The 66,951-nt window shown below is 42.8% G+C and overlaps 3 protein-coding genes across 8 annotated transcripts in view; all 3 read right to left on the reverse strand.

Moving 5' to 3' along the window:
• Nucleotides 1-2,339: 2,339 nt before the first annotated feature.
• On the reverse strand, nt 2,340-45,296 carry mipol1 (mirror-image polydactyly 1). 3 transcript variants are annotated; one of them, XM_026339123.1, is made up of 15 exons: nt 45,122-45,296; nt 32,483-32,571; nt 26,668-26,764; nt 25,046-25,089; nt 24,711-24,969; nt 22,407-22,482; nt 20,306-20,411; nt 20,000-20,126; nt 14,926-14,959; nt 14,645-14,815; nt 11,043-11,096; nt 7,192-7,286; nt 4,920-5,120; nt 3,288-3,375; nt 2,340-2,747 (listed from the first exon to the last, which is right to left on the reverse strand). In XM_026339123.1, exons 2-14 carry the CDS (start codon nt 32,526-32,528, stop codon nt 3,297-3,299), a joined length of 1,389 nt encoding a protein of 462 aa, XP_026194908.1. In that variant the 5' UTR covers nt 32,529-32,571; nt 45,122-45,296; the 3' UTR covers nt 2,340-2,747; nt 3,288-3,296. The 3 variants fall into 3 exon arrangements, with proteins under 3 accessions (XP_026194908.1, XP_026194909.1, XP_026194907.1); XM_026339124.1 differs by lacking the exon at nt 3,288-3,375; XM_026339122.1 differs by having other exon boundaries at nt 2,340-3,375.
• Nucleotides 45,297-46,420: 1,124 nt separating this feature from the next.
• On the reverse strand, nt 46,421-59,324 carry traf3 (TNF receptor-associated factor 3). 3 transcript variants are annotated; one of them, XM_026339965.1, is made up of 14 exons: nt 59,000-59,324; nt 54,120-54,282; nt 53,870-54,035; nt 51,910-51,961; nt 51,718-51,822; nt 50,677-50,841; nt 50,436-50,516; nt 50,264-50,338; nt 50,076-50,168; nt 49,831-49,971; nt 49,257-49,434; nt 48,776-49,119; nt 48,462-48,653; nt 46,787-46,822 (listed from the first exon to the last, which is right to left on the reverse strand). In XM_026339965.1, exons 2-14 carry the CDS (start codon nt 54,277-54,279, stop codon nt 46,787-46,789), a joined length of 1,788 nt encoding a protein of 595 aa, XP_026195750.1. In that variant the 5' UTR covers nt 54,280-54,282; nt 59,000-59,324. The 3 variants fall into 3 exon arrangements, with proteins under 3 accessions (XP_026195748.1, XP_026195750.1, XP_026195751.1); XM_026339963.1 differs by lacking the exon at nt 59,000-59,324 and having other exon boundaries at nt 46,421-46,822; nt 54,120-54,279; XM_026339966.1 differs by lacking the exon at nt 46,787-46,822 and having other exon boundaries at nt 48,535-49,119.
• Nucleotides 59,325-66,427: 7,103 nt separating this feature from the next.
• The window catches only part of rcor1 (REST corepressor 1), an 8,812-nt gene continuing 8,288 nt past the window's right edge, over nt 66,428-66,951 (reverse strand). For both annotated transcript variants that reach the window (XM_026340339.1, XM_026340338.1), the window contains exon 13: nt 66,428-66,911. In XM_026340339.1, the coding sequence (XP_026196124.1) occupies nt 66,867-66,911 (45 nt within the window). In that variant the 3' untranslated portion in view covers nt 66,428-66,866. The remainder of the gene's footprint in view (nt 66,912-66,951) is intronic.

Below are 66,951 nucleotides of genomic sequence, written 5' to 3' on the forward strand. Positions count from 1 at the left end.
CAGCTATGCTGGAGGCTCTTTTCTGCATACATCCAGCATAAAAGTAGTCCAAGTCTGGTAAAGGAATTCCCACAATCCCCTGTTCCTCGTTTTAACCACTCGGGTCAGGTTCTTCCTGTCTTGTGTTGCGCAGAACGGGGGTTCTGTAGAAGTATGTCAGCAGCCGAGAGTAAAGTTCAGCCCGCCTGAGCCTCCTAAGGAAAGGTGGGTGGGGTATGAACCATCATCCTGGATCTCCTGTAGTCCGCAATAACCTCCTTGGACTTGCTGGTGTTCAGGACCAGGTTGTTATCTGAGCACCACTTGGTCAGGTGCAAGATCTCGTCTCATCATTGTCTGATATGAGACCCACTACGGTGGTATGTGAGGTAGGCAAGTCCTTTTACTTTACAGAGTAAAGAGGACAGGGCTGAGCACACAGCCCTGTGGTGTACCCATGTTCATGGCCAGTCCAGATGACAAATGGCTGCCTATTCTTACCACCTATAGGCCTATTGGTCAGAATGGATGATGGGAAGAGTCTCAAGTTGTGAAGCTTCCAAACTGTAGGCATGATCCAGATGGGACAGGGCTGAGTGGAGTGCAGTGGAGACTGCATCGCCAGTGGATCTGTTGCTCCCGTAGGCGAACTGATGGCTGTCCAGACCAACAGGGATTTTATCAATGATGTGCTTCAAGATGATCCTTTCGAAGTACTCCATGATTACTGGGGTCAGCGCAACAGGGCATTAGTCGTTAAGGCAGGTGACAGCTGATTTCCTAGGCACAGGAACAAAGGACGGTTTGAGAAAGACCGGGACTGTGGCATGGAGTAGGGACAGATTAAAGATGTTGAGGAAGACCTCTGCCAATTGGTCTGCACACCATTTAAGTGTCCAACCAGACACCCTGTCTGGTACAGCAGCCTTATTGATATTTATTCTTCTCAGTGCACACTTGGTGACATTGGAGGATGAGAGGCTGCTGTTCCAGCTAAGGGAGGTGAGCTCTGCTGTCTGGTGTGTCAAAGCAACAGTTCAAGGTATCAGGGTATTGCCACCCTTATAGTAGGTTAAAGTCTTGATGCCTCTCCGAGAGCTGTTTGTGCAGAAGTGTTCCTCGATGCACACCGTGTACCTGTGTTCAGCCTGCTGCAGAAAAACTCTTGTGGCACGTAGAATGGTCTACCTCCTTTTCCCATGGCCCTAGAGAAGCCCTCTGCAGCCAATAAGGCTGACGTCAAGCCAGCCTTCACTCAACAATCAGCACTTACCCAAACCTGGTTTTACTCCAAAGAACTTGTTCCACCTTTTCTCACACTGGTCCATCAAATCAGGGAGGTCGAGCTGAACTTTTCATACAGTGAGTTTACCTCCACCCAAGAAACTGAGTTACTGGAAATCTGGAAAGTGTACATGCAACAGTTGAGTAATCTGATTACTGATTTTAGGAACACGGTTCACAGATTTGAACTGTATGGAGACAAAAAAATATTTTTATATAGAACAATTATTTATAGGTGTGTTGGGGAGCTGAAAGAAAGAACTGTAAGAGAGACGGACACAGCACATACTGTCTGAATTAAAGAAACACACAGTGAAAAGTGACTTATTCAGATGTCTATGGAAAAATTGCTGTTGGTTTTTGTTTGTTGTTGTCCCGAACATGATAAATGTTAAACTGGTAAAAAGCTGATTAGAAACCTAGTTACACGTTTACATGTCAGAGTTATCAGAGTTCTCTGGGGGAAATCAGGTTTCCCTAATCCACTACCCCGATTAGGTTAACCAGGTTTCCTGTTTACATGACTCTTGAAGCTTCGTCTGTTTCCTTACAGAAACGGTTTCACCAAGTTGTCAAAGTTAAATTTTAATTTGAAGTTTTTAGAGAACATGGAGTAAGAGCAGCTTTTCACATTTGTCACAGTGATCCTGTGAAATTAATCTGAGCAGCGTTTCTGTTTAAAACAGGGGAGTTTAAGAGACAAACCTTAAATCAACAGAAGAACTAAAAGGCAGAATGATCTTCAATTAGAGACGGAGGAGGAGGAATGAACTGCAGAGATGCTGAAATGAGACAAAAATGGACTTAAAAGAAGAAAGAGCAAAGAAGATTCATAATCTTTCTGTAAGATGGATAAAAATCTCTTGTTGTTCTGTTAAAGAATTACATTAATTAAAAGAATTAATTTCCTGAGACTAAACAATATTTAATGTGTTTGTTCTTGAAATCTGCTTCATGTCCAGCATCTCTTAAAAACAATCAGTGGAATTATGAATTAACCAGAAAGTTTGTTTACATGATTACAGTCCAATTCAGATTTACAGGTCAAACTAAAATATCTCCCATCAAAACCAACATGTGTTGTAAATGTAATATTTTATTTAATTTCAGCCCAAATAAAGAGGAAAGAATCAAATCAATCGTATTTAGAACAAAATATAATAAAGTACACAGAAAACAACCAGCTGATCATAATGTTACTCACCATTTACTCTGACCAAACACTAAAAATCTAAAATGTTTGTCAGATCAGTTTTTACAAAAGTTTACAATATAAAAATGATTTTACTAGAGCAGTAAAATGTCTGCAACAGACTAAAGAATAATGGAGCTGCAGATGAAAAATTTAAAATAGAAAAGAAAACTCTCAGTATGATCTATAGATAATAAAAAAAGGTGTTCTAAGATTTGTTGTAGATTAGATGACAGCTCTGAGGCTTCCAGTTCCAACTTTCTTCCTCAAAACTTCGACAAGACGCTCCAATCTGAAGAAGAGAAGGAGGAAGGTTCAGAAGACAAATTATTCCTCAGAACTTTATTAATCCCAGAGGGAAATTGTTTTGGCCCATTACAGTTGTTCTCAACACAGACAGAAAGAAAAGGAACCAAAACCAGGAAAGATCCACATGAACATAAATACACAATAACATCAACAGAGAAACTCAATATATGTACAGAATATGTTAGATGAATGAAAAAGGCTTAATATTTATAGCCATTTTCATTCAATCAAATGTTGGTGCTAAATGTTTGTACGGGATGTAAAAGATCGTCTCAGCTGATCTGATGATGTTTGTACATCAGCCACTCTGCTACGTTTCTAATTGCAGAAGAAACTTTCCACCTCAGGTCAGGGTTTAGACCAGGTTTCTACCTGCTGTGATAACTGACAACAGTAACTGCAGAGCTGATGTTTTGCATTAGTTTTTAACTTCAGGTCTGCAGTGAACTGCCAACTTTCTTTCTTCAGTGGCTGATTTTTCCTGTACTGACCATGATGTTGTTTGTAGTGAGGATATTCTGACCTTCAGTGATCAGAGTTCCACCTGTAGAGTCACCTGATTTCTGCAGTAATCACACGTTTCTGTTTGAGTCTGGCTGGAAAACAGTTCTCTGATTAACACAGGAAACAGGAACAGGAAATTAGGACCATGGGAGCAAAGACAGTGAGATGAAGCTGAACTGAACAATTGAAGAGTTGGAGATTTGACCCTGGATGACTTTCTAACACTCACTGAGCACCCCTCCCACCTCCCCTCTCTAAATCAAATTAAACTTCCCATCTCTAATAACCAGCCGATTTCTATCACTCCCTCCCCTTCACAGAGTAAATATTCCTCTCTTCACTATTCAGAAACTTGGGAGGCTCTTCAGAGCCGGCCACCCCCCCGCTGGCAGCCAAATTAGAGCAGAAAGCTGTGGGTTTGAGCCCAGGAGGACGGCGCAGGACGCAGACGGAAGACTTAAGCTGTTTTCATCATGAATCTCATCCCTTCATCTTCAGGCTGATGAGATGAGCAGCAGCGGCAGAAGAAGTCACGTTATTCAGCATCAGAGCGTCGTTCTGCATGAGTTGAAATCTAAAGGATTAATTCTTCCTGATCAAGTCGCCGCAGAGACGCTCACACCGATGTCCACTGAATATGAATCATCTCCACCAAATCTCTTTAGTCCCACACGCTTAAACTGTCTTTGAACACATCCCTGATACTCTGACAGCTGCTGTTAGATACAGCAACATGTTTCTGATGACGTCTTCTCACACACCACTGGTTTCACTGGTTTTTGTTACCCATGAACCAGGTTGGGGTCTGCTCAAATGAGTGCAGTTTCCTTTTCATTTTCTGTATAGCAGCTCAAATGATCCAGTAAGTCACAAACAGACATAATTTGATGTGGAATATTTTACAGTGGTTAAGATAATATCTGACCCTTCTTGATGACCAAAGATACTCCCAGCTCCACATCTTAAGACACAAAATTTCTTATAATGTAGAATATTTGTTTCTTTGCATTATATTTAAAAAAAATATATAATTTTTTTGGCTCCAGTCTTTTCTTAACACAATCTTTCTACACACAAAGTTAATTTGGAGCATTATTCCGCCTGTGTTTTTGTTCACGTGGATGTTTGTCTGACAAAGATTTTACAGGCCCTGCGTCTCCAGAACTGAACCTCACCAGGGTTTGACTTGCCCTTCTCTGATATTTCCAATAATGATCACTAAAAATTTGTTTATATTTAGGAGAACATTTGACTCATTTATAAAAAACAATGAAAATCTGAGAGGAGGGAATAAAAGACAGTATATTTCCACTCTGTCAATTGGAAATTCTTTTTCTTAATTAAAGAATTGTTCATTGTTCCTGTAACACTGATAAAAATGTCCATCGCAATGTCCAACGAAGACCTCACTAAACATCTGGTTTGCTCCAACCAAAATCACATTTTCATTGAACTATGTTCAGACCAAACAAACCATTTGTTCATGCAGCTGCTGTGAGTTGAAGCAGTCACAAAAAACAGGAAAAAGATTATTCTAAAAAAAGTGACGTGCTGTTGAAACTTAAAAAAGCTAATCAGGAGAAAGGGACAGAACCAAAATTAAGTGAGAAATGATTTACCAACATGTGTCAGTGTAAAGGTACAACCTTACCTGTGGACTCTGTCGCAAGCCTCTCGCTCTGCCTCCTGACAACGCTGAAGCTCGGCCTCCATGTTCTGCTTCTCCTTTGACAGGTGCTGAAGCTGCACATACAGGGGCGGGCTCACTGGGGGCATGGCCTGCTGCAGGTGAGCCCTCTGAGGTGGGACCAGAGGACCCCCAGGGACCCCTTCAGTGAGGAGGACCTGAGAGCTGGAGAAGTAGGAGGGAGCTGTGTTAACTGCCGAAGCAACAGATCAGTGTCAATAACAGCATCTTTGTGAATAAAGATCATCTCACTCTGACTTGAAAAACAATGATTAGGATAAAACTTGGGGGAAACAAAGCTCTGACCTCCTACGTGTGTTGAGCTGGTGGATTCTCAATAAGCACAAATATCAGTGGGAGAGGAGAACGGGTCAGATTAATTAAAGGTAAACAGAGAGAACAGAACTAACGATAGACTTCACCCAGATTAACATGGGTCACTTCAGACTCAATGTGTCAGAACAAATGGGATCATTTGAATTCTTCTTCATGGTGAAAAAACAAAAGGTCTTCAGAGATTTATTTTACGTGAATGTTGAACTAATGTGTTGATGTGTTTTAACTGCTGCTTAATAAAACAATTCAATTCAATTCAATTCAATTCAATTTTATTTGTATAGCGCCAATTTACAACAGAAGTTATCTCAAGGCACTTTACAGTGTAAGGTTTAAGACCTTACAGAAAATATTTATACAAATAATTGTAAAACAGACTAAACACTGGTTCAGTCAGTTGAGAGTAAAGATAGTTTTCTTTCACCAACAAGTTCTGATGATGAATTCACTGAGCATCTGCAGAAACTGACTTTGTGGTTTTAGGAAAAACATTTAAACCCCAGTGTTTGCCCTCTTTCTACAAACACACACACACACACACACACACACACACACACACACACACACACACACACACACACACACACACACACACACACACACACACACACACACACACACACACAATTTCTCTAACCACCAAAGTTTCACCGAGTCTAAAACATCTGAAACTGCCTCTGGCTCCTCACAGTGACCGATCAGCGGCTGGTGTTACCGCCATCATGTTTTGTTTTGTTTTTATCTAAAACCCTGGCTTTATTCAGAAATGTTCTTTTGTGTTGTGCTTCAGAAATGGCCGTTCCTCTCGTCTACCTCTTCTAACTGAGCCATTTCAGTCTGTGGTTTCATGCCGGTCAAGGCAGATGGCGGCCCACTATGAGCCTGGTCCTGCTGGAGGTTTCTTCCTCTAAAGGGAGTTTTTCCTCTCCACTGTTGCCTAAAGCTTGCTCAAATGGGATTGTTGGGTTTTCTGTATAATTTTTTGTATAATTATTCTCTGTAAGGTCTTAAACCTTAAACACTGTAAAGTGCCTTGAGATAACTTCTGTTGTGAATTGGCGCTATACAAATAAAACTGAATTGAATTGAAAATCAAATTATTTCTGTATAGATCTGGTGTGGATCCAGCTCATGGGTGTTTTCAAAGGGGTTCACCTGGTCAAACCCTCATTTGACCCCCTCCAGTTTGCCTATCAACCCTAACTTGGAGTGGATGATGCCATCATACACCTGCTCCATCAGTTAGTGAGGATCATGTTTTTTGATTTCTCCTGTGCATTCAACACTATGCGGCCTGCACTACTGGGACACGCAAGTTAACACTCCACTGATCTCCTGGATCATGGACTACCTCACCAACCGCCCACAGTATGTCTATCTGCAAAACTGTGTGTCTGACACAGTGGTCAGTAGCACAGGTGCTCCACAGGGGACAGTACTGTCTCCATTCCTCTTCACCCTGTTCACCTCAGACTTCAAGTACAACTCAGAGTCCTGCCCTCTTCAGAAGTGCTCTGATGACTCTGCAGTTGTAGGATGTATTCAGGGTGGAGACGTCACAGAGTACTAGGGAGTGGTGGACAGTTTTGTTGACTGGTGTGGACTCAATCTTCAACTGAACATCAGTAAAAGAAAGGAGCTGGTGATGGACTTCAGGAAATCTGGGAGTCCTGCCATCTCTCTCTATACATGGAGAGGAGGTGAAGGTCATATGCAAGCTCAAATATCTGGGAGTGTACTTGGACAACAAACTGGACTGGACTAAGAACAGAGCAGCACTGTACAAAAAGGCTCAGAACTGGGTGAGTTTTCTGAGGAGACTTAGGTCCTTCAAGACATCATGATGTTTTAGTTGCAACAGGTACTGCAGCTCATACATGCTGGATTATAATAATCTGACCTGTGATTGGTTCGTAGGGCCTGTAGCTCCACCTCCAGCCGGCACCTGTCCTCCAATGCTCCATCTCTCTCTCTCTGAAGCCTCAGCAGTTCCTCCTGATTGGACAAAACGCATTTTAATCACATAAACTTCTGAGAGCATCAGTGGAGGCAACAAATAATCTGTGTGGATGATGATGATGTGACGATATAGATGCGACCGAAAGAATTTTCTCTTTTATAGATTATTTTCAAAATGGATGAAAGGTGAAACATTTTCAAGAGCTTTAAGAGAGTCCAGTTGCCACTGCAGAATCCCAGGAAACACTGTCACCTGCTGCCATGTAGTTGTGGTCAGTCTGAATAACATCAATGTTAAATGATTAAATGATTGAGTAACAAACTGAATTTCTCACACAACAGAGTCAGTCTCAATGAGTCTCAGTCTCATTGTGAATGAATGAATAGGATTAATGTATTTCTTCCTCGTTTAGAGTGCTAATGTAAATATCCAAGATTATCAACATGAAAACATATATAATGATTTTGGCTTTTTCTTTGAGGTGAGCCTCATGAAAGCTGGACTGTATAAATTCTTGAAGCCCTGCTCTCATTGGCTGTAAGCTCTGCCAATCATAACTGAATCCCTGAATCAGTGTTAACCTGCAGATACAACGTCTCTGTAATTGTTCACTTTGTGTTTGTGTGTTGTCTCACTCATGTGCACAGGTCTCCACTCGAAGAGAGTCTTGATCTTAGTGAGATCGTCTGTTTAAATAAAGGATTCATTAACTAATTGGGTAATTAACTAACAGGAGTGTCAACACTCTTCATAATGAGGATTTGATTTCTATCCGTGTGTATTTAGCTCCTGGCTATTAAAGCAGCACATCATTACACAGTGAGACTGAAGTTCCAGGTGCATTCTGGGAATAAAACAGCGCTCAGCAGGTGGGTTTCTGAGTTTGATGATAATGCTGTGGTCGTTACTACAATGCTTTGACTGAAGACAAACGCAGAGGCAAGAAGTGACCTCAGTGATAGGAAGTGAAAATACAGAGCAACACAATAAAAGGATAAAAGACACAAAATAAAAACCTGAATACAAACATTGGTGTGTTTGGATCAAAAACACACTTGCTGGAAATATCTGAAATAACAAGTTTACCTAAACTTACTTATCAGTTTAGTCATCAACATGTTCAAAAAGCCCTGCCAAAGGATGTGACAGGTGAATCAGGTGTCAATCAGATACAAAATAACTAATCTAACTAATATACTAAATAATATAACTAATATCATCATCACCTGTCAAAGCTGTTGTAACTGTAATGCTGGTTCTATTCTTCTCACCGCATTTTGCCCCTTGGCTCATATCATCGCTGTGGTATTTTTACTGAATCCAACTTGTCTGAGCTTCAGTTCTTCATTCAGAACTCAGGAAGCCTTTTGGATGAGAAGTGATACTTCTTCAAGAACCCCTAACCCAATCCAGTTGTCACTGAACAGAGCCTGCTCACGTTTAGTAAGAGAGTCATAGTCGCCTTTACCAACTGTAATTGCTGTTAAATAATGTTTTATGTGAAGCTCATGATGCAAATTGATATGTGATCCATGAAAAGTTTCATATATATATTATTCAAGTTCAATTTGTCATTATTAAGAGGTTTTAAGATGTGAAGTGATGTGTCACACTTATCTTTATACATATAAAGATCTCCCTCGTGGACTGCAGGTGACTGGATGTCTCCCACGAGGCATCTCTGTGTGTTTTATGTTTCATATCCCAGAGAAGCTGTTTACAACTTAAATAAGTCAAGTTGTGCCCAAACTTTTACATCTGCCACCACGACACAAAAACCTCAGCTGATTCAAAATGAAACACAGGTGGACTCCTGCAGTAACCCCTACCCACCCCACCCCCACCAAGCTGCAGGAATCCAACCTGCAGGTTCACAGTTACAGGACGGCACATCTCAGTGAGTCTTTGGTCAAATTGTGTGGAGGTGGCCTCCAGTAGGGATTACAGACCTGATCCTGACCTCCTCCTCCTCTATGCTAATTAGAAGCCTCGAGGTCTGGAGTTTAAAGTGAGACATCAAAAGAGAAACCAAACCCACAGAGTCAATATGTGTCTTCTCCAGCCGGGCCGGAGGACTCGCTTCAAAAGATCTGCACTCTTATTAATCAGCATAATTTCCAAATGAGATGATCAGTAGGCAGAGCGACAACAGGCTGACCTTTACCAGGAAGAGTTAAGGTCAACCAAGGAGGGGGGAGACTAGGCGAGTGGGGGGTGTTGGTAGGGTGGGTTGATAAAACTATCCAACCCAGACTTTTACCATGAAGAGTTAAGGTCAACCAAAGAGGGAGGAGTATAAGAGGGAGTACAGGTGGAAGAAGGATCCTGCATTAACTGTGTTCCTGGATGACAGAGAGACTCCCACTGAACCTTCAGCTCCCGGAGTCACCTCCAGTCCATCAGTTCTGGTCAGTGAATTAATTCGTAAATGTTTTTTTACACAGAGAAAAATCGAAAGACACCAAAAAGCACCAGCACAAACCTGGTGACAATGATTAAAAAGCCCTGAGGTGGGAACAGTAAGGTAAAGACAGGTAAGAGAAAACCTACTCTGGACCATGGAGCATCAGTCGGTGACCGTAGTGATTCTCTGCAGCTGATGTTGAGCGAAAACGAGCTGCCTACAGATCGAGATCAAGGTCAAGGTCAGACCATGTTCTCAAAGGGTCTCTGTATGGCTGTCTTGGTTTAACCCACTTTAAACTTTGCACCTTTCAGCAGTTTGACATCAGCAGCAGCTTCAGCTTAATTTTTTAACCTCTTCAGTGTTTGGACTTAAATTTTCACAGGGGTGATTCCAGGCGACCTTTGTCTATTTACTGCTTCACTTTGTGTCTTTAACATGTTTCACGTTAGACTGAAGGCTCAGTGTGTCACTGAAACTGGTTCGCATATTTTATCAGTATCTATGCTAGGGCGATGCTGAAATTCCCTTCAACATTTAGTCTATTTTGAAGATTTGGTTTTATGGATAAATATGTTCCGACTCTGTGGGATCTCCAATTTGTTAACATAACGGTGTTATCACGTCTTTTTTTGTTTTATATTACAGCTTCTCTATAACATCTGCTGGGCCAGTCTGAGCCAGGACCTCAAACTAGACAACTGAACTGATCCGACTCTAGGTCTCCCCGACTTTAAAGGTTCTGGTTTAAGGTTGAGGTCTACAGTTCTGATGCAAAGGTATGGTTTGTGGTCTCAGCAGCTCTCTGACTGGCTGTTGCTTAATTTAACGGCAGCTGTTGGTGTTTCTTGGTGAAATTAAAAGTGTCTCCAGGCTCTAATCCCCCCGGAGCCCCCCAGACTAATTAACAGACGAGATGGAGGAAAAAGAGCGAGAGAAACATTAATAACTCAATTTAATTCATTTTAGCAACAGACGCAGCCAGAGCTGCAAAGAAGACCAAGAATTAAATGACAGATTCTACTGAAGGGAGACAGGTTCTACTGAGAATCTGGCACCACTCTGCAAACAACTGATCCCCAACACTTACAATAAACATAAACAGAATACATTCATGCAGAAGTCATACTGATCACATAGAGAGGTAACTGACATGTATCTTTGATCGATTCTGATCAGGTGTTGGAACTAATTAATTGTTCCTCATTTTCCCTGCAAACACTGATCTGTGATAAAAACCAGATTCTCTCACAGATTCTGTTTGAATAACAAGTTGTTGGCAAACAAATGCTGCAGCATTACCATGACAACAGAGCAGACATCCCATCATCACCATTTACTGCGGAGACCAGAGAGAGAGAGAGAGTGCGTGTGTGTGTGTGTTTACCTTTGTCGCCTGCTGCTCCCGCTCCTGAATCAGATCCTGTTCCAGACGTTTACACTGCAGAGAAACAGGATAAGGATTATTGATCTGCAGGTCGTCATGTGGTGTTACCACCACCAATGTAAACACCTGACATCAGCGCTGGGACTCTGCTACAGTCTCTCGGACTTTAGTTGAATTGGTCCAAGTGGCTTTTAAAACACGTTCTGTCAGTTTGCTAATTCTCTGTACTTCAAAACCACAGACAAACTCAGCAGCTGTTTCACATTTGGAGACTCTTTGAATCTGACGCATTTGTCTAAACCTTTAACCTCAGGTCAAAGGTCAAGAGCTTGAGCTCTGGCAGTCTGAGATACAAAGTGAAGGAAATATTAGAAATGTTACTGTGATGATAGAAACACGTTAAGAAACGTTCTCATAAGGACTTAAATCCAGTTACAACACAACATGAGCAGTTCTAACAGTGTTAGCAAACTATAATGAAGAAACCCATGCACCCAGTCAGGTCCAGCTGAAGTACAAGAGAAGGCGACAGAAGAGCAGGTTCCTCTTCATCAGACTTGTTCTGTTTCAATGTGTCCTCTGTCAAACACCATCATTTATTCACGAGTTAAACAACTGCTTCTAGTGTGAGGTCATTATCAACATTCACAACAATAAAGGTGACACAGGTGTCGCCCTGCGCAGATTTTGTGGGCTGATCCTGATTTAAGTCCTTTAATAATGAGATCATCACCATCATCATCATGGTTCTGGTTCTGGTCAGTTATAGATCATAAAACACTATGTGCATATTCACAGTTTGAATATCATTCATTCAGAAACTGACTCCAGTTCAGACTGTTCTGGACCTGCTGCTGGTCTGTCTAAGTCTGCCTGTGGGAATCAAACCGACAACCTTCCTCTGTGTGTGTGTGTGTGTGTGTGTGTGTGTGTGTGTGTGTGTGTGTGGTGGGGTGGGTGGGGGGGGGGGGGTGGGGGGGGTTGTAATAAATTCTTATTAACTCAATAAAAAGCAGAAACCTGCAGCTGTTCTGTGAGATGGGGTGGAAGGAGTGGTGGGAGAAGTAAAGAATGACTCTGAGACCGCCCCCCCTTTTCTAATATTTCCCAGCAGTCCCGGTGGTGGCGGGAGATAATCCCTGAGAGATGAGGAGAGGGAGCAAGGGATGGGCATGTAGTGGGGGGGGAATCCTCCAGTGTGGAGTGTCTCTTCTTCTTCTCCTGCGAGGATTACGGCGGCATTTGAAACATATTTCAGTGCAGCAGCAGAGTGGGGGGGGGGGATTAAGGTGGAGGGGTAATGTTAATGTGGGGGGGCGAGTGTTAAAAGATGGAGGAGCGGAAAATTTGGCGGGGGGGTCAGTAATGGTAGGCTGGGTGAGACTGAACTGATACCAGTACAGTGCTGAGATGTGTGGAGTTAATGCAGGGGGCGAGGGGTGGGGGGCTGCTCTATCAGTGAAAGTACGTACTCACACGAGTACACAAGTACTTCTACATTTTTCACACGCTTCTACCTCGTACCTCATCATTTGTACATGTACTGCAAAAAACTAAGAAAAGTACTGCATCACCTGCACAAGTATGAAAACAAAATTTAAAAGTATTACATCACTTCATCTCTACAAATACTACTGTCCTGTAAACATTACTTTCACCTTACTAAGTACCACAATTACTGATTAATCTCTACAAGATCTCCCATTAGTATGGCTAAACTAAGAATACTATTATATTTCTACATTACATTTCATCTTTACATGTACTATATCATCAGTACAAGTACTGATTCAGTACCACTTCAAATATACTTACAACGTTATCTACACATCAAAACTACCACTTCAGTTCTATTAGAACTACTTCATCTGGTAGTACTAAAAGCTGTACTTTATACTGTCTTACCTCCTTTTCCTCCACTGCACGTTGCCATGATAACCAGTGGTGCTGCTGCATATCTGTTACCATGGCAACAGGAGCCTGTACATCACAATTTTCGATTTTCTTTTATCCACCTGTGATGTCAGGAGGAGGCGGAGCTTCTGAGCCCACCACCTGCTGCACAGCATGCTGGGAGCCCCCTCCCCACCTCACTCCATGTTGCTCCCCCTTCTGTCATCCCTCCATCAGTCAGATCTCTCATCTCCTTTATTTCCACTCGTTTTACACTCTGCCCCCCACCGCCACCCCCCCCATCCTCCCACAGAGAGCGGGATATGAATCCAGATGAATTGTGGGTAATAAATCCAGCACTCTGCAGGTTTTTGGTAATAATCTCTGTGAACTGAACTCTGATAATAATCAGCCTGCAGAGGAGACAGGTAGGGGGTGGGGGGAACTTCTTCTGAGTCAAACTTTAAACTTTTATCAGCATCTGAATCTTTGTTACTCGTTATTTGTTGCTTATTTATTGATCAGTTTAAAACAGCTGAAGAAAAAATAGAAAACACACCTGCTGATGAAGATCATGTGATATGATCAAAAGCTCAGAAACAAGCTACTGCATAGATCTGTCTTTTTATTTATTTATGTTTTTTTTCTCTTACAGTTTTTAATTTGTTGATTCATGTTTCAAGGCTCTACACTGATGTTCTGTTTCATATGAATTTATTTAGTTAATGTGTTTCTGCTGTTCCTCGATGATCGAACACGTTCCTAAAGAATGTGCACGTGAAGTCACTGAGGCTGCTGATCTGCAGCTCAACTCGTGTTGTTCAGATTCATCACAACCTTTCAAACATGGACCTTCAGTCATGGGACTGAACTTCGATCATAGTTAGAGTCCAGCCCATTGTTACTCATTTCTCCTTCCCCTCAATTTTCACAGTGATGGTATGGAGCTGAAATGTGTCCACAGCACCACAGGCACAGACATGAACACACACTCAGGTGTGAGCAGACAGGTGTACAAACAGCAGAGGTTCAGCAAACATCCACTTTGTCAGTTCGACTGAATCTAGGTGTCAATATTTGTTTCACCAACGCTTTGTTTTCACACCATTCAAAATATTCATGTTGAGATTGAAACTGCAAATATTTGAGGTTTGGGCTGCTGGGGCAGCCGTAACCTGTCCCCCTCGCTGAGCGCCGCACTGCACCAACTGGGTTAAACAGCCGACTTAGAGACAGTGATACCTGCAGACAGGCTGAACTCTGAGGTTCACGGGGACGACAGCGACAACATGATGTCAGACAGGAACATAAGTGCTGATGTCAGAGAAAGTAAAACATAGATCACCAGATTGTTCAGGTCTAAGGAGCTACAGAGAAAACCTCTCTGCATTTTTTCACAGCTGAGCTCTGCAGATAGAAACAATCCTACATCAGTGACAGTGGATGGAGGAGTTGGTGTGGGAATTAATCAAATCAGGAAAGAACATAAAGTGTTGTCACAGTGCAAAGACTTTCAACAGAATGTATTTTCTCGCAGCAACACGGTTGTAGAAAAAAACAGCCACTGACGTGTAACCTCTAAAACTGGTGTTCCAGCCACTAATGAACCAGGACTAATTATTTTGAAATATCAGGTCCAAACATGAATTCAACACGCTGACACGATTATCAGCAGCCATCGGGTATCAATGAGCACATTGCGGGCTTACCTTGGTCACAGACCCGTCTCTCTCTTCCATGATGGCGTTCATTTCCTGAGCAGTGATGTCATTTCGACGTTGCTGTGCCAAGTGCACACGCTGAACCAGAACAGAACCAAACTGTTCAACTTCCTGAACAGATTCGGCATCAAAAATACGCTGAAGGAGCTCGTCCACATCCTGGAAACAAAACACAGAAAGAAAACTAATCAAGACTGTGCCAAACTATAACAACCTTACTACAAACTATACCCAAACTGTGAGAAGAGGCTCAGTGTGACGGTTTTTACCAGTTCAGATTTGTCCAGGTTCAGATTCTCCCACCTGGAAACAAAAGAACACAGGAAGTTTGACAATTTATGTTTATATCGAACACAAAAAACTAGCTCAACAACCTCCAAACCAGACTGTTAGAGGGCTCATATTGTACTCTTTCATGGTCGGATGTGACAAAGACACCACCTAAAGCTCTGGTTAGCTGGTACTGAAACCCACAGGTTTCAGTCTTTTTAAGACCTACAACTCTGCTCCAGGACATCAGAAAATAAATTATATTCCTATATGTAACGTTTTTTTGTGAAGAAGTGCTTTTTGTGTGTAAGATATAACAACATTACTGCTGTTTCGTGTCATGATAAATTAGGTGGACAACTATTGTGTTTATTAATTTATTCTCTCTACAACAGTAAGAGATAACAGTTATTCTATGAGGTGACTGCATGTCAGTTTTGGGCAGTAGCATTACAAAAAACATGTATTGTTTACGCTGACTGGACATTTGCAGGTCATTAAGTCAGTGCCAGCAAACCACTGCTGGTTGACATCAACCACGGTTTCATAGTCAATTTGACCCAGCATAGGTTTTCAATGAGCTTTCCTGCCAATCAGAAAACAGTTGGGATGGGGGGAGGGATCAAATTAGTAATTTCAGTCTAAAGGCCAGAGGAGCGGTCACATAAAGAAGGATTCTAACATGTATTTTTTTACTTGAAAACTTGATAATCTTGTATCATTTGACCCTCAGAATCAAATATGAATCATGAACCTAAATTAATCATACTATGGACACTTTAACTACCTCTAAAATGGACCATACTTTGGATTAGCTGATCCTTACCTCTGAGACCTGATCTTTCTTGTGGCCAACAGTTCTGCTTTTATTTTTAACTCTCAGCTCAAAATACCAGATTTCACTATACAGCAACTAATTTTTGGTTTGTAACATACGCTTGTACCATTTGCACCTGTTTATAAAATGTTCTGCTAATTCCACAGTTATCTTGAATTTTAGGTCCACTGGTTTAAAGTGTATCTCTTCAGTTAGCCATGGCTCCTCTGTCACCTCCTGCTTCTCCTGCTCTGTGTGTCCTATGGTTAGTTTCTCCTCGCCTCTTTATGATATATGATATGGAGATCTGTAATAAGTAACTTATTTCAAGGTGAATAAGTTACACTTATTCAAGCAGGTGAACAAGTTGCGAAATGGGCTGATTTTGCAGCCACAGGACAGGTGCACCTTGAAGTGATTAAGTCGACCATAAACCTCTGTCTATACCAGAGTATTGTAGAGACAAATGTAAGGCAGAGTGTCCGACAGCTAAAGCTTAGTCAAAGTTGGGTCGTACAACAGGTTAATGATCTAAAACACACCAGATTAGTTAAAGTCATTGCTGCTTAAGGTGGATCTACAAGCTACAGAATCACAGGGGGCAAGTTGTTTTCCCTTTTTGGCTTTTTTTAAAAATAATTAAATAATGGCACACTGAAAAAAGCTCTATGTTCATCTGAGGTTGTATTTGCCTGATATTAAGACCCACTAGGATTGGATGATTTTTATTGTGCGATTAAACAAACAAACAAACAAAAAAAAAAACGTACAAAATTTAAGTGTTTAGCATGACTGTACTTGTATTTTTATATTCTGGGTTTTAAACAATACACTATAAAAACTTATTTTGCTTTTTCACTAAGTTTACATTTACACTTTAAACGTATTTAGTATGTTAATATAAGTGTGTGCGTGTGTGTGGGAGGGAGGTATGTGGAGTATATTAATATATATTAATATATAACTGTAGATGAAAAGATCAAGGTGGTGACCAACTGATTTTATGTTGCCCTGCTCAAATGCCTTCCCATACCACCCCCACCCCCTACAGTCTTGCACTGACCATATTAAAGCTGGACCTCAGCAGCAGCCGTTAGATGACCTGAGCGTCACGGCTGCAGCAGCTGTGCAGCAATTTTGTCCTGTGCTCCCTGATGTCCACCAGAAACTCTCCATCACTGTAAACTCATTGTAAAGCTGTGAGGGCGTGGGCTGAGCGGATGCCTCTCTGTTCAGGACTTCATTTCTCTGACAGCAGTCCTGATGCTGGACGTACAGCTGGTAACTAGCTGATCTCTGTCTCTCCTCCTGGGAAGCTCTTTTCATTTAGCCTGCTGCTGTTTTGCTGTAATAAACTGTAATAAGGTGGCCGAGGCAACTGCGCTCTGCAGGGAACAGCAGGTAATGAAAGACCAGCCGCCTCCAATAAAGCTCCTCTAACACCCTGCTTAGAGCCTATCCAGGCCGGCTCAGCTCGGCTCGGCTCGCTCCACAGCCGTCATTAACCCTCCCACTCACACCTAGACTCAACAGAAACGCAGCCACCGCAAGCAGCAGCCATTAGTAGGATCAAATGATCAAAGCAAGAAGAAAATCTTCATTCATCAAGTTTCATACTGAATATTTCAAATCTGCACAAGAAACTTTACGATAAATGTAGAGATGAGAGTTACAATCTCGAGTCTGATTCTGCACAGACTTAACTGATCAGGTTTTGTACACCAAAGCCCTTTAGACTAGAGCACTGGTCATCAACCTGGGGGTCAGGTCTCCCAAATGGGTCAGGAGATAAATCTAAGGGTCATGGAAATATTATCAGGACACTAAGGGGAAAAAAACAGTTTAAATTCAATTCAATTCAATTCAATTTTATTTGTAGAGCGCTTTTTACAATTGACATTGTCACAAAGCAGCTTTACACAACCAAAGAACAGTACATGAACAGTGAATGTGTATGAGTCATAATAATGTGATTGTCCCTGATGAGCAAGCCGAGGGCGACAGTGGCAAGGAAAAACTCCCTGAGAAGGCAACAGGAAGAAACCTTGAGAGGAACCAGACTCAACAGGGAACCCATCCTCATATGGGTGATTACATGCTGTGTAGGCAGCAGTCCAGTATAACAGTTAAAGTCTTTTAAGTTAATATGGAGTCCAGTTAGTTATTGCAGGCAGACTTGTTCCATTCCTTGACTATCGAGCGTTGAGTCGAGACCTCCAAGAAACAGCTTCCGACGTCCGCCGAGGCCGGGACCAACATCATAGTAGCTTGTGACCAATCCAGTCTCCAAACGCATCCCAAAGGGCAAACGGTGGATCCAGGCGACGAGATCTCCAGCCAGAAGTAGGGCATCAGGACGAGTCAGACAGGTCCAGAGGGCAAAGGGTGGAATGACGTGTAGCTCGACAGAGAGACAGGAAGAGGGAAAAGAGAGAGGGAGAGGGAAAGAGAGAGAAGAGGAGAGATTGTGTGTTTCTTCTGTGAAGATCTACAGTTTATTTATGACTTTGCTTAAAAAATAGCTTAAAAGTAACTCTGGTACAACATTTCACAAAGAACCATTTCTATTCAATATAACCGGGCATTTCCCTCTGGGAGGGGGCCACGGGAAAGACCCAGGACACATTGGAGGGACTATGCCTCTCAGCTGGCCTGGGAACACCAGCGTTCCCCAGGAAGAGCGGGAGGAGTTATCTGGGGAGAAGGAAGAATGGCCATCCCTGCTTAGACTGCTGCCCCTGCAACCCGGTCTCAGAAAAACTAAGGAAGATGGATGGATGGATATAGCATTGAACTCTATGAATACAAAATTAAAGTGAAACACTAAAATATTCAGTGCAGACAAAAATTTGCAGTAACATATGTGTGATCAAAGTTCTGTTTTTGATTTAGAAACACTTTGGTTCAGGTCCAGCTCCAGGAAAGATGGTTTTTCACCACCCAGAATCCAAATAGTTTTAGGTTGAAAACCTAAACGAGTGTTTTAAAGAAAACCAAAAGTAGAGTGAAATGTTTTCTTCGTTCATTGAGACAAGTTAGAAAATAAAGTTCAGCAACAGAGAATGAATCCAGTTTCTACTGAGTCTTCTCCTTGATCCAGTGCCGACTGCCAAAATTCACCTGCAAATGGTTTCATCATCATTTGAGCAGAAACTTGATTCTCTGCTGTTTCATTTAATGATGTTTTACGGACGAACCGATGGGTCAATTGATTGAGTGGAAAATTAGCAGATTCACTGACATGATTGTTTCATGTGATGAATGTGAATGGGACACACACACACACACACACACACACACACACACACACACACACACACACACACACACACACACACACACACACACACACACACTTTAGCTAAAACACACACGTTTACTGAGAAATTACAGGCCGAACTGCCCATTAGGAAAACATACAACACACACACTAACACACAGTCTCAGCCCCGACAGATGGAACATGCTCCTCCATATTCTGTCCCTCATAAAAAGGATTGTGGCCTCCAATATCAATTACCCTCTCATCCTGGGGGGGAGGGTGGGGGGAGGAGCAGGGGGTGATGGAGTGATGGAGGAAGGAGGGAGCAGTGGTGGGGGGTGGGTGGGGTATTATCTCTAATTAGATTTTCTGGTCTATTTGGCAAATGCTTGAAGATGACGAGAGCTCATTTCACAGATCTTAAAGAGACTGAAGAGAAGAGGAAGGAGGGAGGAAAGGAAGGAAAGAGGAGGGAAGGAAGATTATTGTTATCATTTTAATCCAGACTAGTTTCTTTATAAGGCTGTTTTAGTCAAAAGCCGTTTCCTCATCTGACAAGGAAAGCCCCAAGGGGGGGCTCTGATGTCGAAGCCACTTCTACATGGTTGAATTTATCTGTGAGAAGATTCAAAATCTTTTTACTTGACAGACTTCTGTGTTTTGGAGGCAGCAGCGAGAAAGTTACTCAGAGTTCTCTTGTGTTGCTGTACGACCTGGTTTAACAGTCTGTGAAGCTTAAAACTAAACTAGAACCAACATTATATTTGCTGTAAGATTACTGGCCCACCTTTACAATTCTCTTATTGAGCAGTTCACAACAAAGCGAGTCAGAGTCTCCTCTAACTCGCTGCAAGTTCTAAAGGGAAAAAAACAACTTCTCCTCTGGGGTCGCACAGTATAAACACAGGTCCAGCAGTGTCAGTGTGGTGCTGTGTGACATCTGAACCCAGAGAAAACGCTGCTTTACATCATTTGTGCGAAATGTTAAACATACTCAGTCGCCTGCTGCAGTCTGCGAGCTCGGAGCACAGCCTCGTCTCTCTCTTCATTCGCCAACAGCAGTCGTGACATCAGAGCTTGATCCCGATCCTTTTGAGCTGCCAGCATCTCCTCCAACACCGCTGAAAGGGGTCAGAGGGATAATTTGAGAACATTTTTACATTTTGAGGACAATTTGTCCGGACCTCAGCTTCTCAAAGCTGTTGTAGCGTGGTGCTGAACACTGAGCATGAAAAACATTCAAACTTTACTGTACCATACTGAGAAGAGTAAACTGTATTGGCAGCTTCCCTCTCCTCACCTGCAGGTCTCTCCCAGTCTTGGGCTTGCTTCTGCTCCACCCTCAGCTCCTCCTCCACCTCCCTCATCTGGAGCTCCTTCTCCTTCTGAACCAGCTGCTCCTGCAGCTGAAGCACAATCAGATGTTAGTGAGAACTCGGTCTGGTGTCATAATACCTGCAAGGTCTACATATGGGTCAGTCTCAGTGCAGCAAGATAAATCTGATTTTAACCACACCCCTGATACTGCCAATACTGCAGGCTCACTCCAAACAATACTCCATACTGTTGCTTTTCTGAGGAAGAAGGTAGTGAATCAGAGGAAGCTAGCTCCATGGTACAGTTCACAAATCTTTAGCTTAAAGCAGAGATTACGTAAGCTTGAAAGGAGGTGGCGTTCCACTAATTTAGATGAATCTGGCCTGGAAACACAGTTTAATAATATATAAAAAAGTTCTCCGTGAAGCTAGAACCACATATTATTCATCATTAATAGAGGCAAATAAGAACAACCCCAGGTTTCATAGCTCTGTTAAGCCTAGTATCCCCTTAACTCTCAGCAGCAATGACTTTATGATTTCCTTACAAATAAAATCATAACGTAATGAGGGGGCAACTATGCATTAAAAGTATCTAGCTGTGAAGCATTGAGAGTTGTGTGACACTTGTCTTTTTGGCCAACCCATCAGTTTCCATTTGTTCACTGCTCACTTAACATATCTAGGGCTTAAACTAACCACAAACCGAAACGAAAGAAGCTAAAGAACAAAGACTTATTTTTATTGAAGTAGTAGAAAAGCTTATATCTATGGTTGGGCTGTACCTTTTTCTACAGTTACCTATATATACTAAATCACTCTTTCTTCAAGAAGCTTGACTTTAGAAGCTTGATGTCTAATCTTATTCTTACCCTGGATGACATAACATTGGCCTCAAGTAACACTGTGGGGAGTCTCTGAGTTATCTTTGACTAGGATATCTCCTTTACCTCATACATAAAAGAAATCTCTAGAACTATCTCTTTCACCTGAGGAATATTATAAAATTAGGAGCATCCTGTCCCAAAGTGATGCTGAAAAACTAGTCCATGCATTTGTTACTTCCAGACTGGACTATTGTAATTCATTATTAATAGTTTGTCCCAATAACTCCTTAAAAAGCTTCTAGTTAATCCAAAATACTGCAGCCAGAGTTCTGACTGGAATTAGTAAGAGAGATCATATTTCACTTCATATTAACACTTCTCTTCACATATAAAGCATTTAATAATTTAATAATCAGAACTCTAGGTTCTCATACTGCAGGTTTACTTGTGGTTCCTAGAGTTTCCAGATATAGAATGGGAGGCAGAGCCTTTAGCTACCAAGCCCCTCTCCTGTGGAACCAGCTCCCAGTTCAGGTTCTGGAGGCAGACACCCTCTCCACATTTAAGACTAGACTTAAAACTTTCCTTTTTTATAAAGCTTATTGTTAGAGATGGATCAGGTGACTCTGAACCATGTCTTAGTTATGGTGATATAGGTTAGTCTGCTGGGGGACCTCTACTGATACACTGAGCTCCTCTCCTCTCTCCTTTCTCCTCTATCCTTTCAAATTCTACCATTTCATTTTATTAACTTTGTGTCTTCTCTCTCCTGTAGTTGTGTTTCCTCCTCTGCAGGTATCCTCCTCCTTGGAGCTCCAGAGTCCAGTTACTGGTCCTACCAACCTGTCCAGTGTTTTTGTTGACTGCTGTTCTTTTCTCTCTCCTCTTTCCACCGCCCACCCTGACCCTGGTTCTGCTGGAGTTTTCTTCCTCCAAAGGGAGTTTTTCTCTGCTGCTCAGTGGGGTTGTTGGGTTTTCTGTATAATTCTGCAAGGTCTTAAACTTTATATTTGAGGTGTCTTGACTTTTGATGACTTTCTTTATTTTGTTAATTTAACGCTACATAGAAAAAATAGAGAAAGAGAAAAGGGTGCACCGGTGAGAACTCAGTCAGGTTTTTGTCTTGGCTAGGTAACAAGGTACACCATACACACAGTAGTTGACCAAATGCTGAGCTCAGGGAAACATTCACAGGTTGTCTTCATCATTTCTAACCCCAATAGATCTAATAGATGTTCTGTGTAGTTTGTGGATTTACCTTCTTGTTGATGTCTCTCAAAGCATCCAGCTCCTTCAGGAGAAATGAGATGTTTTTGTCTTGATCTTGATGAAAACTAGAGAAAAAATTCAGTTAAAGGTTTTGTCAATAATCTTTAACTGATTCCCATACCACACATTTATTTACTTGTTCAAATATGGCAGCTATATTATGTTATAAAATAGATTAGTTTGTCATGAAAATCTGTTTTTAACAAAGCCTATCAGAGCGAGTCTGAGCTGCACCATCCTCTTGTTAACAGAGCAGAGGTACCAAAGGTGAACTTTCCTCCATGTGCATGAAGTGACTTGTACAGAACCTGTAACTCTACAGACACAAATCCACTTCAGACGGAGTGAGTTCCACATGAACTCATCAACCACATGTATGCTCACATAATCTGCACAAAGAAGTAAGTATGACAGGTCCAGTTACAGGTTGCCAGACAGGAATAACCTGAAGCCCAAATGGATTTTAAGATGGACATCAAATTACCAAATTGTCTCCTGAACACATTAGCACTGAGCTTTAGCTAAGGTTAGCTAACTTTATTTTGTCACAGATACCAGTATAGAGGGTTATTTAAAATAATTTTGAAGTTCAGGTTTTGTTATTTATACTCTGTGGTCTGTGTGCAAACAGTTTATCAGAGCTGCACGTATCTGAGACACACAGCTGATGAAGTGATCTTGGCTAGTGCTGGTTAGCATGTGATACCAAAGACTATCAGTAATACGAAAACTCCTGAGCTGGTGAATTGTGAAACAACAAAACTATGTTAGCACTAACTTAACATACAGTGTAGTATCATCAGTTCTTGTCAAAGTTTAATGTTTGGCTCGTCTCACGTTCGCTTCTGTATGTGCGGCATCCTCAACCTGGCAACATGCATGAGCTTCGAGTGTGGGGTGAAACCACACTTTTGGGCATTTTAAATTTGAACTGTACTACCACTTTCACACCTGCTGTGTCTGTTTTACACATTGTTCCTTTAGCAAACTTTTCTCTCTAATGTGAACAAACCCAGTCACATTTCTTCATATTATATCGGGTCCACCATCCCTAAGCCTGTACTGTATCAGTTTTAACTGTTGTTGTCCTTGTTCATATGTAGCTCATATTTCAGTTTAGCCTGAGCATGTGTGAAAGTTTAGGAGCTCAGCAGTGTTCACACTGGGGCCTGGATCCATGCCACTGTCAAACCTGAACCATCAGATCTGCGAATGTCATTAAAAACTTTCCGTCTAACCTAATTTTATAAAGTAAGTATGTACATTATGTACACCCCTACTCACTGTATATAACCACACATGGCATCATCCAACATGTTTTCATAGAAAAAAACAAATAAAATCTATTCTTTGTGAATATATCATCTGCAAAAGGTGAGCTGCTGGTCAGCGAGGGTATAATTGGTCAGGATGCTGTGACATCAACCCAGTGTGTGTTTTATTAGAGAGTCACCTGTGTGTAGTCAGGTCAGGTGTTTTAACCTCACATTATCAACTGTGCAGCGCAAGCAGCTTTAATAAGCAGAGCTTGATGTTCTCTCATATCACCTTAAAGGTCAGGCAGCTTCTTAGCGTAATAAAGCGAGTAAATAAGACACTGGAGTCTGGCTGACACTGTCTTCTGTCACCGCTTCTAATCAACTTCCCGCCTCGACTCCTTTTACTATCTTTCTATTTCAGTCTTGCTCTCGAACGCTTCCACTAATCAAATCAACTCTAAATTTAATAGGTCACATTTCACATAGTGATGCAACTGAAACGCATCCACGAATCTCATGGAAAAAGCATCAAAAAGAGACAAAAGCAGCAAAAAACAGGAATTAAAAATCTAAAGAAAGCGGAGGAAGTTTAATGAAAAGCAATAAAGTTTTTAATAAATGTGCTCAGAGTGGAGAAGCTGCGAACAGATTAATCAAAAACAAAGAGTAAAGAACATTATGGAAAATCCAATAACGATAATAAGATTAGTATTTAAATGTATAATATTCTATAGTTTTGACACATCGCGTCATTATTTCAGAAACAAAACTTCTGCAGGTTAGATGTTCAGTTATTCAACTTTCAATATTTTACATTTTAAATGTATTTTACAGAATTAAATAAAAAATAAATAATTACTTATTACTTCTTAATTAAAGTTAATTACAAATTATGAGTGAAAATTAAGAACAACAAGTGACAGTTTGTCACCTTCAGCCTCCGACCATAAATTACATACACGTGTGTGTGTATATATAGTATTTATTTAGTAAGGTAGCAGCAGTAGTAGTAAAAGCAACAGTCATATCCTCACCTGTCCTCAGTGGTGACCAGGTGTCTTTTGAGGTCAGGACTACCGGAACCTCTGGATGCTTCACAGCTGTCTGCCCAAGGAGAAGAGCATCTGCCAGTGGAAATGTTGTCCTCCATGTCCACTGCACCTCCTTCAGGCCTTTGGTGGGAGAGGAGTGAGACAGCCAACCTCTTTTGGTAGAGGAGTGAGACAGGAGAGAGAGATCTCTGGTGGGAGACAGGTGAGGGGGAGGTCACAGGGTCCGGGGGATGCCAAGGGGCTAAGGGGCAGACAGGTAGCAATCAGTGGGAATGCAAAATAATTTTTTTTGTTTAATTTTAATATCTGGATGTTACCTGGGTTCCAGCTGCTGTGGTCCAGTTCCAGACTGATTCCGAACCTGTGAACATCACAAAACATTGTATTTTCAAGATACAGGAAGGTGTTCTACATGATAAGGTATTTTGTGCAGTATTGACCTGTTATAGTAAAATCTGTGCAGCATCAACACGCTGCTGCCATCTCTCTCTCCCTCTCTTGACCATCTGAGCTCTTTGTTTATCTTTTGTCTTGTTTTTCCAGATCTCAAAATTGACTTAATTCATAACAAAGAGTGTAAAGATGGAAACATTTTATGTGACAAACATTTTTACTTGTTCACCTTGTGTCACAGTCAACGCTGTGGACTCATGATCTCACTTGTCTCACTCTTAGTATGCACCTGGACTTGGCTGTATTAAAGCTGCTGTCGCAACAAATTAGGTTCAATCAATCAGTCAATCAATCAATATGACCACTGACAGGTGAAGTGAACAACACAAATTATCTCTTTGTCATTGCACCTGTGGATGGGCGGGAAGGTTAGGTAGCAAGTGAGCATTTTGAAAAAAGTTTATGAGACCGGAAAAATGGGAAAGCATAAGGATTTGAGAGAATTTGACAAGGACCCAATTGTGATGACTAGACAACTGGGGTTAGGATCAACCCGAACCAGTGACAGCGTCATGGGCAGCTAGCTCTCACTGATACACATGGGCAGAGAAGGCTGGCCCGTGCAGTCTTATACAACAGAGGAGCTACTCAAGCGTAAATTGCTGAAGTTAATTCTAGTTGTGATAGCCACAGACTAGCCGTGATGCCCACAGTGCCAACAATGGGTATGTGAGCATAAGAGTAAGGAGGCAGTGTGATTCATTTGAATTCAATCAAGTTCATTTATATAGCGTCAAAGGAAAAAATAAGTCATCTGAAGGCACTCTACAGTTTAACGTTTCAGACTGATGTGTGTATGGTGTACCTTATCACGTTGCCAAGAAAAAAAACTGACCGACTGCTCACAGATGCACCCTTTTCTCTTTTTATATGTAGCGCCAAATAAACTAAATAATGAAAGTCATCTTGAGGCACTTTCTGAAGTTTAAAATGACCTTACAGAATTATGTAGAAAACATACAACTATACAGAATTATACAGAAAACCCCAATTGAGCAGCAGTGGAGAGGAAAAACTCCCTTAAGAGGAAGAAATCTCCAGCAGAACCAGGCTCAGGGTGGGCAGCCATCTGCCTCGAACGGTTGAGCTGAGTGGAAAATGGGAGAGAAAAAAGAACAGCAGGCAATAGAGGAACAACAACATGACACAATGACACTCTTGGGGGAAATGTTCTGCTTGGATGTTACTTTGACATTTACCACCTATTTAAGCATTGTTGTAGACCATGTACGCCATTTCATGGAAACAGGGGTTGATTGTTGCATTAAATAATTCTTCTGCCAACTGTCACAGTTGTTTTGCATGGCGTTTCAGTTTAATTAAAAAATTGTGAAAATTTAAAACCCTTAAATTAAAGCTGCACCTTACACATCTTTATTGAACCAAAATGTCCACATAGGTATAGACCGCAGTCTCATTGTGTTGTTGATTCCTGCAGCCTGCAGGGGGTTATAACATGGCATCACTTGTACCTTATTATGCCTACCTGTCAGTGTTGCCAAGTTGCTGCGTTGAGTTGCTGAGTTGTTGTCTGGCAGGTGAAGGCAGACGCTGGCGCAACTCCAGGTTCACTTTGGGATTAGCTGAAAAAATAAAAACATTAAACTGAAACAAAGTGTCTCACCTGTCTGTCTCTCTTCTCCCCATATGGTTCTGTGTCAATCTCTAACAGTAATTCAGTCCGTCTCTTATCAGTCTCTAACGACTAGTATCTGTCAATATATGGATCTTTCTAAATTGCAGCTCATCAAAAAAGCAAACACAGCATTAATATCTCATTAACACTTAAGGATTTTTAATGACTCCCATTTAAGAAGGAACCAATCACACGCAGCTCCTCAGGTGTAATTAAAAGGGCAACAGACATCACATTAAACACTTGTTAAATCAAAAGTAATCAACAAAACTCGGATCAATTTACTCACAACAATTATACAGAGGGTTAGCGTTTGTGTGTGTCTGATAGGGTTACTGACACTGTGGGGACTCAAAACAGACAGAAAGGCAGGTGGACAGAGACAGACAAGCAGACAAACAAACTATCAGGTGATAACTGACAATCCACTGGATTATTATTATACTAAATCTATGACTGTTTAGTATCTACTGATTTACCAACTGTTGATCTACTGTGTCAATGGAAATTGATGAACAATCTAAATCTTGTGCATCATCATCATCATCAGTCCCAGTAGACGTTAGTTTCAGTTTTATTGAAACAATCACTGACAACACTGACAGGTGCCTGATTGGTTTATTCTGTCCACACGACAGGGACATGAGCCACATCTTTCACCCCAGTGATGTATTGTAGCTGCTTGTGTTGGTCAAGAAGCACCTTGTGTTGGGTCCAGACCACATCATGTCTCTATCTGCTGGGACCATGTCAGACACATTGGTACCATCGACCCATCCCAGCTTTTGGCTGGTACCAGGACACAACAGCCTGGTTCTGGATTAATTAGGTTCTGAGTTCTGGTTATAATACTGCTGAATTATAGTTATTTTTCCTCTTTGAAGCTTTTTTTCCAGCCCCCCACCCCCCAGCTCTGATCTCCTTGTGGACTCGGACTAATTGAGCGCGGCGGTTCTCCTTATTATTCATGTACAATTACAGATGTGATGAGGAGCTAAATCCTCCTAAATGACCGTTCATGCCTCGATTCGCTTTGAAGTCTCGTCAAAGAGGGAAAATCTGCAGAAAAAAAGAGGGAAAGTCTGCATCCAATAAGAGTGGAGGGGGGAAGGTGGTGGAGGAGGCGTCCCCCCGCGTCCCCCCTCATGTAATATAAAGTAAAGTCCATTAATTTTTTAAGCTGTATTTAATACATTTTGTGCAGAAAGTTTGGAGCAGGCAGTGTGGGGGGCTCCAGCTGACTACATGAATATTAATGACGGTGTTACGATGATTAAAGAGGCTTCAACTCAAATCCAACACAATCCGACTGTGATCCGGCCCGCCGACACCACGCCGACACCACGCCGCTGCACATGAATTTAGATCCGGACATTAAGCCGTGGAGAAACTTAAAGAGGACACACACAGAAAGTGGACACACAATAAATACACAAACAGAAAGTGTGTAAATGCCAAAAACACACAAACAGTTTCAGCTGAAACTGTGGATCCTCACTGACGAGAACTGAGTCATCATTAAAGTTATATTTCAAGTTAAATAAAAGTTATAATGTGAAGATTCTTATTTTTCTAGATCTGGACCAGTCAAATGAGCAGTTCCGTTCGACTCGCTTAAATTTCTCAGTTTTCCTGAACCCACAGTTTGACTTATAATTAGCTGATTGATTGATCAATACAAATTCTGGTTAATTTTATTCACATTTGAAATTTATTTCTTCTTTTATATGATGTCATCTGGTTTGTCCAGAGACATTTAGAAACGTTTTATTTGTTTGAATTTTCTATATCAGCGTTTCTGAAACAGTGGAAAATACTGAAACTCTGATCAAACGGATTTCATCTCCCATTTCCTCCAACGATGTGATGCAGAAGATCAAACTTTAGTTCAAGCTGCACACAACACACATTAACAAACACATTCCTGCACAGTGACATGAAAGCAGCTACTTCAGTCTGTTCAAACAAACCAGAGTCTACACCCCCCTCACCCCCATCCCTAACAATACCAGGGTGTGTTTGTGTGTGTTTGCATGGCTTTAACCATTGGATTGAGGACATTTTTGCAAAGTAAGGACATTTTAGCCAGTGTGTGTGTGTGGACCACCCACTCTGCAGATTAAATGCAAATCACGTGACCTTCGCGCTCTCAGTCACTCTCACCACTGTGTTTGTAACAGGTCAGTGATAAAGCTCTGGTTCTTTATCGATAAAGTTTATTCACTCATTTAAAAGTTAATTCTACTATAAACCGTTTACATCTTTTATTTGATAGTTTGCTTTCGTTTTAGCAGTGTGGATTTACTTTGGTGGTCTGGATCTATTTTGAAACACAAACATTTAAAACATTATTGATAAGAAAACAGGTAATGTTTGTATGAATTTCTACAAGAAACAAGATAAATCAGATCAGCTTCTGTCAGATTGTTATAGAAATTTGTCTTTTAGCACAAGCAAACTTGGTGAAGATTCTGCACCCTCAGCAGCCTCACACCAAATTTTCAAAGATCTGCTGAAAACAGACCTATTCTGCAGCTTGAATATTCATATTCAATAAACAACTCTTGTACTTACACCTTGTAAAATGCCAACAGTTCTTCCTAGAGCACTTTACCTTAAAGTTATTTTCCTTGACTTAGATATTTTGTATCATACCTCACTTGAAGGTCACTTTGGATAAAAGTCTGATAAATGACTAAATAAAAATGAAAAGTAAAGTGTTGTGATTTTAATTCATTTTGATGATTAGACCTTTTACTGTTTTGGTGTGTTTGTCTTTGTTTCTGTTACTGAACAAAACTGACAGGAACACGTGAGAAGAAACATTTCCTGTAACGACCGATCAAATAATCTGCAAACAAAGAAACTAACGATGAACATCTCTGAGCTGGAAAACTCTTTAGTAGTATTACTGCAGTACTGACAGAAGAAGATGTGAGCGCTGCTGTCACGACAGAATGAGACGGACACACATATGGAGCAATGATGAGAGTCTGAAACACTGAACACTGTTTCTCCTCCTAGTTCATATGGTCTGTTGGATCTGGACCAGAGATGCCGACAGATGATGGATTATCACTGAGACACAGAGAAATTCATCACAGAATTCAGTTTCTTCTTCTTCTTCTGTCACATGATCATCTCATCTCAGGTGGTAAAAAAACTAAATTGGCTGCATTTCCAATATCACTTCTTTGTTTTAACTTTCAGTACTGGAAACAATGGCGGACCCATCACGTGGATGGACAAACATCTATCACTATTTTACCCTTCACACTGAAAGGAACATAAAAACACAAAGATTCTGAATGAAGCTCTGCAGCTACATTATTTTATTGTGGAGGGACATCAGAGATAATGTTGGTGAAGATTCGCAGTCATACAGGTGCAGTTATCTTGTGAGTGTATACTTCATTGTATTCATTCATGGAAAGTGGTCTTTCTTGTTTGGTTGAAACATACTCATCCAAGAGCCTTTTTAAGTCTGAAGATAGTTGGATAGAGATCACAAATTTATCCTCCAGGTTGTTTCACTTCATGACCTGAATACGCTCAGTAGGTGGACAAACGAAAGGGAGAGGGGGTAGCTGTAATAGTTTCACCTGTCACAGCCCCTAATTCCCTAATTTAAAGTGTAAATGGTAAACGGTCTGCACTTACATTTGCGCTTTTCTACCTAACTGGTACTCAAAGCTCTTTACACTGCTTCTCATTCACACACACACGGCAGGGCTACCTGCAGCTGACCTGACTCACTGGACACTTTTACATGTGATGAGGGAGCTGGGAATCGAACTACCGATCCCACGATTGGTAGACAACTGTGCTGCCTACTGATTCACAGCAGTCCGTGTCTCGATACCTGTGGCCTTCCTGGTCGACGTGTGAAGAGGTCTTGATTTTCATGTAGCATGTATGATGGTAAGTTAGTGAAAGGTGGTGTCTAAAGCTGCTTTCACGAATGCACCAACCTAAACATGTTCGGACTTTACCCAGGTGATCTGCATGTGAGTTATGCAAACATTCAAATTATTCAGCTTGGAGATTATCCGGACTTTATCCTCATTTATCCAAGTCTGTGTAATGTCCTAGTGAGCCCAGGTGGAAACACAGCAGGTAATAGAGTATTCACAGCGAGCGAAGGGGACCTGATCCTCCAGAGATAGTCTGGAGTGCATATGTGAAAACGGTTTACAGTCTCCTCCTCTGCTGAGAGAGGTTTTTCCACCTTCCATTTCATGCAATCTTCTATGACCAAAATCTGAACATCATCGTCTTTTGTCCTTTAAATGAAGGTACACAACTGATTCTGGTCTAGAGTTGTTGCCCCTCTTTTGATGAGCCTCCTGTATTCCACCAACCCTCAGACTAAAGAAGCTTCTTGGATGAGTAGTGAATTGTTTCCACCTAACAAGAAGGAAATCCAGTTTCAGATTTTTTAATATTTATCTCACACTGGACAGCTCCAGTTTCAGTCAGAGTAGGGCACTAATGCAAAAAGAACTGCATTGTTGGTGCAGGTTCCTGTTGGTGTTCGTGGGCCCTCTACCTTGGCATGAAGGAGGTGGCTGTGGCTCAATAGGTAGAGCAGTTGACTGCCAATCATAGGATTGGTGGTTCGATTCCCGGCTGCCACGTCACATGCCAAAGTGTCCTTGGGCAAGATACTGAACCCCTAGTTGCCTCCGGTGAGTCAGGTCAGCTGCATAGCAGTGTGTGAATGTGTGTGTGCTTGTGCGTGTGAATGGGTGAATGAGAAGCAGTGTAAAGCGCTTTGAGTGCCTGCTAGGTAGAAAAGCGCTATATAAGTGCGGACCATTTACCATGAAGGACCTTCTTTGTACCTCGCTCACACCACCTGTCTCCTTTGTCCAGAAACATTACTGTCTTCAAAGGAGTGTCCTTTGTCTTTCAGGTCCAGATGGAGTGCTGAGTTCTGTAACAAGGAGCCGGTTCTTCTGTGTTGTGCCATGCGTTTGTTTGGTTTTTGCTATGTACAAATCTTTACATTCTTCGCTTCAGCGAACTGCAGATCCCACATTGCTCTCTTTGTCTCTGTGGTGTTTTGTCCTTCGGGGGGGACATGGACTGAAGGAGACGTTCACACCTGATCAGGTGCTTTGTTCATAATTTAGATAAAAATTCTAATATACTGTTTTTAGAGTAATGGTTAAGTGTAAATAATAAGTTCAATTAAATTTCAATTATATTTCATTTTCAATTAAAACACAAACAAAGTCATATTTTTCAGCTTCTTTATAAAAGATTTGATTACTATCATGAAAAGTAGTATTAGTATTAGTTGTATTAGTGGTAGTAGTGTCAGTATCAGTAGTAGTAGCATCACCTCAGAAAATATAAATGTAAAAGTAATAGTAACAACAGTATTGGGCTCTACAGTAACGTTGTTGGTCTCTGAAGGAGCACAGCCCCCTCCAGTGGGCAAACAAGCATGTTACACCCCCTCACCACTGAAGATTAGTCTGTTAACTACAAAACTAATTATTAATTCTTAAACACAAACCTGGTCTACAGAGAGCTGAGACCAGTTTCAGATGTATTGGGCAACCAGGTTCCATTGTGTCAACAATATAGACATGTTACTGTGTTTGTTACTACTCAACCTCCAAATGTCATGTAGCATTTGTAGTGTACTGAGATTTACCTTTGTACATGTCCACCAGAGAGTCTCCGAGTTCCTTGCTGGGCATCCATGTTGACAGACTGGTTCCTGTACTCTCTGAACTGTTTTCTCTGGAACCAAGAAACACATCAATCAGACCAGTAAACAAAGAGCCATAAGCACAGTTCAGCCCAGCATAACCAGTAAAACTCAGATGATCTCCAGTCAGTCACATGACCTGCAGCTTGCTGGCTCTTTAATCTGCACCACGCTGTGCATTGCAGTAGCTGGTGGGGGTGGGGGTGGTGGCTTGTTGCATTTGAACAATAAGATTCGGAACATGGTGACTGGTTGGATTTATAGGTCGCGTGAGTGAGTGGGACTGCTAATTTTATTTAGTGATCTGTCAGCGGTAAGAATACTGGGGCAGGTGCACGTTACCTCCGGTCTTAACTAAAACCACAACTGGAGTTGGGGGATTCAATCAAAGGTGCACTGCTGACTTCGTACATTGATAAAATCTGTTCCTTCATAAAACTAAATGTACAGAATGTACTGGTGTATTGTTTCTGGTTTTCTGGTCACGTAGTGGAAGAAAGGTGAGAAAGGTCATGCTCTAGATAGCAGGTGTGTAAAATGTTCCTGCATCAGTCCTGAGTCCCGAGGCAACTCTAAAGTCACAGCCCAGAAACAGAAGAAAGGCATAAATGACAAACTGTCCTGAAATTCAGAGCAAAGGTAGCAGCTAAGTCCAGATGCTGGCTCCTGGAATAAAGCTGAACTCAAATGAAAACAGATTCAGTTTCTGTTCTACAGAGCTGCTGAAGCCTGGTGCTGCTACTGAACTTTTACACTGATCCTCTCCGGTTGCAGAACCAACGGTAAAAACCAACGTACAAATAGAAACAAAGTAAATGAAACATGAGCAGCTCTAACCGAGATGCTAAAAGGGGCCCGATGAAGTTTGCAGAAGATATGGACTATTGGGTTCTGTTCATCATAATATGGTTAAAACTGGACCATACAGAACAGAGACGGTTTGTGAACATTCTTAGAATAAAGGGAAAAGAGAAAAACCCGGAGCCATCAGGGCCCCAAGTGGGAACATCTCCCCACCTACGTGTCCACAAACCTCCACCCAATGTTTCAGCAGCAGATCACCTGTTCTGACGTCACCTGTTGATCGTTTTCTCTCTTACTTGTCACCAAGTCGTCGCTGCAATTCACCGATTTTCCTCTTCGCTCTCTGCAGAGCAACATGGATGTCGACAGCACTGCTGCCGGACGCCATCCACACACCTGCACCTGACCGACAACACAACTGACAGTCTCTATGACAACCACCACACACTGCAACAGCTCACAGCTGACCCAGGTCGAACATGTGGGTGACAACTGTGATTGGCCAACAGCCAGAGATTCTGAACCTTCGGCAGGTTAAATATTGATGAGCTCACAGTATCAGGTGACTCAGGTGTGTCAGATGACAGATGATTTTCAGGGTTCTTTTCTAGTCTATTTCTTTGGGTGATGTCACTGAAGATGGTCATTTATTGATTATAAATTATTATTTAGTTGTGACATCACACTGACGTGCATCAGTGATTGCTCAGAAACTCATTAATAAACACAGTAAAGACAGATTCATTGATTATTTGTTTATTGATTTTTGACCAGATCAAATACCAACTGTCATCTGTTGTTTGTTTCCATGTCCTGCAGCAGTTGCTGCAACAGGACAACGTCCACTCGATGTTTCATCACAAACTGTCCATTCAGGTGGAACACAGGTATGTCCCATCGATATCTGTCATACCAAAGTCTGTTCTCTGGAAGACTGATGTCCACCTGCTGCAAGACAAACTGCAAGACAGACAGAGGTCTGGCTCAGAATTTTAAAATGTTATTTCGCAGAGTTATTTCACTTCATTTGTCATTTGTACATATGATGATAATGATGTTATGATGACGAAGATGTTTTGTACCAATAACAGTTTCTCACTGTGCATTATGCTTTATTACTGAAGATCACTGCTGTCTGTAAGGTAACATTGGTAATCATCTGCTTATATTCAAATCTCAGAGCTTTAAAGTGTTTTGGCCTTAACTTTCATTCAGAGAATCAAGGTTAGTATTCATTACTCCAACTATAGAATATTTACTATTCCAACTATAGTATTCATTACACCAACTATAGTATAATTTATACATTCATTATTATTAATAACCTCACTTGTGCTTGTCTGCAGTTATTTCTTTTGTTGCTGTTTGTGTTTTTTTCTTTTTTCCCCTCCATCAGGACTAAACTGCTCTGAATTTAGTATAAAACATGACTGACCAAACATCCCAGAGTGAACCAAAGTTCAGTTTAAGTGATGATGGCGATGTGCGAGACTCTTACTCTGTGTTTGAGTGGTTCCAGATTTTCTTTAGCTTCATCACACAAAGGACACGGATCCTGCAGAAAACACACGGCGCCAAGTACTGTTAGGTTTTAGACAGGGAAATACATCAAAATATATAAGACAGTAATATACACAGGTCACGGCGAGACAGTTCTATACACCACAATCTGTCACAATTACAGTAAATATCCTTTCAGGACGTTTTGTGTTGTATATAATGATGGTTTCATTTAGTAGGGGACATGGACAACAATCCTGTTATGACAGTTTTCGGTGTCGTGTATAATTGTGTTTTTATAAGGTTGTGTGGTATAGACAGTGGCAAGAAAAACTTTGTGAACCTTTTGGAATTTCATGGTTTTCTGCATTAATTTGTCAAAAAATGTGCTCCGATCTTCATCTAACTCACATCAATACAAAAACACATTCTGCTTAAAATAATACTACACGAACATGTTTTCATGTTTTTTTTTTGAACATAACATGTAAACATTCACAGTGCAGGGTGGAAAAAGTATGTGAACCCCTAGCCTAATGACTTCTTCAAGAGCTAATTGGAGCCAGGAGTGAGCCAACCTTGAGTCCAATCAGGATATTGGATGTGTTGCTGAAAGCTGTCCTGCCCTTTAAAAACACACACCAGTTTTGGGTTTACTGTTGCAGCACTGTTGTCACTCTCCCTAGGCGTGGTCGTCCTGTAAAGATGACTGCAAGAGCACAGCGCAGAATGCTGAATGAGGTAAAGAAGAATCCTAGAGTGTCAGCTAAAGACTTACAGAAATCTCTGGCACATGCTAACATTTTTGATGACAAATCTACAATAAGGAAAACATTAAGCAAGAATGGAGTACATGGGAGGACACCACGGAGGAAGCCATTGCTGTCCAAAAAAAATATTGCAGCACGTTTGAAGTTTGCAAAAGAGCAACTGGATGTTCCACAGCACTACTTGCAAAATATTCTGTGGACAGATGAAACCAAAAATTTAGTTGTTAGGAAAAAACACACACCACTATGTGTGGAGAAAAAAAAAGGCACAGCACACCAACATCAAAACCTCATCCCCACTATAAAACATGGCAGAGGGAGCATCATGGTTTGGGGCTACTTTGCTGCCTCAGGGACTGGACGGATTGTTGTCATTGATGGAAAAATGAATTCCAGAGTTTATCAAGACATTTTGCAGGAAAACGTAAGACCATCTGTCCGCCAACTGAAGCTCCACAGAGGATGGGTGATGCAACAGGACAATGACCCAAGGCATACAAGTAATTCAACAAAAGAATGACTTTAACAGAACAAAATACACCTTCTGGAGTGGCCCAGTCAGAGTCCTGACCTCAACCCGATAGAAATGCTGTGGCATGACCTTAAGAGAGCCATTCACACCAGACATCCCAAGAATATTGCTACACTGAAACAGTTTTGTGAAGAGGAGTGGTCCAAAATTACTCCAGATTGTTGTGCAGGTCTGATCTGCAACTACAGGAAACGTTTGGTTGAGGTTATTGTTGCCAAAGGAGGATCAACCAGTTATTAAATCCAAAGGTTCACATACTGAACCACAGAGCCCACTACAGTTCACTCTCCCCTCCTCAGTCCCTCCCTCACACGACTCAGCCACCACCCTAACAATCTCAGCTGAGCAGGTGAGAAGAGAGCTGGCTTCACCCCACAAAGGCTGCAGGTCCTGATGGAGTCAGCCCAAGGGTGCTGAAAGCCTGTGCTCCTCAGCTATGTGTTGTTCTCCAGCACATCTTCAATCTCAGCCTGCACCTGGAGAGGGTTCCTCTAGGGTGGAAAAAGTCGTGCCTTGTTCCAGTGAATAAGACACCACGTCCCAGAGTCCTCAATGACTTCAGACCAGTGGCTCTGACATCACACATCATGAAGGCTTTTGAGAGGCTGATCCTGGAGTCTCTCCGACCTCTGGTCAAAGCCTCACTTGATCCCCTCCAGTTTGCTTATCAACCCCATATTGGAGTGAATGATGCCATCATACACCTTCTCCATCGCACCTACACCCACCTGGACAAGCCTGGGGGCTTAGTGAGGATCATGTTTTTTGATTTCTCCAGTGCATTCAACACCATCCGGCCTGCACTGCTGGGAGAGAAATTAAAAAACATGCAGGTAAACACTCCCCTGATTTCCTGGATCATGGACTACCTCACTAACCGCCCACAGTATGTCCGCCTGCAGAACTGTGTGTCTGACACTGTGGTCAGTAGCACAGGTGCTCCAAAGGGGACAGTTCTGTCTCCATTCCTCTTCACCCTGTACACCTCAGACTTCAGGTACAACTCAGAGTCCTGTCATCTTCAGACGTTCACTGATGACTCTGCAGTTGTAGGATGTATTAAGGGTGGAGATGTCACAGAATACCGTGGAGTGGTGGACAGTTTTGTTGACTGGTGTGGACTCAACCATCTTCAACTCAACATCAATAAAACAAAGGAGCAGGTGATGGACTTCAGGAAATCTGGGAGTCCTGTCATCCCCCTCTCTATACAGGGGGAGGAGGTGGAGGTTGTGTCCGAGTACAAATACCTGGGAGTATACTTGGACAACAAACTGGACTGGACCAAAAACTCATCAGCATTGTACAGAAAGGCTCAGAGCCGGATGTACTTCCTGAGGAGACTCAGGTCCTTCAACGTCTGCACCATGCTGCGGATGTTTTATGAGTCTGTGGTGGCCAGTGTCATCTTCTATGCTGTGGTCTGCTGGGGCCACAACATGAAGGTGGCAGACACTAACAGACTAAACAAACTGATGCTGGCTCTGTTCTGGGGGTGGAGCTGGACCCTCTACATGTTGTGGCTGAGAGGAGAATGCTGTCCAAACTCCTCTCAATCTTGGACAATCCGTCCCACCCACTGCACAATGTGTTGGCTGGACGGAGGAGCACATTCAGTCAAAGACTTATTAACATTAAATGGTCCACAGAGTGCCACAGGAGATCCTTTCTACCTGTGGCAATCAATCTGTGCAATTCCTCCCCCCTCTGTAAGGGGTGGGGGAAGTGATACTGTCATAAACGTTTTTCGGTACTGATGTTATTATGTATTTATGTTGGTGTTGGATCTTTCCCGGTTGTAGTTCCTTTTCTTTCTGTCTGTTTTGAGAACAATGTTAATGAGGTAAAACAATTTCCCATTGGGATTAATAAAGTTTTTTGAATCTTGAATCTTTTTCCAACCCTGCACTGTGAATGTTTACATGTTATGTTCAATAAAAACATGAAAACATATAATGTTGGTGTAACATTATTTTCAGCAGACTGCGTTTTTGTATTGTTGTGAGTTAGATGAAGATCGGAGCACATTTTATTAAAATTAATGCAGAAAACCATGAAATTCCAAAAGGTTCAACATTTTTCTTGCCACTGTACAACCCTATAAACCAACATGGCAACACAATTATATACACACACCACAAAACTACCCTATTAGTCACAGCACCATAGATGTCGCAATTATACACAGCATAAAGTGTTGCAGCACGGGGTAACACAAATACATGCAACTTGTACAACACTGCGTTTACTGACTGCAGCTTTCTGCAGACGTTACCTTGGTAAAGAGAGTGAGAGTGGGTAAAGTGTTGGTAGAAAACATTCGAAGAAGCTGCAGAGCTGCAGGTTCACACAGAGGAAAAGTCTTCAGGAAAAACATTTTATCTGAGAACAAAAGAAAAACTGTTACTGACCTCAACAGCAGCTGACCAATCACAGAGCGGGAAATTATCCTCAGCGACAGCAGCTGACCAATTACAGAGCAAGGGGTAAGGCTTCAGTGACGGTCCAAAGCGACTTTCAACAAGTTTCGTCTTATTTTAACAGAATACAACAAATGTTTGTTGTGCTGACAAACTGCCGCAGCTTTTACCATTACGTATAATCTCAACAACTACAGTAATATCATAAAAGATGACTTATATAAGAAGTACCACATTAATAATTCTGAAAAAAAATTTAGAGATACTTAAATGACGACATGTTGGTTAAGATTCTCAGGCAACCAGGTGAACTAACCTGTAGGTTGAGTGATGGTAACTGGACTTCCTTCTTGTCAGGTTGAAACGTTTCACTACTCATCACTTCACCCCAGGTCTGAATAGGCTCGTTAGGTGAAACAACGGAAGGGGGGGGGTGAATAGATGTAATAGTCACACCTCTACCAACCCCTGCTAAGCCTCTAAGTGGGTCGTTAGGTGTGGTCGACCTGGTGGATGTGAGAATCAGGCTTGATTTTTCTGTAAGGGCAGCATGTCTTCTACAGTACTGAAGAAGCTACTTGATGAGTAGTGAAGTATTTCAACCTAACAAGAAGGAAGTCCAGTTACCATGACTCAACTTTTAGAAAAGTGGTGACAGTATATCTTTAGTATCTCAATGCGGGATAATTAAAATGATGCAACATATTTAGAGACAAGCGTGAAATGAACTAACAGATAAATCACTAGGATTAAATTTATCCAGTGTTAACCATTCCTGCTCCAGCCTCCAGAACGTGGTCGGGAAGCACACGGGAACCTTATCTCTGCTCCAGGGCCGAGTGAATATACTGCCGGAAATGGGTTAAAGTTAACTGCACCACAGCCAGCAGTTCTTGCCTTGTGGTGCAGTAGTTCTTTTCAGTTTTAGACAGGCTGCAACTAAAAAACAAAAGTAAAATCCGGCACAAACCGCCAATAATAGAATGCAAGGCCAAGGAACTAGCAGAATGTCCGGACTGATGTTGATGTTGGTCACTCTTGCACCTTCTAGACCTTGCTGGGGTCTGTGGCAACGCCCTGCTCTGAAACAATGTGGCCCAGGTAAGCAACTTTGCAGGTTTTAGTTTCAGGTTGACCCAGTGGAGTTGGTTAAAAACCTGGCCAAGCCGCTGGATCACCTCCCACACACACTTCTGCCCAGCACAATAATATCGTCCAAGAATACCAGACAGGTCTCCCACTGCATGCCAGCCAGGACCCGGTCCATCAGGCGCTTAAACATCACTGGTGCATTACACAGTTTGAATGGCATGACATTCCACTCATTTCTGGTACAGAAGGCTGCTGCTCTGCGTGCAATGGGGGTCAGCTCAAACTCAACAGCCGCGGATCCAGGGTTAAAGATGCAAAGAGGAACAGCCTTAAAGGGCCGAGCCTCCACCACCTCTCTAGCTACCAACACACTGTGCTTCTGAACAAAATGCTTTGTGGGGCTTTGTGGGGAGATGATGTGGAGACACATGCTGAGACCTGCTCTAAACATGTAATTATGGCATCTCCTCACCAAACAGCTGAATGCGGTTGTTGCCAAAATCAAGGCGTGCTTGTGTTTGGGTCAGAATTGAATGACCCAGGATTGCCTCATCAGGAAGTGCACACTCACCTGGCGATTGTTGATCTGTACAGGGATTAGTGCTTCACCACGTACTGGCACATTGCCTGGTAAACACCCAGTAGGGTTTCTACAGTTGATGGCTGAGGTGTGGGTCGCGCGTCTGGATGAATAGCACTCTAATGGTGCAGAGGCAACACACTTTTTCCCAGCCCCACCACTGACCATAGCAGCACGGGGTCTCCATTCGGCCCTACTGCAGGAGCCTGAATGCATGAGGGTGGTAACATATGCCGCAGCCCGCTAGGTGGTTTCATGGCAGTGTTACGTACTTTAGAGTACGTAAAGCAGTGTAAGTTCAGGTACAACTCAGAGTCCTGCCATCTTCAGAAGTTCTCTGATGGCTCTGCAGTTGTAGGATGTATTAAGGGTGGAGATATCAGAGTACCAGGGAGCGGTAGACAGTTTTGTGGACTGGTGTGGACTCAACCATCTTCGACTGAACATAAATAAAACAAATGAGCTGGTGATGGACTTCGGGAAATCTGGGAGTCCTGTCATCCCTCTCTTTATACAGGGGGAGGAGGTGGAGGTCGTATCTGAGCACAAATTTACATTTACATTTAGTCATTTAGCAGACACTTTTATCCAAAGCGACTTACAAGTGAGGAACAAGGCAAGCAAACTAAATCTATGTTAAGGGAAAAAAAAAAACATCAAAGCAACGTGCTATCAAAAAAGTGTTTCTGTTTCAAGAGAGCAGAAAAGTTGAGGTTTTTTTTTTTTGTTTTGTTTTGTTTTTTTTAAGTGCAAAGGAAGATACGGAAGAGTTCTGTTTTCACCAGTTTTTTAAATATTGAAAGTGAGGTGGCTGAGCGTGCAGAGTTTGGCAGCTCATTGCACCATCGTGGGATCACTGAGATGAAGAGTTTTCCTTGGTGCCTACTGTGCGGTCCTGGTACCACCAGACATCGTTCACTGGCGAGCGCAGTGGACAGGAGGGGATGTAGACCTAATGATTGAGTTGAGGTAAGTTGGAGCTGTAGAGTTCACCACTCTGTAGGCAAGAAACTTAGCTTTGAACGTAATCCTTGCAGCCACAGGAAGCCATTGCAAAGATCTGAAGAGCGGTGTGACAAGAGACATTTTTGGTTGATTGAAAATGAGGCGTGCTGCTGCATTTTGGATCATCTGCAGGGGTTTGGTCGTGGATGCCGGCAACCCCATCAGCAGTGCATTGTAGACGAGACTAGATATGCTCAACGCCTGTACAATGAGTTGGGTCATGTACTCCGTCAGGTAGGGTCTGATCTTTCTGATGTTGTGGAGGGCATATCGACACGACCTAGAGACTGTGGCGATGTGTTCCGTGAAGGTCAGTTGGTCATCAATGATGACCTCCAGATTTCATATATCTATATTTTTTTCAAATACCAAAAAACAGAGAACTCAGCAGCACTGTACAAAAAGGCTCAGAGTCAGATGTACTTTCTGACGAGACTCAGGTCCTTTAACGTCTGCAGCACCATGCCGTGGATGTTCTATGAGTCTGTGGTTTCAGTGTCATCTTCTATGCTGTGGTCTGCTGGGGCAGCAACATGAAGGTGGCAGATGTTATCAGGCTAAACAAACTGTTCAGGATGATGGCACCTGTTCCACCCACCAGACTGAATCTCAACTGAGTGGCCCTGATCTTTTCTTATCAGTGGGTGGCTGCAGCACAACTTTCAAACCTGTGCAAAACCCCTTTTGGCTCCCAGGGAATGGTGCCATTGTACTGACCTAGACATAGGGTGGGGACTCTCTCCCTGTAATCGTTTTTTTCTTCACTCTCTGACAAAGAGTGGTGGAATGGACGCTGGGCGGGACATGTTCTAAATTGCTCACATTTGTGTAAAGAGCCACTCAATTGTACAGTCTTAGCTCTTTTGGCTCTGCGTTACAATAAGAGGTGTACGGCACAGGGCAAATGAGGCAGAATGAGTAACATGGGACTAGTGTGCTTTGAGCAAAACTGAAGTCCCATATGAGCAGGAGAGAAGGAGTTTGTGTGAGGGGTGGATGGCAGACTAGGTGCAAGGTGCAGCTTTAAAGGTGGGGCAATGGTAGGGTGTGTTACAGTTCTGCATGTCAGAGTGTTTTTCTTTTAAATTGTAACTTTGTCCATCAGCATCAACACAAACGTTTGTCCTTCAAAAACTTTGCAGACAAATCACACTTGTTGGCCTAATCACGTGCACAATTTTTACGGATTCAATGTCAAATAAAAATGGGTTATAATGTCCAAGTCTGTTAACGGTTAACGGTAGTCGTTTTCATCCCCACATTATTCTCATTAAATTCAATTAGCATCACGATTGGGTTAGAAAGGCTGGTCACCTGGCCGAGCATGTTGTAGTGATGGCTAGCACTCGCCATGCTAACTTATTAGCTTACCAGCCAAACAGTGGATGCTAATGCACTTTCAGCTGATTGTCTTGGTTTATTTCACCAGTTTGTTTCTTTTCTTGCATATATATCTGCACACCACTACTGCTTTCTTGTGTGTGAGAGGGTCCCTTCGTTGTCGCCAGTGTTAACCGTTCCTGCTCCAGCCTCCAGTCTGTGGTTGGGAGGCACAGGGGAGGCTCATTTCTGCTCCAGAGTCGAAGTTATTGTTACTTCGGCGCCCTTCCACCCTTTAACATCAATGCTATTGATGATGCTATTGTCTACCTGCTTGAGCGAGCTCTCTCACACCTGGACAAGGCTAACAGCACTGTGAGGATCACATTCTTTGATTTCTCTAGTGCCTTTAACACCATACAGCCTGTCCTGCTGAGAGAGAAGCGCCTGAAGATGCAGGTAGACTCCTCCACAGCCTCCTGGATCACTGACTACCTGACAGACAGACCACAGTTTGTACGACTGCAGGGATGTGAGTCTGAGCGGGTGGTCAGTAGCACAGGAGCACCTCAGGGGACTGTCGTCTCACCTTTCCTCTTCACCCTGTACACCTCAGACTTTCAGTACAACACTGAGTCCTGCCATCTGCAGAAGTTCTCAGATGACTCTGCAGTCATCAGCGGTGGGGAGGAGACAGAGTACAGAGGTCTGGTGGACAGCTTTGTGAAGTGGTGTGGGAACAATCATCTCACCTTGAATGTAAGCAAGACCAAGGAGATGGTTGTGGACTTCAGGAGGAAGAAAACTGACTTTGACACTGTGTCCATTCTGGGTGAGAAGGTGGAGGTGGTGGAGAGGTACAAATACCTGGGTGTTCACCTGGACAACAGACTGGACTGGAAGTTCAACACAGAGGCTGTATACAGGAAGGGACAGAGTAGACTCTACTTCCTGAGGAAGCTCAGGTCCTTTAATGTGTGCAACAAGATGCTGCAGATCTTCTACCAGTCTGTTGTCGCCAGTGCAATATTCTTTGCTGTCATCTGCTGGGGCAGCAGCATCAGAGCCAGCGACACTAAGAAACTGAATAAGCTGATCAGGAAAGCTGGCTCTTTGCTGGGGGCTTCTCTGGAACCTTTAGAGCAGGTAGTGGAGAGGAGGATGCTGCACAAACTGCTGAGCATCATGGAGAACAGCTCACATCCTCTCCACAGCCTGCTTATTAAACAGCGGAGCAGTTTTAGCCAGAGACTTCTCCAGCTCCGCTGTGACAAGGAAAGGTTCAGGAAGTCATTTGTGCCAACAGCCATCAGCCTGTACAATGACTCCCTGACAGAGAGTCAGTGTCCACGCTGATGGTTTAACAATGTGTAACTTAGTCACTTTACATTCAAGTCCTACTGTGTGTTTAGTTGTTATTACTGTCTATTCTCTGTGTTATTCTTGTACTGTGTCTCGTGTATTGTTGTGTAGACCATGTTACTCAATGTTCAAATGTTTTTGTGTGTAATGGCTGCTGCAACACAAAAATTTTCTCTTGGGGATCAATAAAGTATCTATCTATCTATCTATCTATCTATCTATCTATCTAACAGCAGCAGGGGGGCAAGACTTGGACATCAGTGTGTTCTTGAGGAGCTGCGGCGTTTGTTTGCTGTATTCACGATAAAAACAACTGTACATTCACTTTGTTACTGCTAACGTAAGTGCTCCGATTGGCAGCTTACAGCCCGCTCCCCTCTCAATACGCACAACAGACTGCACACCCCGAGATCCTGCATGAGCTACGCTATTTCTGCAACACTTGGACCAGGTAAATCTCCTTAGTAACTTAATTCAGTTGAATTTTACCTGGTTTCATGGAACTAAATCAAAGTTTGATTGAACTGCTTTTGTGGGGCCAAGTCCAGGATACATTCAAATAGGAAAACGGAAAAATCCTGGCTTAATCTCTTCTCTACACCCCTCAGGTTCCGAGTTCATGGTGACTGTGAAACTACAAAAGGATACAGAAAAATGTAACCAGGGAATATGGAAATATGGTTTTATTTTACTGTTCTGTATTTTTACTCTTCACACTTGTCGCATTGATTAGTTTAAAATAAGCTAGTCTTCCGTTTGTCCAAACATGAGGCTGAAAAAAGTCACATTCTGTCAGTAAGTGATCCTTAAATTCAGTCACTTGAGCAGAACTAGAGTGTTAAAGAGAAAAAAACTAATCCGTGTTTTAATTAAAGTTAATTAATTTAATGCACCAGCTCTTCGTTACTCAAACCAGCAGGAGTCGCTGCGGAGAAACGAGTCCAACGAGCTAAACCAGTTCATGATAACGAGTCTTTGTGTTTTTAGCCCCGATTCTTCAGTAAACGCTTGTTGTTCGTTACCAACTTTAACCATCACATCAATTACCGTGTTTAAACCGTGTGATAAACCAGCTTATTCCGGTTATTCCTATGTTTAACAGCGGTTAAATCATCGTAAGCCTGCTAGCATATTAGCTGCAGATTTCCACTCTTAACCGATCCGGTTCTACAGACTGGACCCCACTCGTAAACTCACCAGGTCCCCTTGATCAGTCCTGGTTCTGTCCTGGAGTCTTCAAGTCTTCAACTTCCAGTTTTTTTTGTTTTTTTGTTTGTTTGTTTGTTTGTTTGTTTTTTCAAATAAAATTTCTGTTAAAAGTTTGGAGCTAAACAAACACGCTACCGCTACTCTTCTTCTTCTACTACTTCTTCGTCTGCTGCTGCTTTAATACAGGTCACTAATCACCGCTTCAGGTAAATACCGCCACCTACTGCACCGGAGTGTGACGTCAGCACCGTCGCACGCTTCTAAAGCTGACGTTAAAGTTTTTACGCTTTTATTGTAGAATAACAGTGGATGTCCCAATAGACAGAAACAGTTTGTGGACGCTGAAAACAGGAGCGCGGTCTTCATCTCCTTTACCTTCAGGTAATAAGCCAACATAAAGTGCAGTGTGTATATTACATCCATGTGTACTTGTATTTACTGTGTAGTTATGTTGAAGTGTTTATTATTTTGTCCACCCCATCAGTTCCAACAACACAATTCTTTTTGTCGTCATGACAACAGAGAGACTTAAGATGCTGATCAGGATTAGGGTTAAAAATTTTATAAGTTATACAACCTTCAGGATGTGAACTGATCCAGGTCCTTAAAGGTTTCACGCAATCCCTGGAATTGACCTGTTACTGTTCCTGGTCTGGATTTCCCGTGATCCAGTTTGTGGTCATTAGACCAACTCAGTTCCAGTTCATCAAAATGTAAAAATTCATCAAATAAAACTAGACTCTGAGTTTTCTCTTAATTTTATCAACACACATTAATAAACATTCAACTGTGCAAATGAATCTGATGAATTCTGTCCACGCTCAGAAACTCAGACCATAGAGGAACTGCAGCTCTCTACTGGACTCTACTGCTCTGTAGTCCAGATGGTTCTGGACCAGGTCTTTTCTTTTGGTTTAATTTCATGACTTTGTGCTGGTTAGGCCTGGTTTTGGACTGTGAACCTGCAGACCACCAGACTCAAATTTCAATATTCAGAGAAAAAAACTTTTATTTGAAATTTTTATTTTGAATTTGAAGCTCAAACTATTTTTTTAAATTTTCTGATTCACATTTAAACTAGTTTAACTAATAGTTAACCGGTTAGTTGGTGAGTTAACCAGTCAGTTACCCACAGATCTGACTAGTTCAAGAACAATACAGAGTAAAGTTAATTGTAACTAAAACCTCACTAATCATCAATAATTGCCCTCAGCAGTGTTTGCTTTTTCCACTTTACACTGGACCCTGCCTGTTCTGGTTTGACCTGGTCTGTTTTTTTAGAGCTCCTCTGTGGCTGAGGTGTGTTTCCCAGCATGCCTTGGTAAACAGGTAATAAACAGGAACTAAAGCTCGATGCATGGCATCAATAATGAGCAGCAACAACGTCCTGGCTGCAGTGGCCATGTTGGCTCTGAGTGATGTCACCACAGTGATGTCATAGCAACACTGATCCATCCACACACACACGCACGCACAAAAAGTTCTGTAGTCCATCAACCAATCACAGCAGGTCCCGCCCTCCAGTCACTGGCTGCTTCCTGTCTGACTCTTCTTCTGTGGTGGCGTCAGACAATTCTTCCCTTCAGGCTTTGCTCCACTGGGTATGGACAGGTGAGCTGATCTCAAACCAGCGAGGTCAGAGAAGTCACAATGTCACGGATCAGGGAGATCAGAGGTATCCACAGTAACCTGCCGATAAACCAGTCACCACATTGGATTAACCTGTCAGTCAATCACAGACCTCAGCAACCGGCCCCCAGACCCCTAAAACTAGTCCCCATACCCCAGACCTCTAAGGGTACTTTCACACCTTAATTTGTTTGCTTTGGTCCGAATCAGTTGATGAGTTTTTAAACGTGCAGCAGTTTCTGCTCGGTTTGGTTTCGTTTCACACACAGAAAAATCCAAGCAAACCTAAACAGGTCACTTCAAACTACCTGAGAACGTCCTCTCCTCTTATTGCTCAGATGTTTCTGCCGCGGGAACAGAAACAGTAAATACAGCAAGAAGGTGAAGTGTTGTGGACTACTGTACGTTTGTGTGACAGTAGGGAGATAAGTTCACTATGAATGTTAACACAGACTGGTCCATGATCCTGTTGATTATTGTTTATTATGTTTCACCAGACCTGGTGTCTGTGAGACACTTCACCTCCTCACGTCTCCACATTTGTCCTCCATTACATTTACATTTACATTCAGTCATTTAACAGACGCTTTTATCCAAAGCGACTTACAAGTGAGGAACAAGGCAAGCAAACAAAATCTAAGTCAAGAAGAAACAACATCAAAGAAAAGTGCTATCGAAAAAGTGTTACTGTTTCAAGAGATGTGAGAATGAAAGGGTAGAATTTTCATTTATTTATTTTTATTTTTTTTTAAGTGCAAAGGAAGATGCGGAAGAGTTCTGTTTTCAGCAGTTTTTTAAAGATTGCAAGTGAGGTGGCTGAGCGTGCAGAGATAGGCAGCTCATTCCACCATCGTGGGATCACTGAGCTGAACAGTTTTCCTTGGTGTCGACTGTGTGCTGCTGGTACCACCAGACGACGTTCCCTGGTTGAGCGCAGTGGACGGGACGGGATGTAGACCTGAATGATTGAACTGAGATAAGATGGAGCTATGGAGTTAACCACTGTAGGTAAGAGACAGAGCTTTGAACTTGATCCTTGCAGCCACCGGAAGCCAGTGCAAAGATCTGAAGAGCGGTGTGACATGAGACCTTTTTGGTTGATTAAAAATGAGGCGTGCTGCCGCATTTTGGATCATCTGGAGGGGTTTGGTCGTGGATGCCGGTAAACCCATCGATAATGCATTGCAGTAATCCAGGCGAGATAAGATCAATGCCTGTACAATGAGTTGGGTTGTGTACTCCGTCAGATAGGGTCTGATCTTTCTGATATTGTGGAGGGAATATCTACACGACCTAGCGACTGTGGCGATTTGAGCGACTGTGGCGATGTGTCCATTAATCAGACAGCATGTTTTTGTTGGACAAACAAAAGAAATAGAAATCTAGTCCTCAAATCATTAGATTCGTAGCATTTGGTCCCGTTTTGGTTTGGTACGTGTTCTCACCAGGAGGACCGCACCAGTGTTCACTAAGTGATTTGCGGTTGTTTTTTTGTGCAAACTCGAGTGCGATTACCGTGTTCACACCGGACAAAACGAACTGCACCAAGAGGGAAAACGAACTTGGGTTCGATTTAATCGAACTAAATCCTGCAGGTGTGAAAGCACCCTAAAACCGCCCCCCAGACCCCTACAACTAGTCCCCAGACCCCTAAAACTTGTTTTGTAACTAATGTGTGCCCTTTAATGCATGCCCCCACCTTGATAAAGATGGTGTCGTCTTTGATGTAGCTGCCCGTCTCCAGGACACTCTGAGACACAAACAGAGGACAGCCAGAGGCAATGTTCATCTCTGCCTGAGGACGTCTGAAGCTGCTGCTGTTGGGGTCAGGTTTAAAGGCATCACCCAGGTGTTTCCTGGATGGACCCTGGTCCATCAGCATCAGAGTCACCTGACAGAGAGAAAGTCCGTCAAATATGTTCACATCAGCAAGATTTAGCAACACAAAACCCTTTACCAGAACACCTGATTACAGTCCAGTGACCAGTCACTAATCCCAGTCAGTAACAGTACCTTCTGTTTGAAGGGCCAGGGCAGCAGGGCGTCATACTCGCCCCTCATCACCACAAAGAATAGCGACAGGTGCGTCCCCTTGCCCATGCCGTCTCCATTCAGGTAAACTCGGGCACACATCTTGTATCCGAAGTATCCGGTGTAAAACGGCTGTGAATACAGCGACAGTGTCTTCGCTGCTACTGCTTCCTGTTTCCGTCTCTTGTAGTCGCGGATTTTCCAGATCAGAGTCCCATTATAACTCGCTGTCTCCAACACCTGGAAACGCAGGTCCATGTCTGCCAGTCGGATCTCGTGGACACTCAGCATGTCGTCATGGCGACTCAGCTGAGTCTCCAGAGACGCTGCAGAGAGGTGGACATTCATTATTGATTGTGTCACAAGCACTAGTCCCCAGATCCCTGAAACGAGTCTCCACACCTCTGACACTAGTCACCTGACTAGTTCTCAGCTCTCTAAAGATCAGCCTGTGTGTTCTAACCTAGAGTATGTGTTGTGGATCCGGTTCCACTGCGTCCCCCTTGTTCTAAAGCATTCAGCCTTGTCCGTACGTTCTCCAGCGTTCCTCTCAGGTTGTCCACCTCATCTCTGAGTTGTAGAAGAGTACGAAGCTCCAGCTCCACCTCCATCAGCTTCTCTGAGTGAGAGCTCATCAGTTTCTACAGGAAGACAGACATGAATAGGTCCAGGATTAGAAAGGGACCAGTTAGTTAGACCAACAGACAGTCGCTACTAATGACCCCCCACCCAGAATCTTTTATTTCAATGATGTCATTTGAGCCTCTGACACTTTAGATTTTATGTCCCCACCCACATTAAAACATAAACCAGTATGTACAGCTGTGTACTACATACAGTTTATCTGTAAAACCTGAGTCAGACCAGAAATCCAGGTGTTGTCTTGTAACCACCTGTAAACACCATTTAACCAGTCTCTGCCGTCACCTGTTGATTTTAATTTATTTCCTAATTGAACTTTAATCACCTCACACAGTACCGTGTACTGTTTAATGCAAATGTACTGCCTTGTCTAAGTTGTAATGAAGTACCAGTACCTGCATGGTGGCCAGTTTCTGCTCCATCTGTCGGTTCTTCTCTCTCAGCTCATCGTTCTGGTTTTCCAGTTCAGACAGACGACTGCTGAGAGCAGGAAGCACCTTGTACCTCTCCAACAGCTCACCTTTAACATCCTCCACCTGGAAACCAGTCAGATACATTACATTAAATTAAATTACATTACATTTAACTGCATATTGTTAATATGTTGCCATGGCTACCGCCTCCTGGTTGCTATGGTTACCTTGTTCTCTAACAAGGAGTTCCGGGTGGCCATCATTCTCAGGTGTTCGGCTGCAAAGGTAGACTCGTGTTGCCTCATATCCTGGTTCAACCCCTGAAATTTCAACAGACGCAGTGTTTTTATGATTTACTTGTACTATGTTGTACACATATTACTGTGAGGAAGGTAAACAGATGAGGAGGAGTTACCTTAAAGGTGCAGCCATAACGGTGGAACTGACAGCTCACCTGAGCTTTGGGACAGTCGTGTTGGTGACTGCACAACTGAAACACAAAATCAACAATCATCATCATCTGCACTGACTAAAGCAGGGACCAGCACAGACCTCATCTAAGCCACAGTCTGAGTATATACAAGTACCTCACTCCGGGGCAGGGAGGAGAAGGAGCAGTGGTTTGGACATGACACTGGGAATGCTGGACACACTGTCTCTTTGTGTTTCTGAAAACAGAACAACTGTTTAACATCTAAATGGTTTCATGATCCCCCAAAAACTAGTACTCAGGCCTCTACAGCTAGTCCCCAAACCCCTAGTCGCTAGACACCTAAAACTAGTCCACTGGAGCTGTCAGATGATGTCAACAGTGATGTCACAGGTTACCTGCAGGTCAGTCAGGGGCATCTTGGTCATGCAGAAGTCACAGGTGGTTTCTCTATGTTTACATTTCCAGTTTAAGTGGTCGGGAATCTCCTTCCTCATCATTCGCTCTTTACATTTCCCCAACGGACAGGGAACCTCAAAAAACGGACACACATTCAGGTGGTCCTGCAGACAGACAGGTGAGAGGCAGAGAGTTGTTATTGTCTTGATATCATCAATCCTCGACCGTTGTCTCTACATTGATCCCTGAAGTCCCCTTCAGCGAATCGGTGAGCAGTATTGGTTCGTAGAGTTTCCAAATGTCGAATAGCTATCAAGCTCCTTTCCTGTGGAACCAGCTCCCAGTTCAGGTTCTGGAGGCAGACACCCTCTCTACATTTAAGACTAGACTTAAAACTTTCCTTTTTTATAAAGCTTATAGTTAGAGATGGATCAGGTGACTCTGAACCATCTCTTAGTTCTGCTGCTATAGGTTAGTCTCCTGGGGGACCTCTACTGATACACTGAGCTCCTTTCCTCTCTCCTTTCTCCTCTATCCATTCAAATTCTACCATTTCATGTCATTAACTTTGTGTCTTCTCTCTCCTGTAGTTGTGTTTCCTCCTCTCTGTCTCCCTCTCTCTGTTTTCCTCTGCAGGTATCCTCCTACTTGGAGCTGTATATCTCCAGTCCAGTCCAGTTACTGGTCCTACCAACCTGTCCAGCGTTTTTGCTGCTTGTTCTTGTTTTTGTTGCCTGCTGTTCTTTTCCATCTCCTCTTTCCACTCACCCCTACCAGTTGAGGCAGATGGCTGCCCACCCTGAGCCTGGTTCTGCTGGAGGTTTCTTCCTCTAAAGGGAGTTTTTCCTCTCCACTGTCTCCTGGTGCTGCTCAGTGGGGTTGTTGGGTTTTCTATATAATTCTGTATACAGTTATATTTTGTAAGGTCTTAAACCTTAAACACTATAAAGTGCCTTGAGATGACTTCTGTTGTGATTTGGGAGCACTATACAAAAATTGACTTCTGTGTTTCCATGGTAACAGAACGAAGGTGTTCTTACAGGTATCTGTTGCAGACTCATCTGCTCCTGACAGCCGTTGGCCTCACTGCGACAGTAAACCTTCAGAGCCATGATCTCCCGACGGCAACAAACGTCTCTGAAGATCTTAAAGACAAACCACAAGGTGTTTAGTAACTGATCAATAATCAATCAGGAATTCATATCTGAATCACGATGTCACTTCCTGCCCACCTTGTCTTTGAACAGAGGCTCCATGTCAGCTGGACAGACCGGGTTTGGTCGACTGCAGGAGGAAAGAAGAAAAAAGTGTATCTCGGGAAAAGTACTGGTCCAGTTCCCATCGATCCAAGTACGGATCAAAAAACCTAAAGAGTTCTACTGTAACTGTAGGTTGATCTGGTCCTAGAACGTACTGCGCCAAGGTGGAGAATTTAAACCAGGCTGATATCACATCACTTTGTAACGTGACAAAGTCATACTATGTTTTTATCCTCCTGCATCAGAGCCAGAGTCCAGTTCCTGAGAGGGCCAGCCAGTCAGTGTCATCCCAGGAGGGGACAGTCCAAGCTCAGCAAGGTGTTTGGTAAATAGGTCATTAGAAAAAAACTGTGGTCAAAGTGGAAATATAAAATGTGTTGGTGCCAGTCTGTCTAATGGGATAGTTTAAAATACACATTTTATTAAACTCACCACAATTCAAAACAGGCCAATAGTAATGCATGTAGAGTAAACACGAAAAAGTCTGAATAACACAAACCAGAGTCTGAATAAACCAGACCAGAGTCTGAATAACAAGAACCAGAGTCTGAATAAACGAAAACTAACAAAACTAGAGTCTGAATAAACCAGACCAGAGTCTGAATAAACGAAAACTAACAAAACCAGAGTCTGAATAAACCAGACCAGAGTCTAAATAACAAGAACCAGAGTATGAATAAACGAAAACTAACCAAACCAGTGTCTGACTAAACCAAACCAGAGTCTGAATAAACGAAAACTAACCAAACCAGAGTCTGAATAAACCAAAACAGAGTCTGAATAAATGAAAAGTAACCAAACCAGAGTCTGAATAAACGAAAACTAACCAAACCAGAGTCTGAATAAACCAAAACAGAGTCTGAATAACAAGAACCAGAGTCGGAATAAACTAAAACTAATCAAACCAGAGTCTGAATAAAGGAAAACTAACCAAACCAGAATCTGAATAAACTAAAACTTACCAAACCAGAGTCTGAATAAACCAAAACAGAGTCTGAATAACAAGAACCAGAGTCGGAATAAACTAAAACTAATCAAACCAGAGTCTGAATAAAGGAAAACTAACCAAACCAGAGTCTGAATAAACGAAAACTAACCAAACCAGAGTCTGAATAAACGAAAACTAATCGAACCAGAGTCTGAATAACACGAACCAGAGTCTGAATAAAGGAAAACTAACCAAACCAGAGTCTGAATAAAGGAAAACTAACCAAACCAGAGTCTGAATAAAGGAAAACTAACCAAACCAGAGTCTGAATAAACGAAAACTAACCAAACCAGAGTCTGAATAAACGAAAACTAATCGAACCAGAGCCTGAATAACACAAACCAGAGTCTGAATAAACGAAAACTAACCAAACCAGAGTCTGAATAAACGAAAACTAACCAAACCAGAGTCTGAATAAACGAAAACTAACAAATAAAAAATTGAATTAATCGAACCAGAGTCTGAATAAACTAAAACTAACCAAACCAGAGTCTGAATAAACTAAAACTAATCAAACCAGAGTCTAAATAAACCAAACCAGAGTCCAAATAAACGAAAACTAACCAAACCAAATAAACCAAACCAGAGTCAGAATAAACTAAAACTAACCAAACCAGTGTCTGAATAAACCAAACCAGAGTCTGAATAACAAGAACCAGAGTCTGAATAAAGTAAAACTAATTAAACCAGAGTCTTAATAAACGAAAACTAACCAAACCAGAGTCTGAATAACAAGAACCAGAGTCTTAATAAACAAAAACTAATCAAACCAGAGTCTGAATAACTAAGTCAGAGCAGGAACTGAACTTCTCTCTTATACTTTCCATCACATTGTTTTCTTTGTGGAGATCAATAAAGTGTCTAATATGTAATATGTTATTGTCGTCCTTCAGACGCTGTAGGTTTGTTCTGTTTATCAGCTGGAGCTCCACCTGTGAGACTTACCTGAGGATGCTGTTGATGCAGCTCTGACAGAAGCGGTGTCCACACTCGGTTTGCCGGGGCTGACACAGGACCAGTCCACAGTCCTCACACCGGTATTTGTTTTCTGGAGTGCCTACAAAGTGGTCTCTGAATCCTCCATGAAGAGGCAAGAAGCCTGCAGGGACACCTGATGCAGACACACCTGAGATTAATCACACAACTGAAGAAACATGCAGTGTTTAACTCTACTGAAACTGATCAAGAGGTGTACCTTGTGAGACTGCGGGGTCACCTGGAGGCCAAGGATTCGATGGGCGGTGAGAGGATGGGGCAATGGGAGGGGCCACAGAAAGGGGCGCAGCCAGGGAGGGCGCCGCCTGCTGGAGGGGAATTTGCACCTCCCTCCCGTCAGCACTCCTCCCTGCTGACATGACCTGAGGAAGGAGATAAAAATTTACCATCCAAGTATTTGTTGAATGTTTATTTAAATAGTAAAAGTATATTTTCTCATATTTGCGCCCCCTATACATTATTCACACATTGAAAACATTTCATTGTAACTAATCCGAACCCTAAATATCAGAAAAGTTTTCTGAGCCTCTGTGTTTTGCAAAGGTCAGAAACTAACCTTAACCCATCTGTGAAGTTTTAGCTAAAGGACTAGTATAGGATATCCAGCTTTCAGCACTTTCACTTTGACAGACACTTCCAACTCCTTTTAGTGATTAAACTTCAAAATGACTTCATTCACATCAATAAGAACTGAGGTTTGTAAAAGGTGCGACAGGTTTTAAAAAGCTCATCAGATGGTTGTTTATTGTCTTATTTTGTCTTCTGTATATTTACTGCTGCTCTTTTAACAACCCTAAATTATTTCTTATCCAATTAATCAATTAAATCAGTGGAATACTCAACAGAATAACTGATTACTAAAATAGTAAATAGCTGCTGCCCTAGAATGAAGTAAGCTTATTAACAACATAAAGAGACTGTGACCTTTGACCTCGACACATAATCAGCTGTTTTACAGAAAGGCATCACTTCCTGTCAGAAATCAGCTGTCGGGACGTTTGGGGTTTTCCATTTACACACATTCCAACCTTCAAATTAAAAGTCACTGATCATCAGATAGAAACAGGATTGAGTTTTTACCAGGTGTGGTGGAACAAACTGAAGATGACACGCTTCAACTCTACTGTCAAACAAACAGTAACTTAGCTGCTGCCCAGCAGTTTGAAAACACTGAAAACACGTGGTCGATCTGAAACATTATTTTATAACCGGAGACTTTATTCCTGTTATTTTGTTTATTTCAGAAATGACCCGTGAAACAGAAAGTGGACTTAGCAGCACATGGGGTTTTCCTCCCACACAGCAGCTGATGCTGTTTTATAAACTCTGGAAAGTTTCTGATAAAAACTTTGACAAAGTGAAACCAGAGGAGATCCTGAACACTATGCACAGGTGGTGCATTCAGACACCCCAATTCAACACGTAAATCAAATACTCCCCAGTTTACTCCGAGTGTGAAACTAGGACCAGTGGATGAGTGGGACTGGAGGGACACTTAATGTTGAAGGACGAGCTGGGGGTTGAACTAGTTTTAGTGGATGAGCTGCTACAACAGGGCCACCTGAACTCTGAGAGAGGTAGACTCACCACGGAAAGTGAGTTCAGGTATTTCAGGTACCAGGTACTAGGTACCAGGTTTTTCCACAGTCTTAATCAAACGGGAGACAAATGGAGGTCATCGCAGAAGTCTAAATCTAAACCAGAGTTTAGATGATCAGGAAAAGAGCAGGGCATCTGGGGCATAGAGCCAAACGCAGCTTGTAGGAACAATGATGAATGGCCGAGCCAAGATGTCTTCACGTAGAGCAGAACTGGGGGCCGAAAACACTCCGCAGGTAAATGTGGATCTAAAAAATCCAGTGCAGAGGCAACAGAAAGCAGGATCATGAACATGTGTCGCAGCAGGTTGGGCCAAAAATAAACACTGACGGAGAAAATCACCTGTTCACCAAGTAAAAAGACAGCTGTCTGCTGCTGACCTGAGGAAAAACACAGAAATCTATTCCGTGAACTGGAGCTACACGTCACCTCCAGCTGCTTCAGCGTTACCTCAGCTTCAATCAGTCAAGTGATTAAACACCTGAAAAAGGTAGAGTCACCCACTGACCTCTGACCCTTCGTGATTCTAACTCAGCTCTCAACAATCAGCCCTGGACCAGTTTTTTTGTACTGACCAAACTGCGGTTCTGTAACATCTACGCTGATTATGTGGCACACCCTGAGACTAAAACCAGTTTCCCACAGAATCAGCTGTAGATCAGAAGAGGTAGAACTGTTTTGAAACCTGTCCACAGTGTCACCACAAGTCTGATCGACCTGAGGCTGCTGCTGCAGCAGCTGTAATGTCTGAGGGAAAGGCTCACAGAGGAGGGAACTGGATTCTGGAGTTGTCTGGATAGCGCAGTGGTAAGATCACCGCCCTCCTTGCAGGAGACCTGAGGTCACATCCCAGCTGCTTCCTACCTCCAGTAGGGGTCCGTAGGCAGACCTCCTTACACGTACCCTGCCTTTGCCTTGTAAGTCGCTTTGGATAAAAGCTCCCGATAAACGTCTAAATGTAAAATGTAAATCTGTCTGTAAGGGGCAAAGAAATCAAAACCAGTGTGTTAAAGGGGGGCTGGGCTGCAGGATTCTGTCCCACCTGTAAGCTGAGAAGTCTTCTGAGGCAGGTGAGATGAGAACTACAGCGGTGAACGTGGGATGAATACGAGGTTTGGTTAAGACCTCGGTTTGGTTTTGTTCTATGAGTCACATAAAGCTCTACAGTAAGACTAAGCACCACCATCAAAGATCATGCAGCTCTCTGAACCCTGAACCCTGATGGACAGTCACACCTCACAGGCTCACCTGAGAGCTCTGAGCCGACCACCGCCCTGAACCGTTTTCACACTGAAGCACAGAAAGGCCTCATGTCTCTCCAGATTAAAGGACCAGCCTGTGGTTTTCTAAACATTAGTTATTATATAAATACAGTTCTCTGATTAATATGGGACAGAGTCCAGAGTCTGATCCACTGACAATACAGACAGATAAACTAGGTTCATATTTGAAAGAAGACTTGGTTTTAGTGTCTTTTTGGAAATCATAAAGACATAAAAACATTCACCTGCTTTAATTTATTCTGTTCCATCCTGTTTCACGGTTGAGTGACATGATGATATTCGACTGAGAACAATTAAAATGTCTACAATCTGCCGCCACAGCGAAATCGTTAGTTAGACTCGATATGACAGGACTGGGAACTGATGCTGTGATTCCTGTAACAACTAAAAGATGAGGCTTTCAAACTACTGCTCAAAATAGCTGATCCACGAAACGGGAATATTCTCCCCACACCGCCATTCCTGTCAAACAGATTAAACCAGATCGTTTTGTCCAAATGCTGTGACAAGATTCAGCAAAAGATTCAAATTTATGGTTTCACTGCACTAGAAATGTGGTATTTAAGGTTTTATTCTTTTTAAAATAGAGAAGTTCGTTTGATTATAATGTTCAGTAACTTGAAAATGTGTCTGAAAAAAACTACATGAAAATTCTCTTTGATAAAATTGTGATTCATAATGCTGCCTGAAAGAAGTCACCATGTCGTCCACCCCATGTTGTCACTTGTAGTCCTGGACCAGCCTGGACCTGGATCTGCTTTTCTTCTCGTGCTTCTGTTCTAGCCAAACTTTAGTATGATTTTCTATCAAATATAATCGAGCAGACTCTTCCAACACTTCCTGATTCACTAATGTAAAGTTTCAGACTCTGATGGCTCCACATGGATCCAGACTGAGCAGCACCGACGGAGGAGGAACTGACGAAAACTGAACAGACCTTTTGTTTCAGTCTCGTTCCTCGACCTTTATTACATCCTCATACTAAGTCACAGCTAATTAAACGGTTAACTGAAAAATAATCAGTATAATCAATAACAGTAGTTCCTCTTTCTTTATCAAAATAACGTGTTTACAGACAAAAAGAAAACCTAAACCTGAACCTCACCTAACCTGATGAACCAACTGCAGCTGTCGATCAATAACCAGCAACATCAGTTTTGTATTAATAACCACTTACTCATGATTGATTGTTCAGCTGATTATCAGCATTTATGTAGGAATGAGGAGGCAGACTAGGTGTCACAGACTCTGAGACCAGCAGGAGATTAGATAGAGAACAATTTTACATTTTTTGTCTTATTATTCTGGGATTTACTGATTTTAATCAAAAGTAATAATCAATTCATGATTAATTATAGACAATGAAGGTGCCAGAGGCTTGTGGGTAATGTAGTCTTGTCAGTGTCCAAACAGCAGCTGTTTGCTGTTTCAATTAAAATACACTAAAGTTACTTTTTGAATCTATATCAGAACTTTCCTTATTAAACATGAAATATTATTTTTGTCTGGTCGCTTCCAGAACAGTCAGAACCAGATCGTTGCGGGACCTGATTCTAACCTGTAGTTTCCAAGCGACAGAGGGGGGCGACCTGGACCCTGGCTGACCCTGATTTTTGGGAGTTAAGTGTTAAATGTAATTTTAATGGTATTTCTGAACCTGTCCTGATCCGGTTCCGTCTGCTGATTCTTTTTTCTCGGTTAATGAATCGTTTAGTCTCAAATCTTTTCTCCACAGTGGAATAAAACAGAAACATGAATTCTTGTGATTTCTGATCAGAATATTTGAGTCAAACTGATGTTTGTGCAGTTTAAATGATTTGAACTGTGGTTGAACTGTGAATTGTTGCGGGTTTAATTCAACTCGTTCGGTTCGTGCTGAGTTTGACTGATCACGCCTGCCTGTAGTTTTTATTAACCTCGTTTCTGTCGAGCTAAACGCTTCTTTCCACCTTTATTTGAAGGTTTTTTTTTTTATCGTGGTTCTATTTCTGATCCTGTCGGACTCGGAACCGAGCCCTGGTGTAAACACTGAAGCTAACTGACTGTTAGCTTTGTTAGCTTGGTCCTGGATTCTGCTCCGATACAAACCGCGAACCTGCAGCTAGCACACAGCCGACACCGGGTTCTACTCATCTTCTACTGCTTCTACTGAGCTTCCACCAGCTTCTACTGGGTCTCTGCCCTGTGTTGGACTCACATGAATCTCCTTCGCAGGCCACAGCTCGGCTCAGCAGCTCCTCGGCTTGGCGGACTCTCCCTGGGATTCAAACCGTCAACCTGCCGCTGCCACTGCCTCGGAGCCTCCGGGTCTCAGGCGGACTCCTCATGGTCCGTGTTCGAGTTCAGGATTATCCGCGTTCTCTGCTTCCCGTGTCCGTGTGAGAGTGAGAAGTCACTGGGATCCAGTTCAGACATCCAGCGGGGAGAACTGGGGCTGATCACACTGGAAACCCCCTCCGCAGCTTCCGCCCAGGAAATCCCCCAGCTGCCCGGAGAGGGAACCGGTCCACCGGGGGGCGCTGTTCGCTGCAGACCGCAGGGAAGGACCGGATCCTCCGCCGTCACCTTATATTATTATTATTGGTTCATAAAACAGTGGAGCGACAAAATAGAAACAAATATTGCTCCATGTGATTATTTTTCACGAGGACAAAAAAACGTTTGTGATAGAAACAATTTTTAAAAAAAAATTTTCTGGGTGTTTTCACTAAACGAGTCCGATGTGAAATTTCAGATTCCTTAAATCACATCTGTACAGATGTTTCAGTCCTGACAGTTTTAATATCTGACAGATCAATAATCAAATCTTGGGTTTCCATTGACTGATCAATGTTTTACATTTATAGTTATATCATAAAACAGACATGATGGCTGCACCTCTTTGTCATTTAACATATTTCAAATCAAATATTTGAGTTGTATAAAGGTTAAACCACCTCCTGTGAAGCTTTTTAACTTAAAAGTGAAGTAAAACTGGAAAATGAATAAAAAATAACATTTTTTAATAATCTGATCTAATCCTTAAGAAATCTGTCACTGAATCATCTAGTTTCAGAGTAAAATCTACTCTTCTGATAAATCACATTTATTCTGTAAAACAATCCTAACGATCTCAAAATATTTCAAATTGTATTAAAGGGGAAACGTTTCTATAAAACGTGCTGTTGATGATCCAACACCTGAACCAATCACATCTTGGATTAGGTAAGTGCCAGGTGTTTCCCACCATGCCTTGAGGTCTTACAGCTGCGGCCACCCTGGTCTCGGCAGGTTATCGTTGTTTACGTATGATGACAGACGTCAGAGCAGGTCGCACTGTAAACTAACTGGTGATCGAATCTGAGCAGTACTGGATCTTCTCAAACTAGTCTCACTGGATGTTTGTATTTCTGACTTTAATGTTGTTGGACAAGATAGAAACTGCAGCTTTTGGTCAGAGACACCTGTTCATGAGTCAAGTCAAGTCAAGTCAAGTCAAGTCAAGTCAAGTCAAGAAGCTTTATTGTCATTCCAACCACATATAGCTGAAGCAGTACATAGTGAAATGAGACAACGTTTCTCCAGAACCATGGTGCTACATAAAACGGCAACAAGACAAACATGGGGCTGAGGACTGCTAAGTTGTCCTAGCAAAACACATAAAGTGCATCCTGTGCAACCTAGTGCAAACAGTGCAAGAACACAAAGAAAAAGTGCAGACAGACGTCAGAAGACAGTGCAAAAACAGAACACAAAACACAAAACAGCAGCGACCAGTAGCGGAAATGAATACAATTTACAACTGAAAGATGGAAACATGTCAAATCTAGCGAGTGTGTGTGCTCAGTTCAGTTTGCTGTGTGTGTGTTGAGGAGCCTGATGGCTTGGGGGAAGAAACTGTTCAAAAGTCTGGTTGTGAGGGCCCAAATGCTCCGGAACCTCTTCCCTGATGGCAGAAGTGTGAAGATTGGGTGTGAGGGGTGGGTGGGGTCGTCCACAATGCAGGTAGCCTTGCGGATGCAGCGTGTGGTGTAAATGTCCGTGATGGAGGGGAGAGAGACTCCAATGATCTTTTCAGCTGTCCTCACTATCCGTTGTAGGGCCTTGCGATCCGAAATGGTGCAGTTCCCAAACCAGGCAGTGATGCAGCTGCTCAGAATGCTCTCAATGGTTCCTCTGTAAAATGTAGTCAAAATGGGGGGCGGCAGATGGGCTTTCCTCAGCTTCCTCAGGAAGTAGAGACGCTGCTGGGCCTTTTTGCTGATGGAGCGGGTGTTGAGTGACCAGGTGAGGTTCTCCTCCAGATGGACACCAAGAAATTTGGTGCTCTTGACGATCTCCACTGACGCTCCATCGATGTTCAGTGGAGAGTGGTCACTCTTTGCTCTTCTAAAGTCAACAACCATCTCTTTAGTTTTCCCAACGTTCAGAGACAGGTTGTTGGCCTTGCACCAGGCTGAGAGCTGATGTACCTCCTCTCTGTACGCTGACTCGTCATTCTTGCTGATGAGACCCACCACAGTCGTGTCATCAGCGAACTTGATGATCTGATTCGAGCTGTGCATCGCTACACAGTCGTGAGTCAGCAAAGTGAACAGCAGTGGACTGAGCACACAGCCCTGTGGGGCCCCAGTGCTCAGCATGGTGGTGCTGGAGATGCTGTTCCCGATCCGGACTGACTGAGGTCTCCCAGTCAGGAAGTCCAGGATCCAGTTGCAGAGGGAGGTGGTCAGACCCAGTCGGCTCAGCTTCCCAATCAGCTGCTGGGGAATGATGGTGTTGAATGCTGAGCTGAAGTCTATGAACAGCATTCGAACATATGAGTCTTTGTTGTCCAGATGGCTGAGCCAGGTGGAGAGTAGTGGTGATGGCATCGTCCGTGGAACGGTTTGGACGATATGCAAACTGCAGCGGGTCCAGTGAGGGTGGAAGCTGGGACTTGATGTGCCTCATGACCAGCCTCTCGAAGCACTTCATGATGATGGGTGTGAGTGCAACAGGGCGGTAGTCGTTGAGGCAGGAGACAGTAGACGTCTTCGGCACCGGCACGATGGTCGTTGACTTGAGGCATGTAGGAACAACAGCGCTGCTCAGGGAGATGTTGAAGATGTCAGTGAAGACATCCACGAGCTGATCTGCGCATTCCCTGAGGACCCTGCCAGGAACGTTGTCAGGACCAGCAGCCTTCCGTGGGTTGATTCTGCGTAGAGTCTTCCTCACGTCGGCTGTGGAGAGACAGAGCACCTGATCATTTGAGGGAAGGGTGGATTTCCTAGCTACCGTGTTATTCTTTACCTGTACCTCAAATCGGGTGTAGAAGTCGTTCAGCACATCTGGGAGGGAGGCATCGCTAACACAGACGGGTGGAGTTGTCTTGTAGTTAGTGATCGCCTGGATGCCCTGCCACATGCGCCGGCTGTCTCCGCTGTCCTCAAAGTGGCCGTGGATCCTCCTGGCGTGCGCGCACTTCGCCTCTCTGATGGCTCGGGACAGTTCAGCCCTTGCTGTTCTTAAGGCCGTCATGTCTCCTGCTCTGAAGGCGGAGTCCCTCGACTTCACCGACTTCCACGGTTTCTGGTTGGAGCGTGTAGTGACGGTCTTGGAGATGGTCACATCATCAACACACTTGCTGATGTAGCTGGTCACTGATGATGTGTACTCCTCCAAGTTGACGGAATCACCGGTGGTTGCAACCTCCCTGAACAGGTCCCAGTCGGTGCACTCAAAGCAGTCCTGAAGAGCAGAGATGGCACCTGCTGGCCAGGTCTTTACCTGCTTCAGAACCGGTTGGGAGCGTCGGACAAGTGGTCTGTATGCTGGAATTAGCATAACAGAGATGTGGACTGAGTATCCGAGGTGGGGGCGGGGCTCCGCTCGGTACGCGCCGGGGATGTTAGTGTAAACACGATCCAGCGCGTTCTCCCCCCTCGTAGCAAAGTCCACATGCTGATGGAGTTTAGGGAGCACCAACTTGAGATTTACATGGTTGAAATCTCCGGCAATGATGACCAGTCCGTCAGGGTGGGCGTTCTGCACGTCGCTGATAGCTCCATGTAGTTCACCCAACGCCTCTTTGGCATTAACGCCAGGAGGGATGTAAACTCCAAAAATGAAAACAGTGGTGAATTCCCTCGGTAAATAAAAAGGTCTGCACCGAACAGTCACAAACTCCACAAGTGGTGAACAGTAGCTGGAAACCAGTACAGAGTCCTTACACCAGTCCGTGTTAATAAAAACACACACACCACCGCCGCGACTCTTACCACACAGAGCTGGGTTTCTGTCGGCTCGAAACGCGGTTACGCCGTGTAGCTTGATGGCGGCGTCCGGGACTCTGTCGCTGAGCCTCGTCTCTGTGAAGACAAAGACGCAGCAGTCTCTGTACTCACGCCGCGTAGTTTGATTGGCTGCACCCGATCACAGTTCTGCAGAAGACAGGTTTTTACTGAAGCTGTTTCACAAGACTGAGAAGCTGATGTCTCTCAGCAATAAATACAGTTTAATTATTCCGTCATCATTTCGATTTAGTAGCTAAATTCAGGTTCAAGTGGAACAGCAGAAGAAAACAGACTCATACTGCTGAACAGTGTAAGAACAACTGGTGCTGAGGCCTGGCTGAGGTGGCACATGACCACATTCACGTACCAGGATACCTGTGACATCACCTGGGAGGGTGTGGTCAGCGTCCAACTGGAAGTTGACCATAAAAGCAACAGATATTTAATTATTATTTAATTATCTTAATTTTACTAAAATGTTTTTTGTTGCCGGCTGTTTTTTCTCTCTCCTCTTTCCACTCACCTCAAGACCTACTGTCTGACCTACAGCACATCTCACCACCGTCATACTTCTCTCATACATGTCCTAGACTACTCTGATGTACTTCTCTGCCACTCCCGATGACCTCATACAGTACCACAGCTCCTCCCTCGGCACCCTGTCATACGCCTTCTCTAAATCTACAAAAACACAATGCAGCTCCTTCTGACCATCTCTGTACTTTTCCATCAACATTCTCAAAGCAAAAAGGACATCAGTGGTGCCCTCTCAATTTTATTCCTGTTTAGTTGCTGCAGTTCTGCGTGTCACCCTTGTTCTTAAAGATCGGAACCAGAACACTTCTCCTCCATTCCTCAGGCATCTTCTTACTCTCTAGAATCCTGTTAAACAAACTGGTTAGAAACTCCACTGCTGTCTCTCCTAAGCACTTCCACACCTCCACAGGTACGTCATCAGGACCAACAGCCTTTCCACTCTTCATCCTTTTCAGAGCCTTCCTAACCTCATCCTTTCCAATCTCTGCTATTTCCTGCTCCACAACATCCACATCTTCCTCCCTTCTTTCCCTCTCATTTTCCTCATTCATCAGCTCCTCAAAATATTCCTTCCATCTTTTCTGCACACTCTCCTGGGCTGTTAGCACCTTTCCATCTCTGTCCTTAATCACCCTTATCTATTGCACAGTACGTCCTCATTCCACCACCAAGTGTCTTTACCTTCTTTCCTCTTTCCAGATGACACACCTAGCACCTTCCTACCTGTTTCCTTGATAACCTCTGCTGTAGTTTCCCAGTCATCTGGAAGCTCATCCTGACCACCCAGAACCTCTCTCAACTTCTGCCTGAATTCCTCACAAGTTTCTTCATTCTTTAGCTTCCACCACTTCTTTTCTGTCTTCCCTCTCTTCTTCCTGACCTCCAGAGTCATCTTACACACCACCATGCGGTGCTGTCTAGCTACACTCTCTCCTACCACCACTTTGCAGTCACTAACTGACCTTGTCTACATAGGATGTAGTCCACCTGCGTACTCCTACCTCCACTTCCAAATGTCAGTCTGTGTTCCTCTCTCTTCTGGAAGTAAGTGTTGACTACAGCCATTTCCATCCTCTAGAACATTGTTCACAAACTCCCCCTTCAGAATCACTCCTACCCCGTTTCTCTTCCTATCCACACCATGGGAGAACAGTTTGTATCCTCCTCCAATACTACGTGCTTTGCTGCCCTTCCACCTTGTCTCTTGCACACACAGTCCATCCTTCCTTCTCTCCATCATGTCTACCAGCTCTCTGCCTTTCCCTGTCATTGTGCCAACATTTAGATTCTCTATTCTCAGATCTATGCTCCTGCCTTTCCTCTTCTCTCTCTGTCCATGAACCCTTCTGCCTCCTCTCCTTCTTCGTCCAACCAACAGTAGTTCAATTTCCAACGGCACCCTGTAGGTTAACAGCATTAGTGGCAGTCGTTGTTAACCCGGGCCTCGACCGATCCAGTATGAAATTCTTATGTCCTATTGTTTTTGGCAAGTTTTACCTGATGCAACCCTATCGATTTATCCAGGCTTGGGACTGGCACAGAAGTCACTGGCTTGCAACCCCTGTGGCTAGATTAATAATAATAATAAATGACTAATTAAAAAATTAGAATAAATTAACTGAACTGATGTTTCCACACGACTCTGACTGATGTAAAATGTTCCAAAGTACCAACAGTACAACAAAATCTAATCAGCAGTTGCAGAAACTCGTCGACTTACCGCTTAACTTTCTGTTCGACACAAACTGCTGAAGCATCACATTCACATACGATTAATATCCCCCCTTCATTGAATTATACATCAAGTCAGATTTATACTGAATACTGACATGGAGGTGAAGACTTTCATTTTTTTAATTAAATTATTTTACTGTTGAGTGTCTTCTTTAGTGTAATTGTTATTATTGTTACTGTCATTGTTGCCACACAACAAAATTATGAAAGACTCTGTACATTTGGACATTGAAAAGAAACACACACTGCCAATCATCATCATCACCTGGATTAAGCTAAACAAATAGGTAAGAGCCTCCCATCGGATAATTACTGGATGATTATGTTTCAGCTGGTAACAAGTTATTGAACCCTAAGTGATGCAGTGAGTAGCTTCTCATTTCTTAAACAATCATGTTGAAAAGATGTTAATCTGTTTCAGAAGGGTCAAATTATTGGCATGAATCAAATAAAACATCTGAGGAGATTGATGAAACTACTAAAACTGGGTTAAGAACTGTCCAATGGAAGAAGGTCATGTGGTCTGATGAGTCCACATTGACCCTGTTCCAGAGTGATGGGAGCATCAAGGTAAGAAGAGAAGCAGGTGAAGTGATGCTGCCATCATGTCTAGTGTCTACTGTACAAACCTGTGGGAGCAGTGCTATGATCTGGACTTGCTGCAGTTGGTTAGGTCTAGGTTACGCAACTTTATGAGTCCAAAGAATGAGGTCAGCTAACTACCTGAATATACTGAAGGACCAGGTTATTACATCAATGGATTTTTTTCTTCTGATGACATGGGCATATTCCAAGACGACAATGTAATGACTCATTGGGCTCAGATTGTAAAAGAGTGGTTCAGGGAGCATGACTCATCATTTTCACACATGGATTGGTCACCACAGAGTCCAGACCTTAACCCCACTGAGAAACTTTGGGATTTAATTTACAATACTATAAAAGATAAAGGGTTAGTATCAAACTGTGTGTTTGTTTAATGTGGAAGTGTTTGTGTCTCTGAGTCTGGTGGAAACTGTTGCACTTAGTTTGACCTTTGACCTCTGAAACCTCAGCCTGATTTTGACATCAAAAACAAGAGAAGAAACAACTTGTTTACTGATGAACTTTGGTTTTATTGTTACTCCTCTGAAACGTCCTTAAATAAAAAAACAAAAACAAAAAACACAGGGTGATGTCATCAGAACAGGACCCACCCCAACCGAGTGACATCATCATCCAACGCCCACTAACCCCTCCAAAACAAAGAGAAAGAAACCTGATAAAATCATTTAAAAGCAGATTAAAACACAAAATACAAAATTTGACTGACAGGTGAAGTCTGACTTCTAATTGGTCAAGAGAACCACAATGACCAAAGGTGCAGTTCATGATCCAAAACGCAGACCACATCGATAGAAATCTCAAACCTGATCGATAAAAGTCCAAACCAAAGCTAAATGGAAATGAAACAGCATGATGTCAGGAATTCTAATTGGCAGAGGTCATCGGTTATGTAGGCGTGGTTGTGTCATTTAGGGGTGGAGTCTGAGGGTCTCAAGAGGCCAGAGCCTTCAGGGAGTCCACCGGAGAGGATGAGTCCTGCAGGACAGAATATCAACAGCAGAGTTACAGTAGAGAC

This window comes from Anabas testudineus, chromosome 22 (assembly GCF_900324465.2).
Source record: "Anabas testudineus chromosome 22, fAnaTes1.2, whole genome shotgun sequence".
Taxonomy (NCBI): Eukaryota; Metazoa; Chordata; class Actinopteri; order Anabantiformes; family Anabantidae; genus Anabas; species Anabas testudineus.

Bases quoted from the DNA above. Each gene is read 5' to 3' on its own strand.
- mipol1 (XM_026339123.1), bottom strand. From the start codon at position 32,528: ATGCCCAGCAAGGAACTCGGAGACTCTCTGGTGGACATGTACAAAG. The intron at 5,121-7,191 runs GTCAGATTATTA...CTACTTCTCCAG, and splicing joins GCCCTACGAACCAATCACAG to CTCTCAGGTCCTCCTCACTG. The intron at 3,376-4,919 runs GTAAGGTTGTAC...TGTGTTAATCAG, and splicing joins GCTTGCGACAGAGTCCACAG to AGAACTGTTTTCCAGCCAGA.
- traf3 (XM_026339963.1), bottom strand. From the start codon at position 54,279: ATGTCAGCAGGGAGGAGTGCTGACGGGAGGGAGGTGCAAATTCCCCTC. The intron at 49,435-49,830 runs GTACTGGTACTT...GTCTTCCTGTAG, and splicing joins AGAAACTGGCCACCATGCAG to AAACTGATGAGCTCTCACTC. The intron at 49,120-49,256 runs GTTAGAACACAC...ACCTCTCTGCAG, and splicing joins ATCCACAACACATACTCTAG to CGTCTCTGGAGACTCAGCTG.